The sequence below is a fragment of the Leopardus geoffroyi genome, chromosome D4, assembly GCF_018350155.1.
Source record: "Leopardus geoffroyi isolate Oge1 chromosome D4, O.geoffroyi_Oge1_pat1.0, whole genome shotgun sequence".
NCBI classification, from domain to species: Eukaryota; Metazoa; Chordata; class Mammalia; order Carnivora; family Felidae; genus Leopardus; species Leopardus geoffroyi.
The window spans coordinates 15,285,635-15,357,723 of record NC_059342.1 but is presented as its reverse complement, the minus strand read 5'-3'; the positions used below and the strand labels follow the sequence as shown (position 1 = coordinate 15,357,723).

Genomic DNA, 72,089 nt, shown 5'->3' with positions numbered 1-72,089 from the left:
GAAACACTGGTAGTTGCACAGCAGCAAAGGAAATGCGTGACTAGGACCCACATGACCTTGTGTTAGACATGGTATCGCTCCACCCTACTTGTACTCCTGCTTATTCCACACACAAAGGTCTTCAGTATGCCTTCAGGAATTGTTTTAATTATGACATGCCCAGGCATCTCAGATTTCACTGACCTCAGACCATAGGGAAAAGAATGCTAGACACATCCCGCTATTCCTAAAGGTAGGAAATACTGTCTTCCTAATCCTAAAGATGATCGTCCCATGGACGATGACAACAGTCCATCCACTTGGTTGGTGGAATATAATGACCGTGAAAGTTTCAGGTCATCTAACATGCCTCACATGCATCTTAAGTCAGTTTTCAGCTACAATCGGATATGGGGTCTGTGACCAGTGTTGTGCCAGGGTGTGTTCCCACGAGCTCACAAGAGTGAACTGTGCATATCTCTTCTCAAATCCGTGTTCGGTGAATTTATGATGGTAGCTTGACATTGGCTATGGGGGGCAAATACTGCGAGCCTTGCATTTTTCTCACCCCTGGAGAGCTGGTTGTTAACCATTACAAGCACACCAGCACGTTTGTACTGGTCTTTTTTTTTCCCACCAGTCCTCATTAGTGGTTTATTTCTCTGCCCATGAAGCCATCTGGAGAAGCCGCACTGTTGTCACTTTTCTTTTCTTTTTTTTTTCTTTTGGGGGGGGTTCTCATTTAATCCTCCCAACAAATACGAGATAGAGTTTATCACCCTCACTTTCCTTTTTTTTTTTTACTATTATTATTATTTATGTAAAAAAATTTTTTAATATGAAATTTATTGTCAAATTGGTGTCCATACAACACCCAGTGCTCATCCCAACAGGTGCCCTCCCCAATACCCGTCACCCCCCCACGTTGTCACTTTTCTATGAGTTCAATAGTAGTGCCCAGAGTATTGTTTCCAGATGTTTCAAAAATCTTCCAATCTTGGGATTGCCAGAACCCTCTTGGATTCCATGCAAAGATGGGGAGAATAACCTATCTCCACTCTTCATTTTGTCACCTGGGCTCTACGAAGTCTTAGCATTCCCATGGTTTCTCATCTATCTCACTGACTTCCCCATGGTATCTCAAGACGAATCCAGCAAGCCCTATAGGAGATAAACACTATTTCACCCCTTCTCTGATTTGTTTTACTCCTTAAGGGCCTCCTGCCAACTATGAAAATGTGTTTCTTTTTTCCTAGGGACAAAATAAAAAACTTGATGACAAGAGGGACAGATGGAGTCCAGCTTACCCGAAAAGCAAGGCTGCCATTTAAACTTATTTTTGAAAACTAGTTGTGCTAGATATATCTTTTGCCTCCTTCCCCAGATTGGCGTTCCATCTTTTTTCATCCTGCTCTGTGTTCTGGGAAATTGGTACACAGAGGCTTCCTCACTGGCTCCCTTTCCCTGTAGCCTCCTGTAGAGTTAGGTCAAAGGAAAACGCTATCAGGAGATTTGGAAGTCATTGCTGAATGTCTTCTCCATACAGCTGTTCTGTCTGGGTTCTCATAACTATTCTCTCCCCTGTCCCTCTGATCCAGGGGTAAAAATAGCTCCTTGTTTGTTAACAGTCCCAGGAAGCACCACTATCCCTCACTGTCTTCCTAAAGCCTCACCTCTTATACCTTTTGTTTTTCTAATGTTTACTTATTTTTGAGAGAGAAAGAGCACACAAGTGAGGGAGGGGCAGAGAGAGACAGAGACACAGTATCTGAAGCAGGTTCCAGGCTCTGAGCTGTCAGCACAGAGCCTGACACGGGGCTTAAACCCACGAACCAGGAACCGTGAGATCATGACCTGAGCTGATCATGACCTTTTTTTTATACCTTTAAAAAAAAAACCCAAAGCTTCTCTATTAAAATCGCATTAACTCTCCAGTTTGAGGGGCGCCTGGGTGGCTCAGTCGGTCAAGCATCCGACTTCGGCTCAGCTCATGATCTCACGGTCTGTGAGTTCGAGCCCTGCGTCGGGCTCTGTGCTGACAGCTCAGAGCCTGGAGCCTGTTTCAGATTCTGTGTCTCCCTCTCTCTCTGGCCCTCCCCCGTTCATGCTCTGTCTCTCTCTGTCTCAAAAATAAATAAACGTTAAAAAAAAATTAAAAAAAAAAAAAAAAAACTCTCCAGTTTGAGTATGTTATCCTTTATTCTGCTGGCATCCTGGCTGAAATGCTATTCATACAAAAGCATAGCCCAATGAAGCTTAATGTTCTTCTCACTAAAGAAAGATATTTCTATTTGGTATATTTACAAAACAACTCAAGTTGTTTCAGCAATTGAAAAGAATAACCTTTGTGCCAAAGATAGTTGTTTATTTGACCTTAATTATTATATTTCTGCCCCACCTGTAATTTCATGAGATCTTGTCAGAGTTTATTAATTTTTTTTAAATGCATAACTCCGGGTGAAATAAATAAGTACCTGAAGAAAAAGTTAGGGATAATAAAGGAATATTAAGGACATGGAATCTTATAATACATGTAAAAATATTGTTGATGCATATTGGTGTGAGAAAAATCCAGCAATTTTATCAGAGTATTAAATAAATACACAGTGATGAATTGGAATAAGTTATACCTCACAAACATTATCTCTGGGTTCAGTTCCGTGAAAGTGAAAATCTGGTGTGTAATTTTGATTTAATATGGGAAAGTGTTAGAAAATGCACTCTGGGGGCGCCTGGGTGGCTCAGTCGGTTGAGCAGCCGACTCCAGCCCAGGTCATGATCTTGCAGTCCGTGAGTTCAAGCCTTGCCTCGGGCTCTGTGCTGATGGCTCAGAGCCTGGAGCCTGTTTCGGATTCTGTGTCTCCCTCTCTCTGACCCTCCCCCGTTCATGCTCTGTCTCTCTCTGTCTCAAAAATAAATAAAAGTTAAAAAAAAAAAAAAAAAAAAAAAAAAAGAAAATGCACTCTGATGTTAGCAGGACCTTGAGTCTCACATTATTTGGTTGTGTACGTTCTGGAAAAATATTTTCCTACTCACCTATCTCAGAAAACCAACAAGTGGGACGATTCAAATGAGGAATTAACCAGGATATGTTTTAGACTGTCTCACCCTCTACCCCCCAGGCTGTCCTGAACCAGTCATCATACAAAGGTGCTGCTCTAAAGCTGAAGCAGTGTCCAGAGTAAGAAAGAAAAAGCACCCCCGCCCTGACCTGCAACCGGAGATTAAGCGCAAGGTTATACGACATGACTGACTCATTGTGAAAATGGGGGAGAGGAAATATTATTTCATTATATGGTGTCCCAGTGACTACCCAGATTGTAAAACCTGTGTATTCAACTGAATAAGGATTATGGTACCTTAAAATTTCCCTTCCTTATGACATGGTTTTCTACTATCTTACTTAATGGCTCTAAAGAATGTGCTCTCATAACTCCGTGTTTAAATGTAGTTAACAGATAACATGATAAAAATGGAAAACAAAACAAAACAAATAAGAACAAAAAAGAAAGAAAAAAGAAAATAGATTAAAAAAATAATGTGAGTACATGAAAGGAAAGGCCTAACTTATTACCTTACCCATCCCATCCCCCAAAGAGCTTGACGTAATGATTTGAACAAAATAGGCCCTTGATACTTGTTTATTAAATTTAATGTAAATATTCAAAATAAAGTTAAAATCAGACTGGCTATTTCTGGAAAATTCCAAACTTAAGCATTTGGTTTTCTTTACACATAATAAAAAATTAATCTGTTGGTAGAATCTTGGCGACTCCCAAGAAATCCAGTGAATCTCTCCAGATGCCGAAGATTACCTAAAAAGATAGTCTTTAGAGCCATGACATAGGTAGTCATTGTCCCTGACACTCTCTTGCTGGAAATGTTCCTGATGAAATGCAATCTCATCCACTCTGTGTGACTAAAGCTATTAAAAGCAATGAAGAATATGGACAAGGTAAGCCATGATTAATTGCTTACTACAATGAAACTAATCCAAAATGTACATGAATCCTAAATTTAATGCTCATTATAAAAAAGGGATCTCTGCTATTTTAACACACCTACAAAGCCACCAATTCAAATATATCACCTTCCTAAAAATTTCCATTCATGAGCTCTCAACTCATGAACAGCAATAATTCTAGAGAAATTAAACAGTCTAAATTAATCAGGCATAAACCTTCCCAGGTTGTCATATTTATCTAGCATGAACAGTTCTAATGAGATCTAATCACACCGCCATATTTTTATTTAGAGTTGCATATAGAATGATAGGTTAAAATATTTTCTTGCTTCATTTGAGCATACAAAACAAAACAAGGCAAGAAACACATTCCTACGTATAAATCAAAACATCAGAGACCATTGAACCCAGAAGTGCCAGGACAAAGCTGAGAATCCGTACAGGGCCAAGGCTGTAGAAATAGTTTCTGAGAAAACTGAGGAGGTGATTCGAAGATAGAAATGGGAAAATTTGTAGCAAATTTGGTGATCTGGATTAGCCAAGGAAGACAGAAGACACCTGCAACCTAATTGAATTATTCGGGATAAGACAGGCTATATGATAGTTTGTAACAAAATAACCCCTGAACCCTTCTCTGTCTTCTCTGCACTGAAAATGTATACCTGCGCAAAGTTTGTCTCCACCCCCTTCTTCGTCAGGAGCACCGTGCTAAAATCACCAGAGACACTGACCGATGAGAGCCTCATCAGCCTGGCAGACCCAAATCTCCTGACCTCGCTTATTCCCAGCCATAGCTTCTCAACCAGCACCATTTTAAACGACATGGACACAGCAGCCAAGTTCACTGGGGCTGGGGCTTCCAAGGTAGGGGTGGCCGGCTCTGGGGCTAGAATTGGGACTATTTTTGGGAGCCTCATCATTAGTTATGCCAGGATCCCCTCTCTGAAGCTAAAGCTCTTCTCCTATGCCATTCCGGGTTTTGCCCTCTTGGAGACAATGGGGCTCTTTTGCCTGATGGTGGCCTTTCTCATCCTCTTTGTCATTGACAGAGTCATCTCCACCTCTCTGGGTCTTTCTCCAATGTCTCGTCTGCCCCGTATGTTCCCAGGCAGCCTGGGGGAAAGTGGTTGGCTCAGGGTTTGAAGAAGGAAGACAAATAAACACTGTATTAATAAGGGAGGGGGGGGGGAATGACCCCAGAAAACTTACGAGCTTAATATATAAAGGTTGATTTCTTGGTCATCCAAGTAATATATAATTTGATAGCTCACTAGAGCAGTGTTCATCCACTGATCCCTCAGATATCCAGGCTTTTTCTATTTTACAGCTCCACCATTGAAAATCCTTGGTTTCCAGGGTGGCTGTGTCAGGACAAAAAAGAGAGCTGGGGAATATCTGGACCTTTCACTGTGGAGGGAGGCTCCAAAGTGGCATGTGTACTGAGGCACAGACCATAGACTTTGTCAAATATTGCATATGCTTTCCTCCATATCCCAGTCTCCATTTAGACTCCTTTGGGCCAGTGGGTTATGAGCAAAAATGGTGTGTCACCTCTGGGATGAAGCATTGGGGGTGAGAGTCAGTATGGGGTTCTTCAAGCTTTTTCTCCCTCCGCTGTATGACTGCAGTTCCAAATGGTAGAACTACAAAAAAAAAAAAAAAAAAAAAAAAATTTAAAGAACCTTGTCCTCAAGTAATTGGAAGGTAACTGCCCTAGGCAACTATCAGACCCATAGATGGCTTTGTGTGGGCAAGAGAGGAAGTAAAGTTGTACGTGCTAAATCTTGAGATTGGGAGTTTGTTTCCACTAACATAACCCAGCTTATCTTTACTGATGCCCAGGGAAGATAAGCTCTTCAGAACCAAGTCTTCCAATGGAGGGGGTTCTGTGGAACTATTTTCTAGAATCCTATTGTTGTTGACATAGGAGTGCTATAACTCAAAGTCACAACATCACATGAACAGGGATAATGTTATGGGACTAGAAATATGTCTATCCAGTTTAGAAGCAGCCATTCATTTTAAATGCAATGAAAGAGGTAGTTCTCCCAAGAACAGTTTTTATCTTACCCCTAATCATTTTTTCCCCACTGTTCCGTCAGGATCCATAAGAATCTGGGTAACATGGTTTTTAACTGATGGCCGGTAGATGTTTTCACAGAAGATCTGAGCAGCTGTTTTCTCACAGAGAAGAATAAAAAAACACTGAGTGAAGAGACATTCAGGTCTTTTTATTAAAATAAGTCATCCTATTGCCTTTTCTGACATATCAAAAATATGTTCAAGTGTATTTTGTAATTGAACAGGATATAGATTATAGAACTGTGGACTCCTAATCTCCTTATATAAAAAAAATTGTTAGTATTTTTTTAATATATTAACTTTAGATGTGTTTTCAAATATTTAGAAGTAGAAAGGGCCTAACCCTCTCTAAGATTAGAAACAATTTATGTTAGATATTCCCAGGACAAGTAAGGCTATAAAACTATTTCTAATAACTACAGATTTTAGTTTAAACATAAATTGCACATAGTTTGAAATTGCTTAATGGGAGACAGACATCCTTGCCTACAGGAGAGTCAAACCTCATAATCTGGAAATGTGCAGTCAGAGAAATCACTTATAATTTTGCTTTGAGTTTTGGATGCTTTGGTTTTAGTCAAGATGTATGAAGTCTGGCTTATGACTAAGAAAGCCACTTTTTCCTATTCATTCAATGGACGGTTAGCCACAGCTAAACCTAGATTAACAGTATTAACAGAGAGAATTGCTAAATTGCCAAATAGTTTCCTTTTTAAGCCAAAGAAGAGTGCTACTTTAAATTTATAGGACTATTACAAACCTAAGAATTTTCAACACCCAAGGCAATGTAAGAGAGAAGACTTAAAGACATCTTTTATAGAAGAATGTGGACAATAGTTGTGTTACACAGTGATAATAAAATACCTCTCCCCTTGTTTATATTTCTTTAATAATTACTTTTAAACATATTAGTCTTTTGAGAAACTTAACCTTTGCGATGCTACAGGGAAAAAAAAAATGACAGGTGAATATTCAGCATCTCTTACATTTCTCACATGCCAGGGGTACTTTTTCTTTGTCTCCATAATGTGGGGCTTGGTTGTGCAGCCTGGAATTATGAATGAGAAATGAAGCGGTAAGAATAGTAAGCTGAAACCTACCTCAACTACTTTTCACTGCTCAGGGCCAGGAGTTATTTGTTGAAAAGGAAGGATAAAAGGGTGGGCACAAGAGAGGCAAGAGTTTGTGCTGGGCTGAAAGAAGAGATTGAAGGTTTTAGAAGCTGAGGGAGAAGATTGGGACTAATTTGCTGTACTGTGATGTGTAGTTCTCAGTAGCAATTGAATGGGAGGCAAAGAAGATTTTGTTTTTAAGTTTATTTATTTGGAGAGAGTGGATGTGCCAGTGAGTGAGGGGCAGAGAAGTGAGAGGGACAGAGAGAGAGAGAGAGAGAGAGAGAGAGAGAGTCCTAAGCAGGCTCCACACTGTTAGCCTGGAGCCTGATACGGGGCACAAATCCACAAACCATGAAATCATGAACCTGAGCTGAAATCAAGAGTCAGATGCTTAACCAACTGAGCCACCCAGGTGCCCCAGTAGGCAAACAGGGTTTGAAATGTTTGGTTATGTGTTGTGAATGGAAGTCTTCTTTTGGAGAGAATTCAGTAAAGATTGAAGAATCTCTCTTTTTGTCCATAAAAAATGACTTTTCTAAAAGTAATAAAAGGCTGAAATGGGTCAAAGAGTGATCAACTTTACCAGCTTTTCTGACTTTTAACAAGATTTTAATTTTCTTTTTTTTTTAATTTTTTTTTTTTAACGTTTATTTATTTTTGAGACAGAGAGAGACAGAGCATGAACAGGAGAGGAGCAGAGAGAGAGGGAGACACAGAATCTGAAACGGGCTCCAGGCTCTGAGCTGTCAGCACAGAGCCCGACGCGGGGCTCGAACTCACGGATCGTGAGATCGTGACCTGAGCCGAAGTCGGCCGCTTAACCGACTGAGCCACCCAGGCGCCCCAAGATTTTAATTTTCTATAAAAATATAGTTGACCAGACATCATTGCACTATACCAAGCTGATAAGACAACACCAAATGGTGATGGATCCACACGGTTAATCATTAATGAAAATTGTCAAAATAACAGGCTGGGATCAGGAGATGAGTTTCAGTGAGGAACACTTCCACGTACAAGGAAGATAAAATTTGCCTAACAAGAGCTTAGCAATAGAGAGGTCATTTTCTCACTTGACAAGAGATCTGAAAATGGGCCTCTGTTGGCATTTGTTACTTCCCTTACCTTTCTTTCATGATTGAAGAGTGTCTCTGACACCTTACAGTGGCAGGTCCTTGAGATGGGAGTAACATTATCTTGTTCCTTACAGTTTATGACAAAGAAAGAGGGTGCAGAGAATGTAGAGTGGCCTCGAGAAGACAGTAGAAAGGCTTCTGTGTCATTCAACATCATCTATTTCAAGTTTGATTTCTAGGGATATACCAGAGAGAGCACTATTTTTAGCTGTTTATGATTTACCTGTCAATAGTCTCACTATTCAGATATTGCCAATTAGCCTCGTTAATGCCAGGTCAAAATCAGAGTCAGGGAACAGAGGGTATATCTGGGCCCCGAGGCATGACTTATCCCTTTAATCCACTCTCCTCCCCAGATAAAAATCTTTTCACAAAACAGTACTGATTTAAGCAATTTAGCTTATATTTGCACTACTAAAAAAATCAGGCTCTTTGATTCTCAGAATGAATGCCTCTTGGAGAATAACAGAGGGGAAAGTTGTATCTCAAGAACATTATTGGTAGCATGAAGTAGCTAGTGTATTTTATAATTCTGAGATCTTTAACAACAGGGGAAAAAAAGCTGAGAGTTCTATAGGCACAGATTGAGTTTAGCTTGGGTCATGCCTCAAACTTTTTGTATTTCCACTTGGATGATGGAGATCCGAAAGCCTGAGGTGTTTCCAACAAGCAGAGTGAAGTCAACATAACCCATGCCACTCACTAACTAAATGTGCTTTCAGGCATGTTTGAAATAACGCAAAAGGTTAAACGCAACAGCATTTTTTTCTATGCACTGTTCTGGTAGAATTGCTTTCATCTGTCCCTGCTCAATGGCTATGAGCATCTTTCATCTGAGACATTGAAGTCTTGAGCCATAGTAAGGAAGTGTTCATTGCAGGAGTATGTATTTTTGTCTTCATTACTGTGTGGGATTTGTTACCACATCTCTCATTTAAGGTTGGTTTGAAGTTAGACCTTGATCACTTCCAGATACCTTCCCATGAATGTTTTCCACCTGAGTGCACTTGTCTCTTTTGAAGTGCAGGAACTGGGAGTACCCTGGGTGAATGGATTTGGCATCAACAGAAAGCTGAGTTTTTTCAGGTGGCTCATTGGATAGAAAGAAAAGACTACAACTGTGGAAAAGGTATTTTTATTACACAACATGCAAATATTTGTATTAACTTGTAGAACAAGTTTGATAAAACACACCCCAAAGCAAGATAAATAATATACAAATAGCCTATTCTTTCTACTAATTCTAGCACAATAAAGAATGTTTTCAATTTCCTTATCATTACAGGGAGTATTCGAATAACAGCTTTTGTTGCTGTATTGATAAAATCTAAAGATGGCAATAATTGATATAATCTAAGGGTGATAAGAATAGGAATAAATCACATACAAAGAGGTGTTATACTGACATTAGTCAACAAAACAATCTGTTTTCAAAAAAAATGAACATAATCTATTTATTATTGATAATGATAATAATAGCTACTTTTTAATGAATGGCTTAATAAATGTTTGGTGACAAATAGATTTTATTTAAAAAAAATTTTAACTACTTTATTGAGGTATGATTGACATACAAAAAATGGTATATAGTTAATGCCCACAACGTTTGGGTATAAGTATAAACTTGTAAAAGTATCACCACAATCTATGCCACAAACATGCCCATAACCACCAAAACGTTCCATATATATATATATATATATATATATATATATATATATATATGTTTAATTTTCCATTAGCCCATTTAATCCTCATACTGACCCTCAACAGTCAGTAGGTATTGCTTTCACCAATTTACAAACGTGGAAAATGTACCCTGTAAGGAATAATCATTTGCCTGAAGTCAAACTGATTGAATGTTGTAGAGCTAGGAATGGGGCACAGGTTTTTAATACTTCAAAGACTCTTTATTTAACTATTATTATTATCATTTGCTTCTCAAACTTTAGAATATATTCAAAGAAAAAAAGTAAAAAAGTGTAAATATGTATGTTTGTATACATATACCGTATTTACAATAGAAATATTTTGAATTAAAATTTGTGAAGCATGTATCAATAAATAAAAATGTTTATAGTGGGATGGTAAGTGAAAAAAGCTCATTGTACAAAATATAGTTGATTCGTAGCAATAAGTAGTAATTCTACTTCTCTGGACAGAGATTTGGAGACACATCAGTAAAAGAAAAAATATTTATAAGGGTGAAGTGTTTATAAGATTTAAGCATTTTAAGCTATCTTAACAGTGTTTTCACTGTCTTATATGTGGACAATGGAACAAAAATAAATGCTAATTATCTTATTTTTAAAAATATAGTAATAGGAATTTTCATTCATACATTCAAATTAAAGCAAAAGTTTCAAAATAAAAAAAAAGCCCCTGTCCCTTTACTCTCTCCCTCGTGTCATGTTTCTTGTGAATCATCTTCTAGATTCCTAACGGTGAAAGGCTCACAGATATAAATTATCAATTGCAAGTTTAGACTAGTGTTTTGGAAAAGGGCACTCCACAATGGGTGGATTACCTAAACAACCTGAAGTGAGCTGAAGAAGGGCATCCACATCCTGGGACTTACAGCGACATTAAGGTGGGATAGAGGAGTATGGACAACTTCTGAGAAATAGGAGAGTCTTTGAAGGAACCAGATAAATAGCAAAAAAAACGAGGGCCAAGACCTTGGAGAGAAGAGAGAACAGATATATTCAGTTCCTCTTTGTAAATTCACAAGCAGCAATGGAAAGGTCAAGATACTAAGGAGATATTTTATCTGTTTGTCTTATGGGGCTGAAGGAGAGGAGTGATGAGATACAGTTTGGGGACTCTTAGGAAAGAGAACTCTGGTAAACTTCCTTGCCTGTTAGCTTGAATTCTTCTTTCCAAGACCAATTTCTGAGGAAGAGAGGTGAACTGGAGAGAGATCATGGAGGCCAAAGTGAAGCTTTATATCATGTCAATCTTTGGTTGGAAAGAGGTAGTCATCTCTAACCCTAATAGCCTGCCAATGGCCAAATAAATCCACCATGGAGGCAATATCATCAAGAGACTTAAATTGTCACCTAAATGTATCATACTAAATTTCCAGTCTTTAATAACCAGATATGCTAGGGTACAAGACCAAGTAACTAAAACCCAAAAGAAAAAAGCTAGACAATAGAGAGACACAGAAGTTTTGGATGTTGAAATTTAAAATAGGTGAGAATAATAGTCTAAGAAATTAGATGGCAGAGATTTTCAATAGAATACTAGAAACCAGAAAAAAAGTCAAGTGAATATCTTAGAACAAAAAAAAAAAAAAAAAAATAGCTAAGATTAAGAAATCAATAGTACTTTAATAACAGATTTTTACAAATGAAGAAAAGAGACAGGAACTGGGAGACAGGCCAAACAAAAATATCCCAAGGGGGTAAAATGGATGGGAAAAAAAGTGTGAAAACATACATAAGTGACATGGTGAAGAGGTCTAACATATGTGAAATAAGAGTTCCAGAGAAGAGAGAGGGGGTGCTGCAATATTTGAGGAGATAGCAATAATTTATCAAAACTCTTGCATGGATTGGAAAAAGAGGATATATGTCCCAAATTATTTTATGAGGTTATTCTAATTTTGATATTAAAACCCAAGAAGAAAGACTACAGGAAATGAATATAGGCCCATCTATTTTCTGTATACGTATGCAAAAATCACAAACAAAATGCAGGCAAATTGAATGCAGAGATTAAAAAAAGGATGATATCTATCATAACAAATTTGGGGTTATTCCTGGAATCCAACATAACACTCTAATTCACTAAATTAACAAAATGGGAGAGAAAAATTATCACAAATAGATGCAGATGTAATTTTATAAACTTTACATACACCCACGACACACAAAACCTCTCAACAAAGTAGAAGTAGAAGAGAGGTTATTTAATACAATAAAGTTTATGTAAGGAAACACTACAGCAACCAGACATAATAGCAAAATATGGAAAGTTTTCCCTGAAATGAACAAGACATGGAACAAAGGTGTCCATTATCACCACTGTTATTCAACATTGTCAGAGGTCCCAAGTAAATAAATGAAAGGCATATAAATTGCAGAGGAAGAGATAAAACATTATGAAATGCAGTTGACATGACAGTGCACACTAAAATTCACCCCCCCCTTAACTATGCCACCTATTATGATTTGTAAATGTATTTAGCAATGTTGTTGGGTCCAAGATAAAAAAAATATATAAAAAAATAAAAATAAAACCAGGTGTATGTTTCAGTAGAATTTTAGGACTGTATTCAAAGGTGAATCACAGAATTGTCGAAGTGGTGGCCTAATATAAATTTCAAAAAAAAAAAAATGTAAGGAATAGAAGACATCATGAGACATAAGCAATTTTTTACAACATAGGAAACATTCATTAACTAAGCCTTTGATATGTCTCAGACACTGCATTGGACTTCAAAATGGTATGAAGTGAGGTAAAGAGCGTTGGGTTAAGAGATGTAACCAATTTCTGTAACTAGACATCAAAATTAGTAACTAAGATTAAAATCAAAGATCTTGAACTAGCAAATAATTTTTTTCATAAGCTGGAATTTGAAGGAGACTATATTTATAACATATTGGTATAAGTAAAAACGTGAGGCAGGAATCTTTGTTTTGTTCATGGATATAGCCCTTGAATCTGGTATAACACCTAACATGTAATAGTGCTCAAAGAATATCTGAGCTCCTCAGAATCTTACAAATTTCTAAATATTTTACTCAAATTAGATAAAAATGACAAGTACAAATATAGTTCTTATTTTGAGCCAGGTACGGTTTTAGGTGCCTCACTCATACAAATTCATTTAAATCTGTCAACCTTGTGAATTAGGTGCTATTTTTATTCCCATTTGATAGATGAGGAAACAGAAGCTGTAAGCAATGTTCCCAAGGTTACACAGCTAAGTGTAGGAACTGGGATTTGAACTTAAACCAGCCGCCTCTGAGCAACGTGATCTTAAACAGTGTGCTGCACTGCCTCGTGGGACCTTAGGAATGATCTAATCTGAATTCAAGCCTCACCCAAGATCTCAAAGCATTATTGACACAATATGTCAGATTAGATACTCATGCTTCCAATTCCCAGTGTCACATTCCTGCCCACTCTGTATTACACTGCAGCCCTTTATTTACTTATTTATTTTTAAGTTTATTTTTTTATCTTGAGAGAGAGAGCTCACGTGCAAGCAGGGGAGGGGCAGAGAGAGAGGGAGAGAGAGGTAATCCCAAACAGGCTCCTCACCTTTAGCAAAAAACTCGCCGAGCAGCTCCAACTCACGAACCTTGAGATCATGACCTGAGCCAAAACTAGGAGTCACTCTCTTAACCTAATGAATGACCCAGGCGCCCCACAGTCCCAGTCCTTTAAAGGAAAGACTAACAATCCAGTCATGGGGAGGGCCAGAGGGAAGGGTGGTTAGAGATGTTTGTGCAGTTTTAAATAAATAATAGAATTAATGTAATGATATTTAACCATTTTTAAGGAGCTAGTCATTCAACCTGTTGGACACAACAGGGGTCAGATTAAACAAGAGTTCTTGAACAAAATCAACATGGTAAAAATTTGGACGTAACATGTTTAAATGAAGACAAGAATCCACCTATAAAAAGCAGAATCAAAGTGTAAAAGTTGCCAATATAGACAATAGAATCTTTAGGGCAAGTTCATTATCAAATAATGAGTCTTTGTCAAATAACTATCTAAATCCACAAAACAAAAAAACGTATGAATTATAGCTTCATTTAAACAGAGCTTATGCTTCTGGTTCATGTTTCTTATAAAATGAATTTCATGTTCAGTTTCCAAAATTAAATGAAATTACTTAATCATTCAACTTCCATTTTGATAACAGTATTGATATAGAGGACCCACCTTAGCTTTTGTAGTAACATATACTGATGGTAATCTTGATTAATAAGAGATTTGGATCTAGAGAATCTTTCCTTATACCTCCAAATGCAATCATAAGGCATTTTGTGTTAGATGTTGCACTAAATGCAGAATCAGTGTCATTAACAAAGCCACCGTGTAGACAGATTCGGCTTATTGTTCCCTACTCAGCTTCTTGATGAGTCTCAGCCTCTGTCAGTTTCCCAGTGTTCTAGTTGGGTGACAAGACCACTGACCACCCCAGGGTCCCAGAACATTCTGCTGGAGGCCAGGCCAGCCAGAGCAGAGCAGAACAGCAGGCTCTCCTTAGACTTCTTAACATAAAGATCACAGGTTGAGTGACATCAGTGCCTTTAGCATGTGGTGAAATTAAGCAAGATTTTGTTCTCAAGTGCAGAGCATGGGAATGAGGAAGAGGAAACTTCTAGGTGAAGAGAGAATAATCTCATATACTTGACATGCCAGAGACAGGGAGAAAAGCTGAATAAGGGAGTAATTCAGGAGAAGATAATTAATAATTACAGGGGAACGGCAGTTGAGAGATTAAGGCTGAAATGTCAGATTAACCACTTCTTAGTCATGTGAGTCTTAAGAAGTCTCCTACCTTCTCTGAGTAGTGATTCCTTCACCGGAATATGTGGTTAATAGAACTGAGGGTGAACATGATTCTTAGGAATTAAATAAGATAATGTCTGATAAGAGCCTACACATAGTAGATGATAAAAATTTTTGAGAGAAATACTGAAAATGGGGTGCTACGTTTTGAAAAGTTGGTTTTATGTCATAGGGACTTTTCTCTTTGTACTATTTAATTTTTCTATGTTTCTCCAAATTTCTGCAGATGATAAGGATATGTACCACGTACAATGTAAATACAAACAAATAACCAAGCACATGGAGTTCATGAGAAAAGAAGAGATAAATAATGATAAACATTATACCATATGTGTTTATGGTATACCATATTATAGACCATAGTATATATGTACCATAGTAATGCTGTGGTCCATAAATGCTAATGGTTTACCATTATTCCAACTTATTACTTAGTATTATAACTGACTCGCTGTTACAAAATTGTAATGTGTGCTATAAAGTGTCTTACGTTACTCATTCATGCATCTCAATTTGTCTGATTGGCCGATTGGCATATTTCCCAACCAAAATCTAGTTTTTATTTTGGTAGAAGTTACCACTGAGATACAGGTCCTTGCACGAAATGAACCTACAAAGTCACGCTGCAGGGACAGGTGACAGCTCCCCCTACTGACCAAAAATGTAGACGACACTATGCATAGTCAGACAAATACACATACACACCACACATATGCATGCACACATACAAAAACACCACTTATTCACATCTTCACTCCTGCCCTACATATATAGGCTTAAAAAGTGCTGAGCATATGGCAGGTAAGTTGATATAATTGAAAGGCATCCTCTTTCTGTGAAAAGCAGGGGTGCACTCCAGGTGGACTAATTTGATAACAACCACATAGGGGTACCTGAGTGGCTCAGTCAGTTGAGTGCCAAGTCATGATCTCATGCTTTGTGACTTCGAGCCCCGCGTCGGGCTCTGTACTGACAGCTCAGAGCCTGAAGCCTGCTTCAAATTCTGTGTCTCCCTCTCTCTCTGCCCCTCCCCTGCTCACACTATGCCTCTCTCTCTCTCTCTCTCTCTCTCTAAAAAAAAAAACAACAACAAAAAAAACTAAATAAACATTAAAAAAATAACAACCACATAAATCTACATGTCAAGCACTAAGCCTAGATTTTAATTTCAACCAGGTAAGAAGTACTCAGGGATAAATATCTGCATTAAGCTTAAGTGCAGCCATTTTTTTTTTCATACTCTTAATGGTTTCTAACTGTTCCAGACTCTTTCATTTACTGAGCTCTTCGACATTCAGTGGGATGCTGAGTACTAAGGATACAGCAGTGACTCAAGCAGGCAAAATCTCTTCCTTCGTGGAGATTATATTCTAGTGGGGAGAAATAAACGTTCACATCAATTCACACTGATCTCTGAAGCCTTCAAGGTATGAAACACGTCAAACAAGTAGAAGTGAGTTTTAATTGTTCCTTTAAGGGAACTTGGAAATGTGAGTTTTAATTCTATGACTGCTTAGGCACGGTAGCTGACCTGCTCCTTAGGAAATTGATAGCTCTATTTCTAGTTTCCTGCTGATGTTTTTAAGTAAGTTCAAAGTGCTAATAGAAATATTATGAAAATCAGATATTATAATATGAAAAATGTAGAAATCAGTGGTGCCCGTGATACGGAATTCAGTGGGAGATATGCCCATGCAAGGGCACTTAACTGCTCTTTCTTTAAGACCTTGATCCTTTCCGTCTTCCAGTATTTGAGCCCTCTCTATCACTAAATTTATCATTCTCCTCATTTACAGGGAGTTACGGAGAAATACTAAATAAAGCATGATCTGCAAAATCCCCGTAATCCTCAAAAGAGCAGGAAAGATCGCCAAAACAAAAATGCCTGTGTGCAGACCCTAGTGGGGGTTTGTGTTTAAGGTTACCTTCTGTTCAAGCTCTGTTTTTAAGCTACTCAGATTAGACTTTTGAAGCCGAAAGGTTACCTTTCTGAGGCTGATATGTGAGCATATTAATTAAGTCCAGAACTGGCCACAACTGGCCGTGGCGGTGCCATTTAGTTTGAGGCTGGCGTTGATTACCATTGGGGCAGATGGTGACTCACCACCTGCGCCCGAGCACGTGGGAGGCAGGAGAGCAGTGCTCTCAGCTGCTCCTCTGTTCCCAGCAGCAGCACAATAAGAAATGGGTGGCCTTGACCCCATTACGCGTTCTTCTCTTCTTCCTCTGCTATTTTCATTCTCAGTTGAGAAGAGAAATGGTTCAAAACTGTTTGCAGCAAGACTCTTGAGGCAAACTAAAACGTGCAGTGGATACATTCTAGTACTTTCTCAGCCTCCAAGATTCTTACCCTAGTGCTAAAGAGTTACGCTTCATGCGACTGCCATGACTTTATTCCAACTTTTCTTTTCTTGTTTGCAGAAAGCTACTGTTTTAATCATGCACTTGTATTTTTAAAAGCCAGAAACAGCAGTTGTAGGTCATTTATAGAATTCTCTATTTCTTTGAGTGTCATGTTGCTGTTTGGTCTCCTGGAAGAGGAAACAAAGACTTTGCAGCCAGAGCTCACTTCTGAAACTTCTTCACACTCTGAGACAGTCCCATGTTGTGTGACAAAGAACTCACCGCAGAGATACCTGATGGGAGAATTAGGAGGTCAGGCACACAGGTCTCACTGGCTCAAATCAAGGTGTCAGTAGACCGGCATCCTTTCTAGAGGCTTTCGGGGACACTCTGTGTCCTACCTTTGGCAGCTTCTAGAGCTGCTCCTATGCCTTGGTTTGTGGACCTCTCCCTCCAGCTTTGAAGCCAGCAACATAGTATCTTTCCGACGCCTCTTCCTTGTCACATCCCTGTCCCTGTCTTCTGTCTCCCTCTTCCACTTTTTTTTTTTTTATAATTTTTTTTTTTTTTTAATTTTTTTTTTTTCAACGTTTATTTATTTTTGGGACAGAGAGAGACAGAGCATGAACGGGGGAGGGGCAGAGAGAGAGGGAGACACAGAATCGGAAACAGGCTCCAGGCTCTGAGCCATCAGCCCAGAGCCCGACGCGGGGCTCGAACTCACGGACCGCGAGATCGTGACCTGGCTGAAGCCGGACGCTTAACCGACTGCGCCACCCAGGCGCCCCTCCCTCTTCCACTTTTAAGGACCTTTGTGATTACATGAAACCCACCTCCCTAATCCAGAAGAATCGCCTTAATTTACGATCAGCTGATTAGCAACCTTAATTCTATCTGGGATTTCAGTCCCCTTTTGCCATGTAACCTTAACTTATTCACAGGTTTTGGGGGTTTAAGACATCCAGTGGGAGAACATGTTCGGGATGCCTTATTCTGCCTACCACAGAGATAGTGGGTGAGTAATACTTATGTAAAGTTGATAGTGTAGGGTAAGTTTATATATCCACATAGCCACACTTGAATTAAAACCTTCAACCTCACCTCCAGATCATGGGGTGATTTGACAGCTCATTTTGGTCACTATTAATTGGACCAAATGCTATATCTGAATCGTTCATCCCTGTGTTAATAATTCACTCAATTTATATTCTAGCATGCAGACATGATATTAATATTAGTCCCTAGAAATCCACTTTAAAATTTCTGAGAATGGGGCCCCTGGGTGGCTCAGTTGGTTGAGCGTCCAACTTCGGCTCAGGTGACGATCTCGCAGTTCACGGGTTCGAGCCCCGGGCCGGGGTCTGTGATGTCAGTGCAGAGCCTGCTTTGGATCCTCTGTCCCCCTCTCTCTGCCCCAGCCCCACTTGTGCTCTCTCTCTATCTGTCTCAGAAATAAATAAACATTAAAAATATTTTAAATTTCTGAGCCCATAATCGATGTTAAAGTATCTTTCTCTATCATTTGCATAGATATACAAAGACAACAAAAATGTTTGAGCAATGAAAAATCCTTGTTCTGCTTTTGCCTTCTTCCAAGGCAAGTAGGCTCTGAGGAACAAAAATGACTAACTTATGGAAGAAAAGAAAAATACCCTTCCCCAAGCAAACAAACAAACAAACAAACAAGAGAAATAGGAGAGAGAAAAGGTAGGTTTAAAAAAAAGCGTACTTTACTATTCATGGTGTGAGGCCAGCAGAGTTGCAGTGAGAAGCTTGTATTGGCTCCTTGCTATGGCTCAAAAGTCTAATTTGCTCAAAAGTTTAATTTGCAGGGGCATCTGGGTAGCTCAGTCGGTAGAGCGTCTGACTTTGGCTCAGGTCATGATCTCATGGTCTGTGAGTTCGAGCCCCATGTCGGGCTCTGTGCTGACAGCTCAGAACCTGGAGCCTGCTTCAGATTCTGTGTCTCCCTCTCCTTCTGTTCCTCCCCTGCTCATTCTCTGTCTCTTTCTTTCTCCTTCAAAAATAAATAAAAAAAATTAAAAAAATTTTTTTAAGTTTAATTTGCAGTTTTAATGAATAATAACTCCTCATTTTCCCAACAGCAATTGATGAAGCAAAGTGCTAGCTTCTGGGATTATAAAGAGGAATGAGGCAGGGTATAGGCACAAGGACACATAATTTGAGTGCAATAATGGAAGTGTGTTAAGAAAGGTATTTGTCGGGGTGCCTGGGTGGCTCAGTCGGTTGGGGCGTCCGACTTCGGCTCAGGTCATGATCTCACAGGTCGAGGGTTCGAGCCCCGTGTCGGGCTCTGTGCTGACAGCTCAGAGTCTGGAGCCTGCTTCTGATTCTGTGTCCCCGTCTCTCTCTGCCCCTCCCCTGTTCATTCTCCGTCTCTGTCTCAAGAATAAATACACAATAAAAAAAAAAAAATTAAAAAAAAAGAAAGGTATTTGTGGATTTTTAAGGAAGCACCAAGAAAGGGGACCTAGCACATCTTGGAAAAGAAAAACAAAAACAGATTCAGGAATAACTTCCTAGCACATAGATGCCTGAGCTCAGTACTAGAGCATAAGAAGTATGAGTCATGCTGTGGGATAGTAGAGGAGCCAAGCCAGACTAGGAAAACCATGAACTAAGGAACAGAAAGTGATGGAGCCCCTTGTGTACCAGGGCCTCCAAGCTTCTCATGCTCAACACGGTCAGCTTCTCATTCTTCAAGATTCACTTCAAAAACTTTCTCCTCTGGGAGCACGTGGGTGACTCCGTCAGTTAAGCGTCAGACTCCCGCTCAGGTCATAATCTCAAGGTTTGTGAGTTCGAGCCCTGCATCGGGCTCAGATCCTCTGTTTCCCCCTGTCTCTCAGCCCGTCCCCTGCTTGTGCTCTCTCTCTCCCTCTCTCAAAAATAAACATTAAAAAAATAAAATTTTACAAATTTAAAATAAAAACACCTCCTCTGAGAAGTCTTCCCTAACCCACCCTTCTTGAACCATAACTCCCCAGTAATTCATTATCATAGCACCCTATTTACTTCTTTACTGGTGTTTATTACGACCTTTAACCACGTTAATGTATACGTTTGGTGTTTTGCTTCTCTTCCCCCGTACTAGGATGTAAAGGGTCAGACACTACCACCATTGCATTTTTCTAGAATGCTTCATTAATGGAATATTCATTGCGATAATGAATATTTTTGTGATAATTGCTTATATTTTTCATCTTATTTCAGCTGCCAATGAACTGCAAGAAATCATAGTGGAGCTGGAAAAAGTCCAGGAAAATTTGAAACTTGCGCATGGCCATCCAAATGCAACAGTGTCCCCAGGGAAGATAATATCCTGGGATTTTGCTTGTAGAAGCAGAATGAGAGAGTATAAACAAGCTTGGAAATGTAATCCTTTCTCATGGCTTTAGGATAACTAAAATCATTTTTAGCAATGTTAATCTGGTCACCCTTCGGGTAAATATCCTTCTGATATTTGCATTTGTAATACAAGAAGGCAGATTAAAAAACTGAAACCATCTTGTTACTTGACATCCATGAGGAATATATTTGAAGGCATTTGTTTCATGGATACACAAATGCATACATGCCATTTTCTTCTACAGGTCTATTTTTTTCCCCTCTGAAAGCTCTTTAAAAAATCACTTCACAATGTCATGTTGAGATATAGGTTCTACCTGTAAGGTAAAGCACATTCCCAAGATAAGTGACTCCATACGTTTGAAAGCTGAGATCGGTTCTTCCTGGCTTTTGTGGGAAATAGTCAGACATGTATCTTCCAATTTAGAGTTCTACCAAATCATTGGTTATAACTAGACAAAACCCCATCTTGGGTGATAATGCTTTAGGCCTGACTTAAGGCAAAACCACAGAGGGAAAGACTTTAAAAGAAATAAGACAACAAGACTATCATCATATTCATAAGAGTTTCGAATAGTATTTTAAAAGCAACAACTCTGAAACCTAAAATAATTTTACACACACACATAAAATAGTGTGTGTGTTTGTGATACGTATGGATAGATAGATAGATAATATATGTTACATTTTGTGTGTTAAGGAACAACTGTGTTAGTTTATAGATACTCACTCCTCAACCACCCCCTCTTATATATGCACGTTCTTAGATAAATAATCTGCTGTTTTGGATTTTTGACATCACTGACACCCCCTCCCATGCTGAGTTACGGCTGTCATAACTGACTAGGGACAGCAAAAGCCACACTCAGATGCTGACTCACAGGTTACAGTCCTCTACTCGTCTCTCTCGGGCTCCATGTCTGGGTCCTTAACATTTGTTTTTACTGGAAGAGACCCAGTCCTGAAGCAATTCCACACATGGTTGGCCAATTTTAGCCATCAGTCCTGTCACCTCTTTCTTACTGGGTTTTGGCTTCTCACTTGGCTTAGAACACATAGAATGTTCTTCGTCTGAGGGTAAGAAACTGCTCCTGCCTCAGGCTGCATTGTCACAGGTTGAGCTAATACCTGCCCACGTTCCCCATCCCACGCACACTGACACCCACGCACACGCACACCCACACACACACACACACACACACACACACACACAGAAACACAAATGCTTTCCTAGGCAGAAATAAGGATTTCATTTCCCAGGACTATTTTTTTTAGATTTTATTTTCTTTCCCATAGCTGGTAGCTTACAGGCAAACACACAGCAAGTACCTAAGACATACTTGATGAAGACTCAGCCATCATGCCCCCCTTCACACACAAACACAGCATTTAAAAGTAAGACAACATGTTCATGTTTCACATGAAAGATATCATCTCTCATTTTTTTTATTTAGAAAAAAGTTGGTAAACAAGTAAGCAAGAAACATATAGCTCAAACAGATCTTTTTAAAAAAGAAAACACTTAAAAAAAACTCCTTTTTTAAATTTTAATAAGATGCCTTGTTCAAAAACAGAACACTGCATTTTGCCTTAAAAAAAAAAAAAGAAAAGAAAAAGAAACACACAATTATTTCTATTTCCGGTTGCACTGGACACAGTCAGAATGATGGAGAAGGCCAAGCCAGAGACTGTCACCTCCTTCATCAAGATTATCCTGTAAGAGTCCAGAAAAACTGGAGGACATTTCGCTTGCAATCTTTTCCTCATCAGAACCTTTTCCCCTCAATTATAAGGATTATAAACCAATCTTCAATTACTAATTACTTATTGATTTTCAGTGGTGCAATAGAATCATTCATTGTTTCACAGACTGCCATTAATTCCCTTGCTATATTTACATTTTTAAATTCACTTCAATGTAACAGATGTTTATTTTAGTCTTACCATCCTGATCTCTGATTTACTTCATTGTTTACGAGATTCCTGTCTGTAAACAGTATCCAACCTCTTGATCTTAACTGTTCGGTTCCCAAGACCTCATGTGGTAGTGAATGAATAGTGTGGCAGAGATTTGTCATGGATGTTATGGAGAAAGAATGTTTCCAATCCCAGAACTGTGGGTACTTATCTCTGATACAAGAGAGAACAGGAAAATAACTCTAAGAGAGGAAAAAGTATTGTGAAAAATAATCACGTTGGAACCGAATAGTATTTCTGCAAATGCATGCAGCATCCCCAAAAATGCATCTTGAAATGAATTAAATATTTGTTAATTCTTTTTTTTTTAATTTAAAAAAAAAATTTTTTTAACGTTTATTTATTTTTGAGACAGAGAGAGACAGAGCATGAACAGGGGAGGGTCAGAGAGAGAGGGAGACACAGAATCTGAAACAGGCTCCAGGCTCTGAGCTGTCAGCACAGAGCCCGATGCGGGGCTCGAACTCACGGACCGTGAGATCATGACCTGAGCCGAAGTCGGACGCTTAACCGACCGAGCCACCCAGGTGCCCCAATATTTGTTAATTCTTAAACTTCCTAGTGACTGATGAATTACCAGGGATTCCATAGGAAATATTTCAAGATGACTTCAAATGAAAGAGTTACTAAGCTAAATTCAAAGCTCAAGAAACTCATGAAAATGTTCTGAGAAACGCTTAACTTTGGACTTTGCAAAGCTTGGAAGAGAATTAATTTTAGGACAAGAATTACGTTAAAGTATGCAATTATAAACATGAATTTTATTTTAACATATTTTATCCCCCCAAACCCATATTCTTACTCCATACTTCTTTAAAGCACTGATGTTTCAAAAGCATCATAGCAAATTAAACACGAGGACAGTTGGCTAAAATCATTTAATCTTACTGGAACAAATATCAACCGTAAAGGTGAATTGTGACTTAAAGGATAAACAAAAATATGACTCCCCGCTGGCTGCATAAATAATGGCTGACAATCTTCCTGTTGTAGAACATTTAAGAATCTATGCCACTAAAATTTATGGTGATATAGTGATGTTTCTCTAATGTTTAGATCATTAATTAAACATAATTAGTTATGTTTCTTTATGGGAGAATAATTTTATCTTTAGAAGACAAGCGGATAACTTAGTGGTATACACAGATGCCTTGTGGATGCTGGGATAGGACAGTTGGAAGTCTAGAGGGACAAATATTGGAAAATCCCGGAGAATCTAGCCCTCCAGGGCACGGTTTATACAACGCTCTCATTCTGTTCTAGGAGCAAGGAGTTTATGTGACTTATAGCTTGTGAATGCTGAGCTGGAGTCCCTGAACTTCTCATCTGGTGCTTTTCAGGTACGTCTTATTTCTGCCCATCTCTTCAGAACAGACAGGTATTGCAAGGAAATATTAACAGATATGCAGGCAGGCAGCCCTCTGTTTGCCTTCCCAAACCTGAATTCAATTTATGGCAAGAAAAAAATGAATCAAATATGAATATTTCTTATCTTTCATAGGAGTAAAGCATTGCTAATGTCTTTATTTGAAAGATGCTCAATTCCATGGTAAAAAGTAACATGGTGACAGTTTAACATAGACTTTCTCTTGTGCTCCTTACCATCATCAAGGCTGTAGTTCATGTGTGTAGCACAGCTGATTAGAACATTGGGATAATCGCGGGTTTGATTTCTGTGTGGGCCTTTAATTAAAGCAGCTAATTATCTTTCAAATGCCAAGGGCAAGAAAATTTTGATGGATTGTTACTTCAAATCTTGACAACTTACTGAAAACAGATGTGGAGTTATAATGGCCCCTATCAACTGTATCTATGAAGTATAAAGGATCCTACTGTTAATATCAGTGTCTTAATAAACATTTAAATGTCGTGATTCTGTTTTGAATTTTGTGCCTGCCTCCCCCCGCACCCCCCCTCCCGCCCCAGTGGTTAAAGATTAAAATTGAACAGGTTAGTGCCAGGTTAGTGATGAAGTTTGCTCTCAGACGTTGCTGTATATTACTCAGATTACCTAAATACAGGAGTGGTGAGGTCTAGAATCTGAATAATTTAAATGGTGGGAGCATGGGGCCTCCTGGGTGGCTCAATCCATTAAGCATCCGGTTTCGGCTCAGGACGTGATCTCACAGTTTGTGAGTTTGAGCTCTGCATCAGGGCTCTCTGCTGTCAGCACAGAGCCCACTTTGGATCCTCTGTCCCGCTCCGTCTTTCTGCCTCTCACCCACTCACACATGCGCATGCTCTCTCCCTCTCTCAAAATAAATAACTTAAAAAAATAATAAATGGTTGGAGCACAGAGAAAACATCCATGATGAAACATTTAATGAAAAATCTCAACAGCAGGCATATGTTGGAATAAAACAATGGAATTTTTTGTTAAAACATATGTCTACATGTATTTTCAAAACTCATATCGTAACAGAAAATGCAGACAGTTTTAGCCTGCAAACTTTTTTCAGGCTGAAACCTCGGAAACATAAAATTTGAGAAACGATCTTGACTATTTCCAAAATGCAAGTAATAATTCGCTAAAAAATAAATCAGAGAATAAAAATTGTGTTACAACAGTACATAACTAAATCAGAACAAAACGCAGCAGTTCCCTCAAGTTACATGGGCTGAACTGGTGTTTCTGCAGCACCGAGAGATTCGAACACTGGAGTGTAGCATGAAACAAACATGGTCCCAGCCCACTTATTTGAATTTATTTTAAAATTTACAAACCGACGTTTAACTGTCATGTAACTATAAAACATAGTCGGTGTTCCATGCACCCTGGGCTGGGAGAATAAAAATGTCACAGAAGCCTTGAATCTCAGAGTCATAATGAACTTCAAATGACATCTGATCCAATGATTTCCCTGACTCTTGAATTCTTCTCATAACTTCCCAGCCTAATGACCATTTAAACTTCATCCATGTGTCTGATGGTGGAAGAGAATTTGAATAGTGGTTAAGCAGACATTTCAAATCTTCTGTCAAAAACAAGCTTATCAGTTGTAGCAGGTCCACATTATATACTGTGAAGTCTCAGATGCCCGGCAAAGAATTTGTTATCCACTCACAAAATGATGCTGAGGTATATGAGCACAAGAAAACAGATATTCGCAGGTGGAAAAACACTTGGTTTCATCAGGATTTTGTAAGGATGGACCAGTGGATCATGGAAAACACTTTGAAGAGTTATGAATTTATGAGACACAATTCCTGAATTTTATTTTTTATATCATTCTCTAGGTGATAAAATGATTGCTTTTGATGTGGAGTCTAGCTTCTAACAAATCCTACCTCACTGGAGATTTGCATAAAGAAGACTTTCATTTGCATAAAGAAGATATTTCATGAGATATCTGAAAGCAAAGCAAAGAGAGGACGAATAGTGTGAGAGCTCAAGTATATTCCTTTGCCTTTTAATATGCATTGCCAAGTTTCCTACAACTATCTTACTTTATTTTTATTTTATTTTATTTTATTTTATTTTATTTTATTTTATTTTATTTTATTTTTGAATCTTAACTTACTCAATGTTGGGATTTTAAAAAATCTGACAATTTAAGCTCATGACTAGTAAAGGAACACCCTATCCTAATAAATCTAAAGACGCAAAAGTATTTTTTTCTAAGGAATAATTGGGCCCCAAACTTTTAAAGCAGTTTCACTTAATGGGATGTTACCTGTTACTCGGATTGCATTAATTCCAGTATGAAAATGTACTGTTATGATCTTCAGAGTCTTTATGACTTTCTAAACTGTGCTGTTGATGAATTCGTGGCACATCTTTTCAGAAATCTTATGACGACTAAAACTCGGTTGATTCCTCAAGACCTAGAGAAATGAACACTGGATTACATTAGAAATAGCAAACTCCCAGGGTGCCTGGGTGGCTCAGTTGGCTTAGCGTCCGACTTCAGCTCAGGTCATGATCTCACAGTCTGTGAGTTCGAGCCCCACGTCGGGCTCTGTGCTGACCGCTCAGAGCCTGGAGCCTGTTTCAGATTCTGTGTCTCCCTCTCTCTCTGCCCCTCCCCTGCTCATGCTCTGTCTCTCTCTGTCTCAAAAATAAATAAAAATATTTTTTAATTAAAAAATTTTAAAAAAATGGCAAATTCCCTAAACACCCTGTTGCAGGCGTCCTACAACTACTGACATTAGGTAAGATGATTTGTGGTATTCATTCTGCAGTAGCCAATTCCGTAATATGTGTTCTGACTCTGTTTACAAACTGGCCCACGTGGCACTCTTATGAAAAATAGGTTTTTCCTAAAGTTGTGAGTTATTTAAAGAATAAAACTGACTTTAGGTCAATTCACAAATATTTGTTGAATATTTTACTACGTACCAGATGCCGATTTGTTAATCAGCTTTCTTGTGGTATAATTTCACTAAAATGAACTCTTCAGTAAGATGAACTTTTTTTCTATTCAAGTGACCCTTTTCAGTGTGTGGTTCACTGAGTTTTAGCAAATGTATATGCTATGTAACAAATACCAGATCAAGATACAAACATTTCATCATTCCATTCCCTTCTCTAAAGAACCATTGATCTTGTGGTTATATAGGCCTATTCTGGAATTTCATGTAAATGAATTATTCAGTAGCTCCTATGTTATATTTAGGTTTTTCCCTTTTTTACTCAGCATGATGTTTTTAAGAATCACCCATATTTGTTTCATTTCAGGTCATTCCTTTCTATCCTACAGTGTTTCTGCTGTATGGATAGGCCACAATTTGTTTCTGTATTCACCTGTTGTTAAGCTATTATGTAAAAGTGGTTTTTATGAATATATCTTTGTGTGGACATATGTTCTTATTTCTTTTCAATAAATACATACGAGTAGAATTGCTAGGTCAATGCTGTTGTGAGAAAAAAGAATAGGGTTTCTTCTCTCATCAAACTTACATGCAAACTTAATTGGATTTACATGAAGAGTCATAGACCCTGGGTTTTTAAAAATTGAACTGAAATAAAAGGTATATTGATTTTCTATTGCTTTAAAACAAATTACTACAAATTCAATGGCTTAAAACAACATGCGGTGAATGTCTGTTTCTATGATTCATGAGTGTAACCTAGTTGGATCTCTGTCCAGGATCCAATATAGTTGTAATCAAGATGTTGGTCAGGATGTGGTCCTTTCTAGAGTTTGGGATCCTCTTCCAAATTCCTGTGGCTATTGGCAGAAATCAGGATTCTTTATGGTTGTAGGACTGACGTTCTTATTTTCTTGCCAGCTGTTATCAGGGAGCTGAGCTCAACTACTAGAAGCTGGTCACTTCCCATGTGACCCTCTCACAGACCTTTCACAATATGGAGCCTGCTTCCTGAAGGTCAATATAAGAATCTCTCTTATTCCTAGGAGAGCCCCAGTCCATCTTTTGGATGGTTCATCTCATTACGGCTGGCTTACACAAGATAATCTCCCCCTTACTCAACTCAAAGTCACCTGATTATGGACCTTAATTATATCTGAAAACTCCTTTTGCTGTAAAATGTAACATAATCATGGGAGTGATACCTTATTTGCACAGTCTTGCCTACACGCAAGCGTAGGAAATTATACAGGGCATATATTTAGGGTCAGGTATCTTAGGGGTTATTTTAGAATCCAGTCTGCCATACAAGGCAATACGTTGGATTTATTCAAGTTTATTGACTCTATTTCTATACTTCTCTTAACTTGGGGGTTTATTTTTCTGAGCACAATAAAGTAGTAATTTTGCCACACAAGGGAAAGATTTAACTTCCATTGCCCTAGAAGGATCATGCCACATGTGTTTTTGTTCTATTATAGAGTGTCTACTTTAATCATTTCAAAATAGCCACTTGGAGGAAAAAAATCTTGTTTTTTCAATCTGAGTAATTTACTGACTATAATAACAGGGTTTTTTTATGACATTAAATGCCTTTGATTTTGGATTTGTTTGTTTCTTTTGAGTCATCATCTGAAAGTTATTTAAATGAGTTTAAGTATACTCTTAGATATATCTTACATTAGTCCTGTTCTCCTTTAGAATGGGACAAATATCTAAAGACACCACTCAAAATAGATGGCCCATAAAGCTGCAGAAGAAATAGTAAAGGAGCTAATGGAAAACTGGAAGGATAAAACAGTAAAGAATTCCCCCTCTCAATATTAAATGTAAACCAGGTCAAACTCTTCTTAATTTGGACTAGAATGAGATGGTGTAGTCCGTAATAAGCAGAATTGTTAATAACATCGGGTTAAGCATATACATAAAACTCAAAAGCATGTCTGGTGAGTCTCCATCAGACACGAGAGACATATCCCAAGTAACTTCTGCAGCTTGGTGGAGATTTGGGAATGCTTCATTAATCTGTTCAACTAATTCTAAGTGCTGTGCCAGATGTTAATTTTAGATATTTGGAATATAACACCCAAACTCTTCAACACTGAAATAAATGCTATTTTGTAACTTTCTGTGCTGAATGCTGAGGGGGGAAGGATCTTTCTTTCTTTCTTTCTTTCTTTCTTTCTTTCTAGCATTTTTTAATGTTTGTTTGTTTATTTATTTATTTATTTATTTATTTATTTATTATTTTTTACCATTTAATTTAATTAATTAATTTTTTAAAATATACATCCAAGTTAGTTAGCATATAGTTCAACAATGATTTCAGGAGTAATTCCTTGATGCCCCTTACCCATTTAGCCCATCCCCACCCCCCACAACCCCTCTAGTAACCCTTTATTTGTTCTCCATATTTAAGAGTCTCTTATGTTTGTCCCCCTCCCTGTTTTTATGTTATTTTTGCTTCTCTTCCCTTATGTTCATCTGTTTTGTATCTTGAAGTTCTCATATGAGTGAAGTCATGTGATATTTGTCTTTCTCTGACTAATTTCGCTTAGCATAATACCCGCTAATTCCATCCACGTAGTTGCAAATGGTAACTATATATATACACCACATCTTTATCCATTCATCCATCAATGGACATTTGGGCTCTTTCCGTACTTTGGCTATTGTTGATAGTGCTGCTATAAATATTGGGGTGCATGTATCCCTTCAAAACGGCATACTTGTATCCCTTGGATAAATACCTAGTAGTGCAATTGCTGGGTTGTAGGATAGTTCTGTTTTTTTTTTTTTCAACGTTTATTTATTTTTGGGACAGAGAGAGACAGAGCATGAACGGGGGAGGGGCAGAGAGAGAGGGAGACACAGAATCAGAAACAGGCTCCAGGCTCTGAGCCATCAGCCCAGAGCCTGACGCGGGGCTCGAACTCCCGGACCGCGAGATCGTGACCTGGCTGAAGTCGGACGCTTAACCGACTGCGCCACCAGGCGCCCCTCTATTTTTAATTTTTTGAAGAACCTCCATTCTGTTTTCCAGAGAGGCTGTACCAGTTTGCATTCCCACCAGCAGTGCAAAAGAGATCCTCTTTCTCCACATCCTCGCCAACATCTGTTGTTGCCTGAGTTGCTAATGTTAGCCATTCTGACAGGTTTGAGGTGGTATCTCATGGTGGTTTTGATTTGTATTTGCTTGATGATGAGTGATTTTGAGCCTTTTTTTCCATGTGTTGGTTGGCCATCTGGATGTCTTCTTTGGAGAAGTGTCTATTCATGTCTTTTGCCCATTTCTTCACTGGATTGTTTTTTGGGCGTTGAGTTTGATAAGTTCTTTATAGATTTTTGGATACCAACCCTTTATCTGATATGTCATTTGCAAATATCTTCTCCCATTCCGTCGGTTGCCTTTTAGTTTTGCTGATTGTTTCCTTTGCCGTGCAGAAGCTTTTTATTTTGATGGGGTCCCAGTTGTTCATCTTTGCTTTTGTTTCCCTTGCCTCCGGAGACGTGTTGAGTAAGAAGTTGCTGCGGCCAAGGTCAAAGAGGTTTCTGCCTGCTTTCTCCTCGAGGATTTTGATGGCTTCCTGTCTTACATTTAGGTCTTTTATCCATTTCGAGTTTATTTTTGTGTCTGGTGTAAGAAAGTGGTCCAGGTTCATTTTTCTGCATGTCATTGTCCAGTTTTCCCAGCACCACTTGCTGAAAAGACTGTCTTTATTTCTTTTAGCATTTATTTTTAAAGAAACGTTTAATGCATATGTGATGATTTAATATATGTATTCATTGTGAAATGGTCACCATAACCAAGTTAGTTAATGCATTCATCACTTCTCATAGTTACCATTTCTTTTTCATCATATTGGAAAAATATTTCATCTTATCCCAAGGAGAAAATATGAAGTCAGAAACCCAAACAAATGCATTTGTAGAAAATTCCATTATCTATATTAAAAAAAGAAAGTAATTATATAAATTATTGAACAAAATATTTCACAAAGACAGCATTTATGTTTGATTTTAGAATGTTCTTAAATTGTATTACCAGGATCTAATCTCCCTGGTTAAAAAACTCCAATTAAAACAGCAATAGAAGATTATGAATTTGTTTAACCCTTTGGAAAGTCAACTGAAATAAATTAGCCAAGGCTAAAAGATTCCACTATAATGAAGTGATAAGAAAGTTGGCTTCCCCATTCAGCAGGCCTGCTCCATATGACTCCCTGCATACCCCATCCTTCCCAGTCTCTGGAACATCATCACAAGGGCGCTTTCTACACTTTATGAATTTGATCCAAGTTGAGGCAAAGACAAAACCAAGTCTTCTTATATTTATTTTTTATCCTTTATGATGACTATGAAACATAGTTAATGGGCAAACTGAGATATCATAATAAATAAAGTAAAACAAAAGAAAACAAAACTAAGAAACCAACAACACTTGAAATCAAAGCAGGATTATCCAACTGAACTGGAAGGATCTTCAAGGATTGTCAAGGGCACATGAATGGGTGGTTGAAATTTGATTTCAATTATCTCAATTGTCAAGTATCTTGATATTATAATGCCATAGGAATAAAAACATACACAAACTGAATCTAAAATGTGCATTTGGGGGTGCCTGGGTGGCTCGGTCAGTTAAGCGTCAGACTCTTGATTTCAGCTCACATCATGATCTCACAATTCGTGAGATCGAACCCCATGATGGTCTCTGGGATATGTGCTGACAGAGCAAAGCCTGCTTGAGATTCTCTCTTTCCTCTCTCAGCCCCTCCCCAACCCCCATATGCATGCACTCTCTCTCTTTGTCTCTTACAAAATAAATAAACTTTAAAAAACTAAAATGTGCATTTGAAAGCTAGATAGCCCACCTAACTAACTGTGACTTTGAATGAGTTAATTAACTTCTGTGTGTTAAAATATTTGCCTGTTAGAATGAGGGTAAAAGAGTACCTACATCACAGGATTGTCATAAGATGATAAGTGGAAAGATTTTAGGGGTGTGCCTGGTTGAGAGTGCATGCCCAATACATTTTAGCTATGACCATTATTTTTAAAAATGTTTATTTATTTTTGAGAGGGAGAGAACACATATGCACAGGGGAGGGGCAGAAAGAGAGGGAGACAGAGGATCCAAAGAAGCCTTGCTCTGTCAGCGCAGAGCCCAATGTGGGGCTTGAACTCATGAACAACTGTGAGCCCATGACCTGAGCCGAAGTCAGACGCTTAATCAACCGAGCCAACTAGGTGTCCCTATCACCATTATTCTTAAATAATAAACTTGGAACTGTGGTGGAAACACTGTAAACATAGGTAATAATGATTTTTTTCTACTATACTATATACATAATGCATTTTTTGCCATCTATTGAGACAGGAAATACTGATTAAATTTTTTCAAATATCTTTTTTAAGAAAAAATATTTGAATTCGAAGAATGGAAATAATAATCCTTTATTTGCTAATAACTTCATTTTTTCTAAATTTTTAATTTAAATTTTTTCTAAATGTTTAATTAAAAAAACATTTATTAAGTTCCTACCATGTGTAAACCCCCTTCTCTGCCACTAAGGCTTTAGAGATGAATAAAAACATAGACTGTGTACTCAGAGGTGTAATAATATCAGAAAACATTTATTGCACATCTATTTATTGCATGAGAAAGTGCTCTGCCAAAGAGTTCAGGTACGTATGTATCATCTGTTCTCACAGCATTACTGTGACTTGTATGATATTCGCACTGCCTTTTTCCAAGTGAGAATAGAGGGACTTGGGAAGCTGTGCAGACTCACAGCTCATTAGTGAACAAGTCGGGATTCAGTGAGGTCCAGGTGTGGAAATACTTAACGTTCATATGAAATATTAATAATATTTTATATATAAAATAATTCCCTCCTGAATCCAATTAGCCATGAGTCATCAGATTTAAGGTGAAGACATATGACCTGACATGGACCTCTTTTTTCCTCATCTTCAGCCTGCCCACATGTCATAAAAGTGCTTGTTTTAGACTCTCATGTATGAGAATTATATTGAGAAAGTCAGAATATTTCTTTTTTTTAAAGTTTATTATTTAGAGAGAGAGAGAGGAGAGTGCAAGTGAAGGAGTGGGCAGAGAGAGAGGGAAAGACAAAGAATTCCAAGCATGCTCAGCGCAGAGCTGGATGGGGGGCTGGATCCCACAACCACGGGATCACCACCTGAGCAGACATCAAGAGTCAGACGCTCAACCAGCTGAGCCACCCAGGCACCCCGAGAAAGTCAGAGTATTTCTAATAGGTAAAGGGAAATAAAGAGAAATGAATAGAAAAGCAACAGGAGGGAGGAAAGGGAAGAAGGTAAATGAAAGGTTTGGGGAAAGATTCAGGTTTGGGGTTTTAGTTTCTTATAATTTGGGGTACTGTAAACCAACAGCCAGTAGATGGCGCAAGAGTATGCTTATTCCAACCTCCGTCAAAGTTGGCTGGGTCTCCTTCCTCCTGCTTGCCAAAACAAAACAAAACAAAACGAAACAAAAACCCAAGACTAATCAAATACCGGGGGTCGAGCATTGAGTACTTGTTAGTGATGCTAGCTTTAAACTAGATTATATTTTCAACCATTTCGTGAAAAAGGGCACTGTTTGAAATGGGGTGAGTGCTGTTGTGAGGAAACGCTAGAATGCAATATGCCTGGTAATCTTTCTATTCAGTATTCTTCCTCTCGGGTGTTTTTTTTTTTTTTTTTCCCGTGGCCACTTTGTAAATACAAAGTCAATGCAACTTTAGAGATTCCCAGTTGCACATAATAAATGCAATGCGAAGGAGGCTAAAAATGCTTATGTCTCAACTTATTTCTCGGACTGAAATAGAGAATGAAAACAATAACATGTCAGTTTGAGAAGATTTTATTTTATTATTTTTAATTTTTTTAAGTTTATTTATTTGGAGAGAGGGAGCAGCAGAGAGAGAGGGAGAAAAGAGAATTGCAAGCAGGCTCTCCACCGTCAGAGCAGAGCCCAACATGGGGCTCGAACTCACAAACCATGAAACCATGACCTGGGCCAAAATCAAGAAAGAGCCAGTGGTTTAATCGACTGAGCCTCCCACATGCCTGTAACATGATGTTAAGTAAGAATACCCTGACAGGTAAAAAGCAAACAAACAAACAAACAAGTTTAAAATTTCTCAACCAATTAACACAGTCATACATTTCCAAGAAACTAATAAAGTTTGGTTTCTGATAAACTAATAGCCATTTCATTCCTGACCCGGGTTTGTCTCCAACAAACACCTGCTCATTAAAGTGTCATCTGTCTGTGACCCATGATACTCCCGGCTTGCTGAGGAATGGTTACTTGTCATTTTCAGGACAACAATGTCTTTAAACATATATGAATATTTGACAAGGCAGTTATAAAAAGTAAACATATCTCCATTGGTTTCTTATCAAAGCAACATTCATTTGCTTATTATACCTGGCAAGATCTTTTCACCCTATTCTCACCTGCCCGTGAGAGGCAAGAGAGGATTTCATCTCGTTAACTCCCTAAAGGATGCAGCTAGCATAAAGGGTTTAGAAAGATTGCAAAAGAACATGAAGCATCCGAATATGTAGAATGATGTGATTTCTAAATAAATGAATGGCAACATTTGTAATTTAAGTTTCCTTTCTCCTTCTGGTTTCAGATTTTGGGAATGAAGTAATGAAATAATGATTGTAGTAAGACGATAAAGTCCAGGCCACTGATGGAGGCTTAGGGCACTCCCATCACTCGCCCACAATTGGATGGTATGTCAGTGACGGACCTTGCCCTCCTTTATCGGGTGTTTCAGGTTACGAGGGAAGGGCACTCTTGTAGAAGTTGGGCAATAACATAACTGAGGTACTAGTTTGTGCTTGTCTGGGTAAAGATTAATTTGAGGATCAAATGGCAAAGTAAAAATTCAAGTAAATATCATTATTATGTAACAAACCAAATCTTGTGAACTGAAGGACGGAATCTGTAGGTTGTAATCTCCTTGTTACCTGTCTGTGTGCACTGTAGCAAATCAATCATGTTTGGGCTTTTGTAAACCAGGGTGAATCGAGAGACGGCCTTACAGCTGAGTTATCCAGTGAAATCGAGGAGTCATCCTTTGCAATGTTCTGTGTTAAGGTAGCAAGGAGGCGACAGGCAAGAACCCAGACGGGAATCTGTCTTCGGTCACACGGCTGACTCCTTTAGCTCACTAGGTTCTCTCCAAATCTGCCTTATTTGAGTTCCTCAAATATCCATGGTGCATGCTAGCTTGTGGTTAGGAATTCTCAGTGAGTAATGTTTCTTCTTTTTTTTTAAGTTTATTTATTTATCTTGAGAGAGAGAGAACGAGTGGCAGACGGGCAGAGAGAGAGGGGGACAAGAGGATCTGAACCGGGTTCTATGCTGACAGCGGAGAGCCCCACGCGGGGTTTGAACTCATGAACTGTGAGATCATGACTTGAGCTGAAGTTGGAGGCTTAACTGACTGAGCCACCCAGTAATGTCTCTTCTTTTATTCTGCCTCCGCTAGAGCTAGAGCCAAAATAGGCAAGTACTTTCACTATCTCCGTTTTTAAGGGAAGGCAAGATTCCCCCCTGAGATTTGGCCCTTTGGAGAATCCCAGCATTATTGGAGGGAGTCCTCAGTCCCCCTCAGGGTCCTACCTCCTATTCACCTCTGGTGCCCTGCTTTGCTTCCTGTCCCAAGGCACACCGAGTACTCATTCACCCCTCTTCTAGATTGCTTTCTTATTATTTAAGTATCTATATTCCTACCATACTTCAAAAAGCTGATTGGTGAATTCTGTTGAAAATTGTCAATGTGCTTTACCAAAGAAGATTTTGTTAAATATCAAACCAACTATCTTGACCCTGTTTTTCATTTTCTTTGGTCCACATTGCTACAGCAAAACTAATGTTCCAAGATAATTTTCAGAAGAAGGTAAACTTATGACTCTCACACAGATATAAAAGGAACATGCACGAAAGAATTTCTTTTATTCGTATAATAGGAGAGAACCAGGCAGGTGTTATAACCAGTTCAAAGGAAAAGTCAAAACAGCACAAATTTGTATGGAGTAAAGTAATGTTGAAATGAATTGCATAATGGAGACCAAACTGTGGTTTTTCCACAGCCAATTAAGTTACCAGCAAACCAGACAGAAAACGTCAACTGAACCCTATCAGACCGGCCAGAATTTCCTTATCACTTACCTATGGTTGCAAAGAGTTACAAAAACAGCCCAAAGAATGAACTGAGCTAGGGTCTGATCACCCAGAAATGTTGCCATAAAATGCACAGTGTTCCATTGAAACACATTTTTTTCTACACTAATCTTATCAAGGTCATTAATGACTTCTACATGGAAAAATTTAATATCACTGTTCAGTAATCATCCCACTTCAACTGTGAACAGCTTTTGACATAACTAATGAGTCCCTCCTTTTTGAAAAAAAAATTATTTGCTGTCACCTTTGCTTTTATAAGCTCTTCTCCATCAATACTCATTGCCTAGGTGACTTCATCCAGTTCCAAGGGTTTATAAACCAACTATATGCTTAAAATTCCTAATATTATACCTTCAGTCCCATCTACTCCTGGGTACTCCTGACATACATTTTTAAAAATTCACATCTACTGTCAAATTGCCAAATAAAACTGTGTTAACTGAAACTGAACTTTGATTTCTTTTAATCTAACCCCTTTTCAAAACACATGCACACACACACACACACACACACACCCCATCATCATGCAGTTCTAGGCCCTCTAGCCAAGTCTGCAGTCATTCATGTGTCTCCCATGTGCCCGCCAGGCTCATTCTCCTTCAACACCCTGATTCATGACAATGAAAGCTGACCTGTAGGAACTAAATCAAGGTTCTCTCTTGCCCTGTGTGTGTGTGTGTGTGTGTGTGTGTGTGTGTTTGTCAAATTGGTTTCCATACAACACCCAGTGCTCATCCCAACAGGTGCCCTCCTCAATGCCCATCACCCACCCTCCCCTCCACCCCCCATCAACCCTTAGTTTATTCTCAGTTTTTAGGAGTCTCTTATGCTTTGGCTCTCTCCCTCTCTAACTTTTTTTTTTCCTTCCCCTCCCCCATGGTCTTCTGTTAAGTTTCTCAGGATCCACATAAGAGTGAAAACATAACAGGAAACCATCAAAACCCTAGAGGAGAAAGCAGGAAAAAACCTCTCTGACCTCAGCTGCAGCAATTTCTTACTTGACACATCCCAAAGGCAAGGGAATTAAAAGCAAAAATGAACTATTGGGACCTTATGAAGATAAAAAGCTTCCGCATTGCAAAGGAAACAATGAACAAAACTAAAAGGCAACCAACGGAATGGGAAAAGATATTTGCAAATGACATATCAGACAAAGAGCTAGTATCCAAAATCTATAAAGAACTCACCAAACTCCACACCCGAAAAACAAATAATCCAGTGAAGAAATGGGCAGAAAACATGAATAGACACTTTTCTAAAGAAGGCATCCAGATGGCCAACGGGCACATGAAAAGAAGCTCAATGTCTTGCCCTGTGTTTTGCCATGATTGGTTTCAATCAATGGGGAGCCTTTGCTGAAAATAGAAGGGAGGGAATAGCATTAGGTGAAAGCATTGATTCCCTTCTCTATATTGGTATGGGGCAGCTCTGGGCCAGGTGTTGTCCTTACGGTTGGTTGGTTTGTTACAATTCCACTTAACATAGGTTTTTATACCGGACTTTGAACTTCCAAGACTGATTAACCATGTCTTTCCTTTATTCACTCGCACCTATCCCTTGGGTCTGCCTACACCCTGCTGACACCTTTCTAAATAATTCCTTTATTAAACACACTTCTAATGATCTTACTTTAATGTGCCATATCTTTTCTGATGAAACACTGAGTGATAAGATCCCTCTGTTTCACATCCAGCAAATTCTCTGCACCTATTTTCAAAATATATTCAGAGTTTGCCCTCTTTCTACTTGGAGTTCCCTGATCCACGCAGGAACTATGCTGTGTTATAATAGCCACTTCACTGGTTTTGCCCTAGAATCTGAAAACCCAGAAGAACATGCTATGGTAATTGCATAATTTTCTGTCAAAACATAAAATTTATTTTGCCTATGCTAATCTAATCTAATCATCTAATTAATGACCTCCACACAGCAAAAAATTCGATGTCACTTCTCATCTTACTATCTGGAAAGTATTGGAGAGTCTGCTTTTAGACAACAGGCTTGAGCGATGGAACCTTGATCAAGGCAGAAGAATCCATGGCGACCCCCTGGCTGAATACAGACGGCTCCTTCAGGTGCCCCACCTCAAAATATCCACAGGCCCTAACTGACCAATGGGCTATTTACCACCAGGCACAGTTACCAAGAAAGGGAAAATTCCATACCTCACCATACCTCCGCACCTTCCCCCTTTAAATGCAGCCCCCATTCAGTGCCTCTTGTCATAGTCTCTCCTTTGCTACACTGCCTAGCCACCCTCCCGCTCCCTTGGGATGTGTTCAATAAGCTTTTATTTCTTTTGTCCTGCCTCAGGTGAATTCACTGACTGTGCTACTGGCTTTCACCAGATGGTCGCCCCACATTTGGGGGCCCCGATCCAATCAGGAAAGACACCACAAGTATGTAATAGCCCTTTACACTTCACCTTCTACAGTCTCTTATCGTGCAGAAACAGAACAATCTTTTAAAAACAAATGTGTCCCACGTGATCGAGCCCTTAACACCTGTCTTCTGTCTCTGGGGCATCTTCACACTGTTCCCTCCCTCCAGGCATTCTTACTACTCCTTTATTCACCTGAGCATATTCTTGACTCAGGGTTTCTTTACTTGTCTGGAATGTGCATCCCCAAGATATCCATTGAGTCCCTAATTCCCTACAACCCTCTGCATAAAAGTCACCTCATAAGAGGGGACTTCCCTCACTGTCACGTGAAAGGGCATCCTCACCCTTTCTCTATCCTCCTTCCCCTGCATTACTTCGCAGGGCTCACCACTACTTGACATACTTTATATGGCTTATTTACGTATTTATTTTATTTGCATATTTGTTGATTTGTTCTTTCTTTTTTGAAATCTAAGTTTCATGAAAGCAAGATCTTTGTCTAGATTTTTTTTTTCCTGTGATGCTCCTGCCATGCGTGGGTCATAATCACACCCAAATCAATGTGTGGAGTGAAATGAAATAACACAGAGGTAAATTAGCAAATGATACAGAAATTATGGTTTGAAACCCTGAGTCATAAATGGTCAGTTTCAATCCTATTGGAGTCTCAACCTGTTTCTAACAGGAAGCAAAGGAAAATTTAATCTCAAATGTGATCAAATATTTGAAAGCCGTTGGTTGGTCTGAATGTTCCTTTAAAGCTGAAACAACAAACAAAATCAGAGTTGTGCAATGATTTGTCAGAAGGCCAATAATGAAGAAACCAGTCAGCTGGATAAACAAGATGGATGTAAAAGAAACTCCATAACATCATTGTGGGTTCAAGCTGTATTTTCTTTGAATGAAAGAACTTAATTATGCTATTCATATTATAATTAGTGTTTGGTTTTTTAAATTAATTAAATTGCCTTGGATGAAGTAGTTACGGTCAAGTGAATTTCTCACCTCTCCATTAATTACAAAATATTAATATACAACTTTATATCACACAGGTACTAGAATATAAGTGCCCTTCATCATCCTTCCATACAACCGATTTGCTTTATTTTTACAGTTTTGTATTTGGCAGCCCTTCATACCTTTGACTGTGTCTCTATCTCTTAAAACTCAACTTTCTAATGAAGCAATTTTGGTTTTATCCTACACATCTTGAATGAGATTTCAGCAACTGTGTTTTGTTTGACTCTACTCCATTAAGTAATTTTTCTCATGGTAGCAGTAGAGTGTAGCTTGGCATTTTCCTGAAGATTCCAACATCAGAGTTTTCTGGAAGAGGTCAAGTTCAAATTTCCGTATCCACTGTATTTGATAAGCAAAGGTAAATAAGACCCACTTAACCCTGCTAAAACCAAATGGAAATAGGGGAAGTTTATTGGGTTGAGTAATTGAAAAGGACCAAGGATAATGGCTTCAGACATTGCTTGTTCCAGAAAATCAAATAATAGACCTAGGATCTACTATGCCTCCATCTCTACATTCTGTTTGCCCACATGATGAGTTGATTTTCAGGTTTCTTAAGACAAGATGTTTTGTCAAAATCTCTTGCTCAGGAGGGAAAGTGAGGACCACTTCCCAGTAGCTCCTGAAAGAGTCCTGAGATTGACTCTAATTGGACACTTTATGAAAATCAATAGCTTTTTCTCTGTCTTAACAATAATGTTTGAAACTAAAGTGGAAAAAAATATACCCATTTACAATGGAGACAAAACAATGGCATTCTTAGACCTAAATATAGCAAGAATAGTATAAGACATAAAACCTAAATTGTGAAATCCAATGAGATACATAAAATAACCTGAATAAAAATGAGCTATAGAAATGTCAGTACTTCCGAAATTAATAGATAAATGCCATGTAGTTCAAATTAGAATCTCAATGAGATTTTCTATGGAATCACATGGAATGCTTCTGGGATGTATGTAGAAGAATAGATCTGTAAAAGTAGTCAAGAAATTTATGAATATTGAATAAGAACAATTAAGAAAGCAAAGTGGGGGCGCCTGGCTGGCTCAGTCGGTTAAGCGTCTGACTTTGGCCCAGGTCATGATCTCGCGGTCCGTGAGTTCGAGCTCCCTGTTGGGCTCTGCGCTGATGGCTCAGGGCCTGGAGCCTGTTTCAGATTCTGTGTCTCCCTCTCTCTCTGACCCTCCCCCGTTCATTCTCTGTCTCTCTCTGTCTCAAAAATAAATAAACGTTAAAAAAAAATTAAGAAAGCAAAGTGGAAGACTTCTGAATACTAGGATACCTATAAAGTCACTGAAGTCAACAGTGTATGATACTGGCATAGAAATACATAAATATATTAGTCACATATGATTGAGCATCCTCAGAAAGATGAGTATATATATGGTTTTATCTAACTTAGAAAGGAGTGGCTAATCTTATAAATGGTGCTAATGTGATTGATTATCCAGAAAGAAACAGAACTAGAGCCCTTTTTTTTTTTTTTTTTTTTTTTTTAATATTGGGAGGATCTGTAGGAGGCTATTTGTATAAATTTGAGGTGGGGAATTTAGGCTTTCCTAAGTATGACAGGAATCTCAAAAATCATAAAGGAAGTGCTAGATATCTTTGGCTATTTAAAAATTACATATTTTTATGGTAAGAGATACCATAAACAAAATGAAGAGAGGATTCAAAGATCTATTTATAAATCATGTGTGGAAAAGTTTCTATTGTCTTCAGAGACTAGTTATTGAAGGAACATTACATTTAAAATTCACTGTGGAATTCATAGGGTCCCCTCATTGTTTATGTGACAGAAAAAGAAATTTCAAACTTTCTCAAGCAAATTATTGGAAGAATTTCCGAGTTAAGACTTAAGCTTCTATCACCAAAAGAATACCTTTCTAATGAAATGGTACTTTCAGGAAAAATATGAAAACTAATCCAAGTCTTTACTTGAAAATAAGTGCATGCTAAACAAAACGGTATTAGTTGGAAAATGTATGGGGTGAAATAGAGCAAAAGAAGCACAGAGGCCATGAAAAATAATTAGTAGGATCTGAAAACGTTCTCTCCTTGATTTTCTTTTCCTTTCTGAAAGACAAAAGTTTGGAAGGACAACAGACTTATACTTTTGACCAAGAAGGAATTTTAGAAATGTGAATCAATAGAGAGAACATTTTGTTTTTCAGTCCCAACTTTTGAGGTGAAAAGTAGCATTCCGAAAAATATAAAAGACTTATTCTGCAAGATGGACAGGTACAAATAACTAGTTCCACACTATACTGGAATTATGAACAAAACGCAGACATTGCAATAGCTGAGATATATTTTGAAGGCAGAGATTTTTTTTGATTAGTGGCGTAAATCCTGTAACATCTCTTTCCAAGGAAACTAGAAAAAGGTAGTGTTGGCAAAAACTACTTTCTCAGGAGGCCATGGTAACGGTGACCCCAGATCATTTGTATTTGAGGGGAGGTAGCAGAGGGTTGGAAGATCATTCACTTTTGAAGGACTTCAGTGGATGAATGCACTCAATCTGCCCTAGATTCATTTCATTAACAGAGAATGGACCAGCTCACATTGCCAAAATCAAGTTCATTTAAGGTAACAGACCAGGGATGGTTCTGACCATCTGCCTTTTTAATTAGGGTATGTTTGCCATCACTGTGGCTAAAACAAAAATACAGAAAACAGCAATTGTTGAAGAGGATGTGGAAAAATCAGAGAACTCTTTCACCTTGCTGGCGGAGGTACAGATTGACAACGATCAAGCCGAAAACCTGGTTGGAAGTTCCAGAGGAAACACACGAAGGTTTTATGACTCGGCAATTCCAGTTCTACGTCTGTGTGGCCAACAGAAAGGTATACATATGTTCACCAAAAAATGTACACTAAAATGTTCATAGCAGCACTGGTCATAATAAAGGCAAACTAAAAACTAACCAAGTGGCTCCTATCAGCAGAAACAAATTCGTCAAGTATGGTGTATTCACCTAATGGAACACTATAACAATAAGAGTGAGTAGAATAAAACTATGCACTGCTTGGGTAAGTCTTGAAAGCACAGGGTGTTACAAAGAAGTCAAGCCCAAAAAAGTACATGCTGTTTGATTCCCCTATTTATAAGTAAAAAACAGACAAACCAAACAATCCCGTTTGAGGCTGGGATAATGGTTACCATTGGGGTACAGAGATCAGAACTTGTAAGAGGAGGCATGAAATGATGGAGGGCTCTGAGATGCTGGTGGTGGTCAGTTTTAAACACTCATCAAACCTTAAATTTATCCTTAGTGTGCTTTTCTGTATGTATGTTATAGTTTAGTAAAAAATTTCCCAGCAAACTCGTGTTTGTAGTATAGAGCAGAAAACGGGGAGGAAGAGAACAGAGCGAGTGCACTTTCTTTAAATGGAAGGACTAGTTTATAACATTTTTAAAAATGTTTTTAGTGTTTATTTATTAGTGAGAGACAGAGAGAGACAGAGCATGAGCAGGGGAGGGAAAGAGAGAGAGGGAGACACAGAATCCGAAGCAGGTTCCAGGCTCTGAGCTGTCAGCACAGAGCTCGAGGCAGGGCTTGAACTCACAGACCGTGAGATCATGACCTGAGCCAAAGTTGGACACTTAACCGACTGAGCCACCCAGTGGCCCCTATAAACATTTTTAACCAAAAACACAAACAGGAGCTTCCCAGGTATACAGTAATTGGACTCACATTATCTTGCCCAATAGCTTGAGAAAAACAATTCTTAATTCAAAATTAAAGACAATTACTGTTCCTGCTCCAAAGAATAGTTTTCATATACTAGGCTCCATTTCTCAGTTTTCTGAAATACGTAGAGTAAGATTATTGTTAACTAAAGAGAGATCACCTTATAAATCACTTCACTGCCCAGAGCAATTTTAATTTTGGAAAGCCTTCTCACACAATACTTTCCCATAGCCCATGAAGGTCCAATGAAGTGGATAGCCAATAAATACTTTGGGAATGATTCATCTGAGTACATGCTAAATGACTTTATATTCCAGACACTAAGCTAAGCACTGCTAAGATGATAGCCAAAGTTCTGCCTTCCAAAGGTGTCAAAACTCTCTTCCCGGGGTACTGGATTCTAAACCGCCTGGTCTCACCTCCTCTGAGATGGCAAAACTTCTTGGCAACTCTAAACAGATAGACGAAGGTCAAAATGGAGGCAGAACTCTTAGAGACACCCTGAGACCCAGTGAGGACCACAAAGTCTGGGATGCTAGAAAATATAGTAGAAAATAGGTCAAGTTAGTGCAGAGGTACGAAAGAGTAAAGACTCCTTAGGAGATTGACCAGCTGTGCAAAGAAGTAAATTGACCAAACTGTACAAATGCATTTGATCAGAAAAGAACATTCATCTTGTCATGGACTTTTTACAAAAAGGAAATTGCAAAGGAATTTTTAAACACACACCCAACTTATTTGCATGAGAAGGGAGAAGAGGAAGCTTGAATTTTTATGACCAGTCTTAGAACAATTGAAATATGTATATATAACTGTGTGTTTATGCACACATATCTACATGATTATCAATACTCGACTCTACCTTAAAGAGTTTTGGGAAGTCGGGAATGTATTTTAGTCATCTGTTTTATGCCTGGCGTCTAAAGTGCCTGGCTTAGAATAGGCACCTGAAGACACTCATTAAAAACAAACCAAAGTGTTCTGTAGGTATGGAGAGCTTCTTAATCAATCAGTGGAATGATCCTTGACTTGTAAGGTTTTATATGGACAGTTTTTTGTTTATTTCCTTATTCTCAGTTGCCAGATTTTTTAAAATTTAATTAATGCCAAACTTCTATAACCTTGTGTTGTAACTCAAAGTTCATTTGTCTAGTCGGAGAGTCTGAAAAGTCCCCCACTCTCTAGAGCAAATCTATGAATTTTATGATAGATATCTGTCATCTTTTTTTTTTTTTTTTTTTTTTTTTTTTTTTAAATTTTTTTTTTTTCAACGTTTATTTATTTTTGGGACAGAGAGAAACAGAGCATGAACGGGGGAGGGGCAGAGAGAGGGGGAGACACAGAATCGGAAACAGGCTCCAGGCTCTGAGCCATCAGCCCAGAGCCCGACGCAGGGCTCGAACTCACGGACCGCGAGATCGTGACCTGGCTGAAGTCGGACGCTTAACCGACTGCGCCACCCAGGCGCCCCGATATCTGTCATCTTTAAGCCTTTCTTCACTCTTTACATGAGTTCACAGAAGTAGAGAGAATTTAAAATCTCAAATAAATGTGATACTCTACCCAGAGCATGAGCCTAAACTGAAATAGGAAAAAAAAAATCTGATTTTTCTTAGCATTCGATCTACATCACATCTTACTCTCCCCATATAACAACAAACAACACAATCAATAAAAACGTACACACACAATCCACAAGGTACCGAATTTTGTGTTTATTAACCCCACACACGATTCATGGAACACGAGTATGCAGGTTTATACTACTGTTTCTATTATATGACGACAACCTAAGTACATTTGTCAAGCATCTCATTAATAAGCATTAAGTTGTTTCCAGTTTTTCAGTAACAGAAGAAAGAAAGCTGGGGTGGACAGTATGTGGGTGTGTGTGACCATTGCTCCAATGAAATTGCTGAATATCGAGTAAGTGCAACTTCAAGTCTATTAAAAACTTCCAAATTTCATATTGGTTGTACCCTCACACCCCACACAAGAAGGAATGCAAGTCCTCATTTCTCCAAGTTCCACTGTTTTATACTGTCAGGCTTGTAAATTGTGACCTGTCTACTAATCGAGAAATGGTAGTTTAGGGTCCTTTAATGTGCACTTTACCGATCATTACGGAGATTCTTGATTTCTCATGCTTCTTGGCTTTTCCTTTTCCATTTTTCTTTTCCTCCTACTCATTTGCTTTGCTCATTTTTGGGGGGTCGGGAGGTACAGATGAGCTTTTTCATATTGATTTGAATACATTCTTTTTGATTCTGGATACAACTCGCCTGTCTGTTATATGTGTTGCCGATATTATTTCGCACTCTGTGGCTTATTTGTTTGTTTTGTTTGTTTGTTTGTTTTGTTATTGCTTTTTGTTTATTGAGCCTTTTGTGGAGCAGAAATTCTAAATTTCAATGTAGTAAATGAAGTAATCATTTTCTTATGGATTGCATTTTCTGTACCTGGTTTAAGAATGTTTTTCTTATTTTTATAAAAATACTTTCTTCTAAACACTTCAACGTGTGGCTTGTTTTGTTTTCATTTAGGACTTTGATCTCCCTGAAATGGATTTTCTGAATGATGTAACTTTGGAATGTTTTTCAATTATTTCAAATGTACTTAGACAATTTCCCTAGATCCATCCTGCTGATATATATCGCCCCTAGATTTCTGGCACTAAGAGGGGTACGATGGGAGACAAAGAGGCCAAGTTCTAAGCTCGTGATCCTTTTTCAACTAGAAACATAATTTTATATATTAAGAGCTGCCAAGATTTCACGTGAATTAAGGAGTGTTCTCTTGAAACTACTACCACCATGGAAACTATACAAGCTTTGAATTGAGTTTGGTATAGATTTTCATCTTGGATTAAATTCTTACCAGCAGAACGATCTTAAATATATGACTTCATCTCTCGGAGCCTCCTTTTCTGCAAAAAGATACTATCAATGCCTATTCCATGGTTTGTGTTAAATTGATAATTTAAAAATGACTACTACATTGCCCAATACAAATGTTCAAAGACTGTTAGAACATTTGCCTTGGCAGTGAAACAGCAGTAGCTTGAGAGAAGTAGAAACAATCAAGATGAATGCTCGTTTCACTAATTTTGGCAAAACATGGTAGCAAAAATGAGAATAAATACCTCAGGTTTTGGAAAGCAGCAATGTGACTGTCTCTTGAGATCATAAGACCAGCTTTCTTCTGCGGCACCTAAGATTGGCCCTGAATGAAATAAGCATGTCACTTTAGTCATCCCTGGCAGGGGTTAATCCTAGGGTAGGAAGTGTAGATTCAAAAATTATGCCTGGGGCAAGCTTCAGAAGATAAACCCCCTCTCTCTAGGACTGAGAGAAGGCTAGTTTCCTTCTTTTATACGAGCCTCAGAATGTGCAAAAGCTGGAGTGAACAGTCTAAAGGGGGTTGGGCTAAGGGAGAATGGAATGGCACCTGTCCATGGTAAGCAAAGAGAACAGGAAATTGGTTCAGGATGAGATCCTGGGCACAGACTGCACTTAGGCAACAGGTGACAGGACATGATTTTGGGTGGGGGGAGGGTAGGCCTTTCCAATATCCCCAAACCTTCAAGTAAGCTTTAAAAATACCAGTAACTCTCAGTTGTGCCATTGAAAATTAGGTAAATCCCAACACTCATCCTTGGGTGTAAACATGACAGGGAGAAAGTAGTGACAGCTTCTCTCCATCAGAGTGTACAGGAGATGTGACAGACGCCATTAGAAAACCTATGTTTCTGGTAAGTCAATGACATAGGTGCTGAGACCCATGTGCATTGACAAGACAAAGAGGTTAGAGTGAAAGAAACACAGTGACTTTTTGGAACAGATTTGAGTTGTTACGCTTGGAGAGTTTCCTAAATGTGTAGGACATACTTTGACACTGGTTCTGGGGAAAGAGATGGGGGCTAATTTCCAGCTGGAGTCTATGGCCATAGAAATGTAAGAAAAAAAGGACTTAATTGATGAGACCTGCATCTTAGAGCTTAAACAAGTGCGACAAGGTTGAACAGATTTCCAGACGGAGGAGACGTAGGCTATGGGTGGAAGTGAAACTATGAGCAGAGGAGCCAGAAATAATATCCGTAGTAGAAAATATCAGACATTTCCTTTCACTGAAAGGAACTTTAACAAGGGCCATTCATCGAGCAAACCATGTACTGATTGTCTAAGTGCCTAAAATAGAGCTGGACACTGTGGATACAATGGGGAGCCAAGCAGACTTGTTTTGTGGGTCTTGTTGGGGAGATTGGCATTAAAATGATGAATAGGGTCACCTGGGTGGATCAATTGGTTAAGCCTCCGACTTCAGCCTACGTCATGATCTTACCATTCCTGAGTTCAGGCCCTGCATCGGGCTCTGTGCTGACAGCTCAGTCTCCCTCTCTCTTCCCGCCCCCCTTCCTCTCTCTCTCTCTCTCTCTCTCTCTCAAAAAAAAATAAAAAATAAACCTAAGAAAAAAATTTTTTTAGATGATGAGTAAAACCAGGTATTGGGGCAAGGGTGGAAATATGACCAAGAGAGCATAAAATGATTTCAGCCCGGGGCAGTAAGTACCTTATAGAAATAAATGTCACTATAAAGTCTGGAAAACATAAAGTTTGTTTAGTAAATGCATTTTAAGACATCAGAAACCCAGAAAGACTTTTATTAAGATTCATTAAAATACACCTTTGGAAGTTGGTCATCTCACCTAGCCGGAAAATTCATTTGTACAACATGCTTTCGTCCACAGGGGTAATGGATAAAGGTCATGGGATGTTGTATATGTATGTGTGGTGGGGCTTTAGATAGCCATATTGAATTGAGGTAAACTATTCTCTATAAACAGCTTGAAGCAAAGAAGAAGACCTATAAAGTTTTATGATTTTTATTTATTTTGGCTCTCGCAGTGTTAAAAATGTATACGATAGAAAATCAATTGCCTGCATCCTGCATTTTTATTCTTATCTTAAGAGAAAGTCAATGGTGTACTCCCTACAGAAAATTTGTTTCATAGCCTGTTAGGCCATTAAACAACTCCCGTTAGCCATTTCTGATTTAAGGTGTATATAGTATGGTGCTTTTATGTTTGTCGTAAGTATGAATCTTGGGTTTTGTGGGGGAAGTCCTGTGTGAATTTGAAATACCAAGTCATGTATCCACATAGCTGGAGGCCCAGAAGCACCTGTAGATTTCACAGCCCAATTAAGAATTATGCAGATAGTAGGGGCGCCTGGGTGGCTCAGTCGGTTAAGCGTCCGACTTTGGCTCAGGTCATGATCTCACGGTTCGTGGGTTCGAGTCCCGCATCCGGCTCTGTGCTGACAGCTCAGAGCCTGGAGCCTGCTTCTGATTCTGTGTCTCCTTCTCTCTCTGCTCCTCCCCCACTCACGCTCTGTCTCTCTCTCTCTCTCTCTCTCAAAAATAAATAAACATTAAAAATAATAAAAAAAGAATTATGTAGATAGTAAAATACCCTTCTGCCTCTCAAAATGGTTCTGATTTCTTAACTTGTTTTGTGGATTACTATTACACCTTGATTATGGGCTTAATGGGGACAAAATTAAAGAATTGTAATGTGGGAACATATAAATGGCTTTATAAATTTTGGTGCAAGATTTCTCCTTTGAAAACCATTTGGAACTAGACACATTCTATGCTCTCTTGCATTATGCAGTGGATAATGTTTCCAGGCTGATCTTCATTTTCATAATGTTACAAACAGCCCCAAGGGGCTACAAGAAAGGCACAAAGTTATCTATATATATTTTTGTGTAGCTGGATATATAATTCTTATAATTCTGCCTTTTTACTTTGTATAATGACTTTTAGGGCCTCACTCATCTTGGATGAATACATCCCTATACTATCAACTGCTCTAAGGTCATAATGAATTCTATGTGTAGTTTCCAGATAATTATTTAAGATACTTATGTTAATATAAGTTATTTCATATAATATTTTGGTACACTGTGTCACTTCTGATTACATTACATAAAGTGTATTATTACTTCCAGATAAATACATATAATTAAAAGTAACTCATTTACTTTACATTAAATGACCAAGAAAAGTTATTCTTATTTTGCTTTTAAACTTTCTTCTCCCTGTTTTATGTATGTTTCTAAAAATACATAAAATGTAAACTTCTGAATTATACAAAAACTTAATAGTATTAATTATACCTTAGTGTAACAGTATTAATAGTATTTACTTACATCTTAGGAGCACAGTAAAAGTGAATTAACCTTTTACAATACAACGTGTTAAAAGTATAGAATCCTATAGAATCGTATTTGCTTACTGCTTAGAAAAACCAGCAAAGACATGAGGTTAGAAAAACACAATTCTTTAATGAAAATGCCAGATAAACAGATTCCTGTAGTGTTGTAGTCAGACCCATTACTGTTGAGTATAAGGAAGATTTGACAGTTTTTTAACAGAAAAAAATGTAAGAATAGTTTCGGTTTGACACGCTGTCATGGGGATAATATAAATAGTTTCAAAAGCTTTTACAAGATAGGACAAGCAATCCGATTTGTTTATTTCCAAGGATAATGCTGAATTTATGTATATTTGGAAAGAAAGCCCCAGTCCTGACACTAATTCTCAATGTCTCTGAATTCTTTAACTTCTCGGCTTCCATTGCTATGTCCTGGTCTGAGAGGTCATTATCTAGAGTCACCCCTCCCCATGGCCCTCCCCGTCTCCATTAGACCTCAGATATGCTCTTATCTCTCAGCTTTGATTCCAAGTCCTTTATAATACAACTCTCCTTAAAGCTTCAATCTGAAATACATGGTCTTTCAAACTATCTGTTTTGTGTTCCTTATATGCCTTAACTCACTAACGAATTCAATTCAAGGGACACATACTTAGAGCTGGATACTACACTGAAAAAACATTTTTTTAATTCCTATCCTTTTTTTTTTCTTCTCATAACATGTTGTGTCCCCCCCACCCACCTGATTCATAGGTTGAAGTCCCAACTCCCCACATCTCAGAATGGAAGTGTATTTGAAGATAACAGCCTTAAAGATATAGTTCCGTTAAAATGACGCTCTTAGGAGGAAGCTATAATCTTTTTTTTTTTTTTAATTTTTTTTTTTCAACGTTTATTTATTTTTGGGACAGAGAGAGACAGAGCATGAACAGGGGAGGGGCAGAGTGAGAGGGAGACACAGAATCGGAAACAGGCTCCAGGCTCTGAGCCATCGGCCCAGAGCCCGACGCGGGGCTTGAACTCCCGGACCGCGAGATCGTGACCTGGCTGAAGTCGGACGCTTAACCGACTGTGCCACCCAGGCGCCCCAGGAGGAAGCTATAATCTAATATGACTGGTGTCCTATTAAGAAAAAAGACAGACACCAGGAATGTGTGCACACAGAGAAACAGCCGTGTGAGAAAACAATGAGATGGCAGCTATCTATAAACCAAGGAGAAAGAGAGGCCTTTGAAGAAACCAACCCTACCAACACCTTGATCTTGAACTTCGAGCTTCCAGAACTGTGAGAAAATAAACTTCTGTTGTTGAGGCCACTCAGGCTATGGTATTTTGTTATCTGGCAAACTAATACACATGTGTATTTAGCATGTGTGAAAAGAAATTGGTAACATTATGAAAACACCAATTTGCCTGGAGGTTAAGTTCTTAATACAGAAAACATAAGAGCCAATATAAAAACAGATTTTGAAGAAATCTGCCCTCATGCCCTTTTCTCTACCTTTTTTTTTAATTTTTAAAATTTTTGTTTATCTTTGAGAGAGAGAGAGAGACAGACCGAGTGTCAGAGGAGGAGGGGCAGACAGAGGGAGACACAGAATCCAAAGCAGGCTCCGGGCTCCGAGCTGTCAGCACAGAGCCTGACGTGGGGCTCGAACTCAGAAACCGGAAGATCATGACCTGAGCCAAAGTTGGACACTTAACTGACTGAGTCTCCCAGGTGCCTCAACTACCTTTCTAAATAGAGTACAGCTCATTTGTTACCACTATGAAATGTTCTTTGCTGTTCTAGGTGACTCTAGCTCTCTTCTCTGGACCTCTTGAGCATCTATTTCCTGCACCAATGAAAAGAAATATATTTCATACCAGAACCTTGTTCTTATTCTGAACCCTGCATTTATTTATTTATTTTTCAAGTTTCCATTTAAATTCTAGTTAGCTAAAACATAGTCCTATATTGGCTTCAGGAGTAGAATTCAGTGAATCATCACTTACACACAGCACCCAGCGCTCATCACAACAAATGCCCTTCTTAATGTCCATCACCCATTTAACCCACCCCCCCCCACCTCCCCTCCAGCAACCCTCAGTTTGTTCTCTATCTTTAAGAGTCTCTCAGGGCTTTTTTCCCTCTCCCTTTTGTTCATCTGTTTTGTTTCTTAAATTCCACATGTGAATATCAGACGATATTTTTCTTTCTCTGACTGACTTATGTCGCTTAGCATAATACACTCTAGCTCCATCCATGTCATTGCGAATGGCACGATTTCATGCTTTTTGATGACCGAGTAATATTCCATTGAGTTTATATGCCACATCTTTATCCAGTCATCAATCAGTGGACGTTGGGGCTCTCTCCATAGCTTGGCTATTGTTGATAATGCTGCTATGAACATTGGGGCGCATGTACGTCTGCGAACCTGTATTTTTGTATCCTTTGGGTAAATAGTTAGTAGGGCAATTGCTGGATCATAGGGCAGTTCTATTTTTACCTTTTTGAGGAACCTCTGTACTCGAACCCTATATTTAAAACATATATAAGTGTACTTCTCTGTTGGAAGCTGTGGTATAAAAGAAGATAGATTCGTTCAACCCACCACTCATCTTTTCCTTCTTTCCTGCTCAGTGACTCGGTGACATGTGGGACACCACATGAGACATGGGCTTAAGAACCCCTGAATCACATACACTTCCTTATTTTCTTAGCCTATTCTTATGAAACAAACCTCTTCTATTAGAACCAAGGCTGTGCCACACACTTTACGAAACCACTTCCTACATTAGGGTAATAGACAAAAACAGGAACTAATCATATGGTTTAGCTGGAGAGGATCTTTCAGTTGCTTGTCAAATGAATATGAACCCCATTAAGTTTTCTGAGTTCAACAAGAAATCTTTCACCCGGTCTCAGAACCTAAGAACACAAACCAAATGAGATTCTGTTTAGAGTTGGTACGTTTTGGCTTCATGGCTAAGTTGCACCTGAGTGACCAGTCAACTTCAGCTCCAGGGTATTTCTTCAGCTCAAGCCACTGCAGAACGTTAGTGGTAAAAAGGAATATCCCCTGCAATGATGAATTGCATGAATGATGAATAAAATTGCAATGATGAATAAAAATGAATATTTCCTGCAATACTTTCTCTGAGACGCCTCAAGAGTCCTGTTCCAAATATCAACATTTTGTCCTTAAGACTGTCATTCTTTGTTTTTGTTTTTGTTTTTAGAAATCTTTGAGGTCTAAATAAGTTGGGATCACCCCAAATAGTTCTGTATAAAATAGACAAAAGTAAAATTTTAAAAGGCAGTCATTTTAGGGGCACCTAGATGGCTCAGTCGGTTAAGCATCCGACTTTGGCTCAGGTCATGATCTCACGGTTTGTGGGTTCGAGTCCCGGATCGGGCTCTGTGCTGACAGCTCGGAGCCTGGAGCCTGCTTCGGATTCTGTGTCTCCCTCTCTCTGTGCCCCTCCCCGACTTGCACTCTGTCTCTGTCTCTCTCAAAAATAAACAAACATTTAAAAAAAATTTTAAAGGAAGTCATTTTATCACTTTTACCTTTGCTGCCAACTTCTCCACAATAATTTTGTTTTGCATGAAATGTTTTGTTTTGGCACATCCTTTATAGGTTATATATACATATATGTGTGTGTGTGTGTGTGTTTATATATATATAAAACCTATATGTATGTATGTAATCTATATATAATTTATATAATGTATATAATCTCTCTATATAATCTCTCTCTATATACACACTATGTATATGTACATAATATATGCATGTGTAATATGTATATAATTATGGAGATACATAATTATACATATATAATTATTATATAATACATAATTATTATGGATATAAATGTCTTTTTTTTCTTTTAGTATATTGACAAGTTTAGTTGTCATGAAGATTTAGTATAATTATGCTTAATTTTCACTGAAATGACTTTTGAGTCCTTAGTGAATAAAATATTTGAACATTCAGGGGCGCCTGGGTGGCGCAGTCGGTTAAGCGTCCGACTTCAGCCAGGTCACGATCTCACGGTCTGTGAGTTCGAGCCCCGCGTCGGGCTCTGGGCTGATGGCTCAGAGCCTGGAGCCTGTTTCCGATTCTGTGTCTCCCTCTCTCTCTGCCCCTCCCCCGTTCATGCTCTGTCTCTCTCTGTCCCAAAAATAAAATAAAACGTTGAAAAAAAAATATTTGAACATTCACTTCAATTTTTAAAAATTTTATGTCAAGACTTCCACAAAATTCTCACAAGAATATTCCAAAATTGTGGTATAAATAAAAAATAATTATCACTCAATCTCCTTTGCTTTCAGAAAAATGAGCCAGAGTGATGAGACCGTGAGCCATTTCTCTCACTGGGGTGCAAACGTGTTTAGGACGTGGCCTTCGTACATCATCACAGAGGGGAGTCAGGTCTCCCAAAGCATCCCTGAGTGAGGCGGTCCCCCAAAGCTCCCAAACTATTGTGCATATGGTTCTCCCTCCTCCCTCTACCTTTTCTTACCAGGCACCATATTTGGCTTGTCTACAACAACTAATTTTAACATGTTTCCCAATACATCTTAAGCTATAGATGAGGGACCCACCTGACTTTACAAAGTAATGGGCCTCTTTTTGCATAGATGTCACCCCTCTGTCTAGGAGAAAAACAATTGTTTTCTCTTTGCACCAGAGGCCACAGATCTGGAGACCTACAAATCGTACTCAGTCCTCCAATAAATTTCTTTTTGCCCTGATAATCCTTTAAATGCAATTCATTATTGCTAACATTTAAAAGAATCAGAAGATTCCACATGAAAATCTGCATTTCCATGTTCTGTTTTGTAATGACAGGGGCAGGCAATATAGGAACAATGATTTACTGGCTGGATTAGACAGAACAGATGGCCTCTTCCCCATGCTTCAACCAGTGCAAATCTCTCATTTGGGGCGTTTTCCACTGCTCAGTAGGTGCTTGAGTTTGTGACCTCTGTTTTACTTTAAATATGAATACTTTCCCCTTAATATCAAGTCTTAAGTTACATACTTATTTAGCTTAAACAAGTGCCTCCGTGCAAACAGTATTTCTTTATTAGCACCTGTGTGTTAACTCAGTTTGTTTGAACATTACTTAATATTCAATATAGTCATAAATGCTTGGATACTAGAACCCTTGGGATACTTGAGGTTGTGTTGAGAATAAATGCCATTAAATTTATACTGACTGTATGTCTTCTTATACTGACTTGTAAAATCCTTAGTTTTATTCAGTATGATCACTGGGTCTGCAGAATGGATGTGTCAATCTCACTGATGATAAGTTTTGCATTGGGACAGTCCATGCAATGTATATTCTGCTGTTTTGCTGGGTACAGAGATTGTGAAGATGCAGTTAGGTACACAGGATAAAATCACCTGCCTCTCTAACAGCTCTGAGCATGAGACCTTAGCGAGATGAGATCTTGCATGAAGAAGGAGAAGCTGTACAGGGCACTGTGTATATAGCCCGCTGAATGCATAAGAAGGCATCTCTACTAGTTTACTGGAAACATCAAACCTAGGCCAAATGGAGCATCTGACGTCCATTAAACAAGAGTTAAGCAGTTGGACGTGAGTCCTGCTTCTGCTATCTGCTGAACACATGATCGGAAGCAATTTGTTTAGCTTGGTTGAAAGTTACTGTTGAGACTCAGAGGAGGTACTTTGCAATTCGGTGCCCAGCACACAGTAGGGGTCCATGCACCCCGTCATCATTCTCACACTGTGTGAGGCACCTTCAGCTCAGCCTGCTCATTAATAGTTGATGTGGGTGAGCCTCCAACTGCATTTTATTCACGACTATTTACTGAGTGCCTACTATGTGCCAGGAATCGATCCTGGTACTGGGGCAGACAAAAAGCAAGCAAAAACTGAGAGAAGAAAAATCCCTGCATATAATGACCTATGTTCTGGGGCGGGGGGCAGGGGGCGGGGAGGGGATTTAGGCTGCATTTTGAAATATCATCTGGTCATGTCCATGCAGAGGAGGAACCCATGACATCTTTGGTTCACATCTCACCTAGTGAGCCCAGTTTTGAAATCGGATTGCCCTGAATGAATTTATATTAATATTCCATCTTTCCCATTAGGAGGGAGGAGAAAAAACTGAGTTTCTTTCCAGTTTCTTTCAAGAGAAACAGAAGGAATGAAGTGTCATTAGAAAGAATGTACATTGTCCCCAGACTAATACCTAGGAAAGGCACAACCAAAAAAATCTTATCCCAAGAAATAATTTTGGCGACTTATTCGTCACGATTTACGTGAGAAAGGTGCAAGTTTTCCTGGGGATGAAGTAACCATTCATAGCAGCATCCACTTAGTACTACAAGAAAGCAAAATACAACATTGCAACACATCCCATAAATTCAAACAGCCCACCCCTAAGCTGCCTCCCACAACTCACAATGTTTAATGTCTTTTTCTTACTGTAATAATAATATGACTTCTTTATAAATCTTCATTCTTTCATCGATTGATACATCTTCCACCTGTTGTCAAGTTAGTAACTTATTCTTTTTCTTGTACTTGTGCAACATATTGAGCATTTAATATATTGAAGGCATTGCTATGACCTCACAAATGCTAACATTAATATTTAACATCAGATAGCGGAAGAAATGCTAAGCACAGCATGATCACACACATATATATATATATATATAGCCATCAAATATATATGTATATATATATATATATCCATCAAATTTAAATCATGATCAAAATTATATATATATATATATATATATATATATATATATATTTATATGGGGAAGAGGAGCTAGTCTCTGCATGATGAAAAATAAGGCATATCAAAACAAACGCTTCTGTTTGCAAAGAATATTCAGGAACATAATTGTGTAGACCCTAGAAAAAAATAAACCAAACTGCCAGTAAATATTGTAGAAAGAAGAAAGGAAGAAATGAATTTGAAGAATATTACATCTAAAATTAAACTGCTAAGGGGCGCCTGAGTGGCTCAGTTGGTTAAGTATCCCCCTTTGGCTCAGGTCATGATCTCACAGTTTGTGGGTTCGAGCCCCTCATCGGGCTCTGTGCTGACAGTTCAGAGCCTGGAGCCTGCTTTGGATTCTGTGTCTCCCTCTCTCTCTGCCCCTCTCCCCCCTCTCAAAAATAAATAAACATTAAAATTTTTTTTAATTAAACGGCTAAAACATCTTTGGTATTCTTTGTCGTAATGTTAAGAGAATTTGCTTCCTGCAGTCTAATTCCTAATAGAACTTATAAGAAATTTGATAGGTAAGAATGATTTTAAAAACTAACTATGAAATGTAGGAATGATAGTAGTATGGTAACAGTGTAGACTAGTACAATCCCTCTGAAAAGGATTTTGGTACTCTGTATAAACAACTCAAGACTCATTTTATTAGATGAGCCAGAAAGTTTGCTTCTTAGCATAAGGCTATAATTCAAAAGGGGGCAAAAACTGATGTATAAAGATGGTCATTTTAGCATTAGCAAGATATTCAATATCAGCATTATCTGTGCAGGCTGAAATTTGCAAACAAGGCAGGTATCCATCCCCAAAACAGCAGATGGATAAAATGTGGGGGGTGCATGCCACGGAATATTATGTAACCACTAGGAACAACACAAGAGAAATACACCTGGCAATCATAATTGGCTCTCAGAAATATAGGGCTTCATGAAAAAGTTAGAAATAGATTGAGATGTAAATAAAAGGGCACTTACATAAATTAAAGGTCACAATAATATAAGAATAGATGGTAATACATGGCAATAGAAAGCCTACTCTACAAGAATGCATAAAACAGGGCACCTGGGTGGCTCAGTCCGCTGGCCCCTACTTCGAGTTCAAGCCCCGCGTCAGGCTTTGTCTGACAGCTCAGAGCCTGGAGCCTGCTTCAGATTCTCTGTGTGTGTGTCTCTCTCTGCCCCTCCCCCACTTGCACTCTCTATCTGTCTCTCAAAAATGAATAAACGTTACAAAAAATAAAACTGCATAAAACAAACAAAAACAACGTTTTACACAGATTAAGAATAAATGCCAGTGGGTTGGGGAAAGTCCTGGAAGTGGGAGGTGGGGAAATGAAATAACCAACCAGAAAACACAGCCCGGCATTGCCTGAACAATATAATGCACTGGAACTGGGGATTATGTTAACTCAAGTCTCTACTCTTGAGTAGAACATGTAGTTTTCTAAATGACTTGGGGAAAAGGCATAATACCAAATAGTTTACACACTGAGAGCAGCTATATGAAATGGCCAGTATCGAAAAAGGGCTCTGAACCGTGAACAGTGGTTGACAAAAAAAATCGCAATTAATCTTTATTTGCCTTCCATATTGACAAATACTCCTACCTATCAGCTCCAAAGAGCTCATTCACAGTGCTTATGATTTCAGCATCAGTTAAGATGGCTGTTTCGGTGGTAGCACAGTCATTGTGGCATGTGTTAACCAGGGCATCGGCAATGGCTTGGATGTCGTCCTGAGGGGTCAAACCTTAGCATGATTCTTTATCTCCAACTACATTCCACATCACCCATGAAGGGTGATAGCACCACAGAACTTGAATGAACCTAATTAGTTTAGGAATATAAGGAATCTAAGTACATCATTTTAAACCTGCAACCAATTTTGCTGGTCAATGGTAGCGCTCAATCTTGAGAGTATAAAATAGAAAAGTTACCAAACTCCATTGTCTCCTGGAAGCGTATTTCAGTCATTACAAAAAACAAAACAGGGGCGCCTGGGTGGCTCAGTCGGTTAAGCGTCCGACTTTGGCTCAGGTCATGATCTCGCAGTTCATGAGTTCAAGCCACACGTTGGACTCTGTGCTGACAGCTCGGAACCTGGAACCTGCTTCAGATCCTGTGTCTCCCTCTCTCTCTGCCCCTCCCCAATTGTGTGTGCGCTCTCTCTCTCTCTCTCTCTGTCTCAAAAATAAATAAAAACATTTAAAAAGTTTTTTAAAAGTACTACGTTTGGAAGCACACTTATAAAAATTAGAGGTTAACTTACTTCATAGAAATTGCTAGACAATGAATTATAATAAGAGATTTTCAAATCTATTTGTTGTGAGGAGTTAACTGTTATCACCATACAGAAAGACATGGGGCTGAAGCCTATTAGGGAATAAGAGAAAAATGTATGAACTTAAGAAATTCATTTACTTACTGTACCTGATCTAGAATTCCGGCTGGTACCTTGAAACAGATTGTTTTCTGGTTATTTCTTTTTTCTGTTTCTTCTTTTAACTGGAGGGGACTTTATTCTTCACACCTCTTCATTTACTCAATTATCTGCCTTTTTGTGTTTTTTTTTTTCCCCCTGATGCCCTCATCTTAGCAAATCGGGCCCTGAGAACTAGGATTCTTTCTAATACATACGTATTTTAAGAGATGTCTTACTCTTGTGTGGACCATCAGATTGGGCCAAAAAAGATTTCACTGGCTCATAAGAAAGATCCACTTCTGCCTGTATTACAATCTCAAAATTTGTTTGTATATAGTCAGGGAACTCAAGTAGGGTTTAAGAGTAAATTGAAAGTTTCCTGTTGAATAGTCTTTGTGACTATTTAAATCACCTTCTGAAATAATACGCTGATAGCTTTAAATCTGAGACCTCATAGTGTCAGATGTAAAATGGGAGAAACTAAATCATTACTTCATTTCTCCAAGGAACTCATCTCCATCGTTGGTCATCATTTATCAGCCAATTATAGATTCACAATTCAAGTCTCCGCCGTATACACCCAACTGGGAAAATTTTCTGAGTTCTCAAAGAATTCAGAGCTCTTCTTAGGGTCCCTACATGAGAACCAAGTAATACTCCCTTATGATCTCACTGACCAAACTTCAAATTTACTCCTAGTTTGGGTAAGGTTCACTTTAAAAAAATTATAGTGGAAGAACCAAGGAAGAATACATACAACTTTCTGGGTACTCAGTGTATCTCACCATTATCATTTACTTTTCACCAAAACCCTCATCCTGGCATGAATTTAAATCCTTACATTATCATATGTAATAAGACGATCATGTGGTACAATAGACTGATTCAGGGCCTGATAAACCTCCTGAGGTGCATTTATAATTCATAGTGGAAGGTAATGGAAACATGGTACAAAATCAGCAGGATTAACTTCACTGCAGATCTTGAGTAAGTGATCATTTTATCTATTCTAAGAAACTCCTCATCACTGCGGTCACGGAGAACATTGGCCCCCGCACATGTGATAACACTTCTGGGGGCAAAGCTGCCATTCTTGGAAGTCAACTCTGCAAAGACTTTTACCAGCTCAGAAACTTCTTGATGACCTGATCCTCGGGTAAGCAAAGACAGTGGAAGATTTTTTTTTTTTTCTGTTTTAGTAAAAGTTCAGAAAGCATTAGGGGCAACTTTCTAATAAAGCCTCCAACTCTCTCCATAATTGAAAATGAAAGACTCTGTCTTTCTGCCAGCAAAGAACATGCATGCATGTTGGGTTGGTCTGCAAAACACGGTCCATCCTTGAGGTAGTGCTTGCCTCACCATTTTCATCCCATTCGCTACCAGGACAGGCACCAGGCCAAGTTTGATGAGAAAGACATCTCCATATTTCTTTCTCATTTCCATGAATGTAAAGTAAGGATAGTTTCCATACTGCAGAAGATTCCCTATGATGGGAAAGGACCACGATCCAGGAGGAGACACCTGCTTTCTCCCCTTGCCCCCTGGCGCTCTTACAAAAACAAAACCATTGCCAAAGTTATGGTACAAGTAGCCACCTCCCGAGGAGTGATTGCCATGTCACTTGGATATCATTTTCACAAAGAAAGCACTAAAGAGTTAAGAGCATAAACCTAAGTTTTTCTATCCTAAGCAGAGACTAAGTAGTCTTTCTTTCTTGAAACATTTAAAGGAAGAGTACAGACTCTTTGTAGTTCATTGAAAGACATTCTTAACTGATGCACTAAGAGAGCAAAATCAAATTCTTGTAAAATGTGCTACGTCTTTGTCCCTCTTCTCACCACCAGCCTGAACCTTTCCATGTCAGTCACTGACATGCTAGAAAAAGAGGACGATTCAATGTACGAGGCAGTGCGGTCATTGGGAACGGGATGGAGACTATAGAAGCTGACTCATTGACTGGGGGCCCTTTGTCTTGTCACTTAACCTAAGGGTGTCTCAGTTTTCTCGTCTAAGTATCCCGCAGAATTAGTCATACTTTCTTTGAACAACCATTTTCTGAACCTCTCCCATTCCGGGTCAGGCGCTAAAAATATAAAACCAAATTTCATTAGATCAACAAAAATAAAATGATGGAGTGGAAAGTGATATCGAGAATTTCATACAGAGCAATCTGTCATCATTTGAGAACCAAATTAAATTATTATTATTATTTTTTTTTTTTTTAATTTTTTTTTTTTTCAACGTTTATTTATTTTTGGGACAGAGAGAGACAGAGCATGAACGGGGGAGGGGCAGAGAGAGAGGGAGACACAGAATCGGAAACAGGCTCCAGGCTCTGAGCCATCAGCCCAGAGCCCGACGCGGGGCTCGAACTCACGGACCGCGAGATCGTGACCTGGCTGAAGTCGGACGCTTAACCGACTGCGCCACCCAGGCGCCCCAAATTAAATTATTATTAAAATGTACTTGGTGAATTATAAGCCATGTAGTGAATATCTAATTGGTTGTTAGATAGCCCATCCTTGGACTTCCCAGCCTGCTTGTAAAGGTACTTTTCTGAAGCTATCTTTCTGCTCCGTGACCTGCCACATAGACAAGGGTGATTGGTCCAAGGATGGGCTACTGACCCAAGATGAACTTTCCTTAGGAATTTTGGAACTGAGACTGTGAATGATCACCCTCTCTTTGGGCAGCTAGATCTATAAACTTCAAGTCCAAAGATAAGATTTGGGGACCTTTCACCCACTGGGAGGCTTTGAGAAACTGGTGAAAGCAGGTCTGAAAAATTAAAAACACGAATGGCCTCATGACCTTGCATCCACTGCCTGCCTCTAGTACCTTCATAAGATCTTGTCCTTGGGTCCAATTCTTTCCTGCTTAAACAGCTAAGATTGATTTCTGTTATTTGCACCAAGAGAGTCCTAACAAAAGAAAAGTTTCATACACATGCAGAATATTGTTTTAATGTTTATTTATTTTTGAGAGAGAGACAGACAGAGGCGCAGAGTGTGAGGAGGGGAAGGGCAGAGAGAGAGGGAAACACAGAAGCTGAAGCAGGCTCCAGGCTCTGAGCTGTCAGCACAGCACCGGAAGCGGGGCTCGAACCCACAAACCACGAGATCATGCCCTGAGCCGAAGTTGGATGCTTAACCGACTGAGCCACTCAGGCGTCCCAACATGCAGAATATTTTTATTGGCTAATTAGCTATTGCATTTTATGGTAATTAGAGAATACAAACCCCCTTTCCCCGGAAAGAAAGCAGTGAAACTCTTCACACTTCTCAAATTACTGAGACAAGTAACACCGATGGGCAGTATACTCACTGACCAGTGTTTTAATATCCATTTCTCTTCGATTTTTGAATAAGCCAGCACTTGATTTCTTCTTTAAAAAAAAATTTTTTTTTTAACATTTATCCATTTTTTGATAGTGAGAGAGACAGAGCATGAGTGGGGGGAGGGGCAGAGAGAGAGGGAGACACAGAATCTGAACCAGGCTCCAGGCTCTGAGCTGTCAGCACAGAGTCCAACGCGGGGCTCAAACTCACGGATTGTGAGATCATGACCTGAGCTGAAGACAGACGCTCAACCGATTGAGCAACCCAGGAGCGCTTCAACTTATTTTTTTTTATTTTTTTAATAAGTTTTATGTATTTATTTTGAGAGAGAGAGAGAGAGCATGAGCAGGGCAGGGGCAGAGAAAGGGAGAGACAGACTCTCAAGCAGGCTCCATGCTGTCAGTGTGGAGCCCAGTGTGGGGCTCGAACTCACAAACTGTGAGATCGTGACCTGAGCTGAAATCAAGAATCCTATGCTTAACTGACTGAGCCATCCAGGCGTCACAAGATCAGCTTCTTTTTTAATGGGGGTGGAGGTGAGGGAACAAGAACCCAAATACGCGTTTAAACTAAGAAGAGAAAACTGAGTCCCTAATCAATGCAACAGCTACAATTTGCAAAACTCCCCTTTTGTCTCCATTGAGAAAGAATGCAGTGAGATCTTCATTGTGTTTCTGCTTTGCAATGGGCTGATTTTGCAAAACCTCTCCTGTTCCTACAACCATTTATTGTCCTTTTCCCTGTGACAGGTCCGGAACTAAGTACTAAATGCGCACTGTCTTTTCCAATTCGTACCTCTGGGAGGTAATGTATCATCCTGCTACAGAGAGGCTTGGAGAGGTAGAGTCACTTTTCCCATTTATTCCCCATTTTTTTTTAGTTTAACAGTGAATCACTGATTACCTCTAGCACTTGCTTTTTTTACGAATGCAATTTCTTACCTTGACAATTTTCAGCAGCGTTTCCAAAGTAGACTCCTAAATGGTGAGAAGTGGGTGTGCCTGGAAGAACGTTGGACCCTCAGAAAGATGACTGTTTCTTCACTGTTTCTTCCCTTATGGATCTGTGAATCTCATGTTAAATTATGATCTCTCTTGGCCTCAGTTTTCTCATCTGTAAAATGGTCCCTTCGGACTGGAAGGCTTCCAAGGCCAGCTCCAACCTTCAGCAATCAAAGCTAGAAGGGAAGAGGGAGCAGAAGTTCAGGTGTGATGCACGGGGTTAACCGCCCAGCAATGTTATGTTGCTGGTTTCCAGGGCAGTTAACAGTTCATTGAAAAATGTACGTAACTGTTCCGTGATCACCCTGAATTCTTTTTCAGCTTGGGCCCTTCTAGTTTCTTTTATCAAGTCCTCTTTAGCAGCTTACCAAGCCCAGACACATTGCCAACTTTCCCTGCAACTTTCTTGGAAAGCTCTGAAGGCACATTCTGTTCCTATTGTTTTGGGGTGAACTAGGGACGAGGACAGGGGATGTGAAGCCTCCTAAAGCTGGGCTACTGCACCATCAAACGTTCAAGGTGAACTCTACCTCCTTAGAGAAGAGCCCTCCCTCAGGAGCTGTTAAATCCTAGCAATGTCCACATCCCATGCATCTTGGGGTAGATGCATTCCAAAAAGCTCTTCAAGATGACTAAAGGACATTCTAGGTTGAGGACCTCTTTTAGGGGAAAACAACCCGCTAAGGAGATCAACAAATCCATTCAGCCAAATTACAGTGTAGTTTCGAAGGCTCACCTATGCCCGGAAATCTTGCCCATCAGTGTGAGGAATCTGGCAGAGGAATCAAAAGACAGAGAAGGTTTTGAGGAAAACCTGGTGTATCCTAGGAAACAGGAACACTCTGGTCACAGCAGCAACACCAGGCCTTGGGAAAGGCTGGGGGAGAACATTCCAGGAAGAGAGAGTGAGGGGTGGACCTGTGTGGCGAGGGGTCCAGAGCTGGATTAGAGCATTTGAGAGCTGGAGGGAGGGAGGGATGGGAAGGCCTCTGCAGGCGGACTTGGGCCTCGGAAGCCTGGAAAGTTCAGTGAGTGATGGGAGAGGGGCCACATCTGGAACAATGGGTTCTGGTAAGAGGGTAGGATAGAAATTAATCTTGGAAAAAAGCAGGGCAGGACAGGGAGAATGGAAAGACTAATAATCATTTTTAAGTTGCTGGTGACGAGCAGGGTAGGTTGAAAGACTTGTAGCAGAAACGCAAGGGGCAGGGAGGAAGAAAGAGCAGGGAACAGAAGCATTGCTTTGTTGTGAGGTTCTGGCAATCAGGAGAATGTGCCATCGTGAGGGTGGGAAGATGAATGAAATAAAAAATCCAGGAAATGTAGGTTCTCTTTCTCAGGTGGGTTGGGAAGGCTCTTGGAAGTCTTTACCAACCAGACAGATTTGTATTTCCACAACGAGAACAGTTAATTTATGAGTATGATATTCGTAACTTTGGTTGGAGAAAATATTCCTGTGTTAAGGCATTTTTCCTGAACCTGGATAAAGACCAGTTTTTCTACCTAAAGCCTGCTTTTTCTACTTGTGACAAGGTAAACAATCTGTGGTTTAGGGACATCTTTCTGCCAAAATGTCTGCAACTTAATACATAATAGAGTTTTTTTTTTTTTAAGCTTTGCAATTTTGGGCTAAGTAAATATTAGAATTTTCAAGGTCACTTATTTTTGAGGTCAGTTTTTTAATGTTTATTTATTTTTGAGAAAGAGAGAGAGAGAGAGAGAGAGAGAGTGAGTGGGGGAGAGGCAGAAAGAGAGAGGGAGACACAGAATCCGAAGCAGGCTCCAAGCTCTGAGCTGTCAGCACAGAGCTCGACGTGGGGCTCGATATCACAAATCATGAGATCACGACCTGAGGCGAAGTCAGACGCTCAACCAACTGAGCCACCTCAGGTGACCCTCAAGGTCATCTTTTAACAAAAAAGTCCAAGAATGATGATTGGTAGCCAGTACTTTCTCACATAGGGAAGAAAGCAAGCCCCCAACTTGAATGCTAAACCTGACATATTCCCTCAAGAGTGTCCTTCAGGCTCTGGGTTACATATTGACATTCACAAAATATTAGAGATTTCTAAATATCTAAACTCTAAAAGTCATATGCTAAATAACTGGACAAGGGCTAACAAACCATACGAATTTTCTGACCTTCTTGCAGAAGCTGTATTAATTGGATTTTAATCATCTCATACTTAGCTACTGAGAAAACAAAGCAAAATATTTTTGCTCCTAATGTTTCTCTGTGAAGTATCATCTTCTCTAATATAATTAACCCCACATTGGATTAATGTATAGATATTATGTAGTCGTATCAAATTCCTTGTGCAAGTACCCATATTATAGACAATTGAAAATAGTTGCTTGACAATGTGTTAATTGAAAGGTTTGCTAGGAGAAGATAATGACAATCACCTTATATTTCCATTAGTTGAGAGGAAAATCCATTCCAAAGCAATAATTGTGGCAGTTAATGTTCATTGTGAGCTTACAAAAAAAAATAGAAAAGACCTTTTTGTATTATTCCAGTTATTTCTTATAACCAAGATCAGACGGAACTGCTATTGTTTCTCTGTTTGACAGATGATGAATGCTGAGGCACAGAGAAGCTACAAACTTTGCTCAAGGTAACAGCGTGCAAGTGGTGGAAAAAGAGATTTGAACCCAACTAGTATAGCTCTAGCGTTTGTGCCCCTACCTCTGATTATACCACCTTATCCTGGAGAAATCTACAGCTGAAATCTGACGCTTCTACGGCTAACGACACCAACCTTTACCGATATGACTTCCTAATGCAAGAGGAAACCACTTAGGATACTAGGGCTACTCCTCCAAATTAGGCTGTAGGATATCAGATCCACCCTTGCCCTAAATGGCCATGGGTTGTGTGTTAGTTTCCTGGGAATGCTGTCACAAATTTCCACACATGTGATGGTGTACAGCAACAGAAATTTATTAACTCGTAGTCTGGAGGCCACGCGTCTGAAATCAATGTGTTAGTAGGACTTGGCTCCTCCTAAAGGCTGTAAGAGGGAATTTCACTTTGCCTCGTCCAGCTTCTGGTGGCTCCAGGTACTCCTTGGTTTATAGCTGCATCACTCCAATCTCTGCCTCTGTCTTTGCATGGCCCTGTTTTTCTCAGTTTCTCCTCTGTGTGTCTCTTACAAGGACACTTGTCATTGGATTTAGGGCTCAGGTGAATAACCAGAGTGATCTCAACTTGAGATCCTTAATGACATTTACAAAGATCATTTTTCCAAATGACGTCACATTCACAAGTTCTAGGGTATGGACATATCTCTGTGAAGGCCACTAGTCAACCCACCGCAGATGCGATATCACAATCATTACCGTTGCCCCACGATCAAAGAATTGTAATCAGGCCATTCAGATTCTATTTATTTTTATTATGTTCCCTATGAGAAGCAGCTTAGCAGAGTCTCTGAATCCGTATTTCTGGGGTTCAAATACAAGCTCTGTTATCTCATGGGTTCATAAATGTGAACACTTAAAAAATCTCCCTCTAACTCAGTAGCCCTTATCAGTAAAATGAGGACTTAAAACAGTACTTCCCTTAGAGGTTTGTCAAAAGAATAAAAAGTATTTAATAGCTGCAAAACACTTAATACTTGGGACGCAGTCATCATTCAGAAAACAGTAGCTTCTATTCACAGAAAAGGAATGTTATACCCTTAGGGATTACGAGGAGGGGGCGCTTCATGGAAATGGTGATATTTGACATAAATTTAAAGCATAAATGGGAAGAAATGCTAAGCAGAGAAAAACATTTGAAAAAGTAGAGATATTTAACACAACTTGGCATGGTTAAGAAATGAAGTGAGATATAAAATGGTGGAAGGTAAGCCTAGAACCTGGCTTCCTAAGCCAGAACCTCCAAATGATTCCTAAATCTTTAATCTCTCATACCCCACAACTAGTGGCCTGGCCTTACAAATTTGGCCACCTATATATTTCTCACTGTCCTGGCATCTTTATTCCCAATTGCCATTAACTAGATCTGGTCCCTTTTTAATCTTTTGTCAACTATTTTTTAATGTTTATTTATTTTTGAGAGACAGAGAGAGAGACAGAGAGAGAGAGCACGAGCCAGGGGAGGAGCAGCGAGAGAGGGAGACACAGAATCTGAAGCAGGCTCCAGGCTCCGAGTTGTCAGCATGGAGACCGATGCAGGGCTCGAACTCAGGAACTGTGAGGTCATGACCTGAGCCAAAGTCGGATGCTCAACCGATTGAGCCACCCAGGTGCCCCAATCCTTGTCAACTATTATGACAGCTTTCTATATTAGCCAAGACCGCAGTTAGCAGCCAGTACGAACAACAGGAACTTCAGAATGGCTTAAATAAAGAGGATTTATATTTCTGATATAACAAGTTGCCTAAAGGTAAGTGGCTGCTTCCACTGGTTCAACAGCTCCATGAGAGTTGGGGTGATATCTCTACCACTCTGGTCTTTTTCTTTTGGTTGCTATAAGGCTACTGCAGCTGTAGCTATCACATCCATATTCAAAATGACAAGGAGAACTACCATGTCAGCCACACCTGTACAATTCTAACATTTAAGAAACAGTAAGTTTCCCAGAAACCACAAGCAGACATCTGCTTAAGTCTCATTACTATAAGAGAAGCTGAGACGGTAAATATTTGGCTCTCCATAATTTCACTGCGCAGAAAAGAAGGCTCAGCTGTAAAAAAGGAGAGCAGGCTGGGAGTATAATTCACATGGTCTGCCAGTCCTCACGAGGAGTGGTCTTGTCTCCAGTCTCTCCCCAGCCAGGTCCCATTCCAATGGTCCAATCAGCTTCCAGATAGATGAATGTGATCGTATTATTTCCTTAACTTCCAGTCGGCCTGCAGAGTGAGTGCCCTTCAATACCACCTGTGACTTCATCTGTCTTTCCAGTGTCATCTTTTGCTGTTTACTCCTTTACGTTTCGTGTTATGTCTGCTTTCTCTTTGTCTGTTAGGATTTTGTCTAGAAGATAAGAGAGGCTCAACACCTGTGTGTGGTGTGAATGAGAGAATTCTTCACACATCCAAAGGTTTACCCCTGTCTCTCCAGTTTTTACCATTTCCTTGGCCTGGTACGTCCTTAAGCTCCACATTGTGGACCTGAAAAATGCCACTTTAATCTTCAGGGCTCACTTGATTCTATGAGACCTGCTCTGGCTTGCTCTCTTTTTTCTTTCTTGATTGTTGCAGTGGCTACCATATCACCCAGATCTGCTCTTCGGGGTCAACACACACATCTCAGCAGTCACTGGGGAATTTCTGTGGATGATAGCTCTCCAGACAATTTCGCCGTTGGTTTCAAGAAATCCCCTAACTCTGGGCTTCCCTCTCTTCCAGGAGGCTGCAGCTAGCGACTGACTGATGTCGAGAAACAGACACCCTACTGCTTTGACTCGCTCAGGACAACTGCAAAGTCTCATTCCTACTCCATCACTCCCAGGAGGATCCACTGAGACGTTGGTTCAGCTGCATATACATTATGATTCAAGTTCCTCTTCTGCCCGAATCTGTTTTTCCTCCCTTCCTTGCAAATGTATCTTCTGGCAGTTCTCCTCAGCAAGACTTCTATGTAGAAATTTCCATTCAGAATCTTTCCAGGGAAGCCAATCGAAAACCACTACATGGGAATTTGTGACAAATAGCATATCATCTTTTGGTCAGTCCTGGCCATGTAGGGATATTTAGCATTTTTATAAACTGACTGTTTCCTAAAGTCAACTCTCCTGGGCAGGTCTGGACTCCTACCATCCCAGGAGGATTACTCATCTCGCATTCAAAGTTTAAAACAGGAAGATATTTTCTAGAGAAAGTGACATTTAAAAACTTGCTTAAAAAACTAGAAACTTTATTTAAGGCTTCTTTTTTTGTCTTATCAAAATTACAATCATAAAAGCCACAATCCTACAGGCACAAATGTCTGTATCGATACAGAAGACTTACATTACTTTTTAACGTTGTCCTTCTATCTGATCACACCTTCGTGCACCCAAGCCTACCCCACGGCCACCATGCACGTAAATACCCTCCTACATACACACAAGCAGTGTTCTTGACAGTGAGTATGAGGTATCCAAGAAGTCTCAAATATAGGCCACCTACATTGGCACTTTCTCAGAAAAGTAGCTTAAATCTCTTTTCTAGGTGTGCATATAATATAGAATAAAATTGACTTGCTACCCATTTTGATAAATGCAATGGAATTTGGTGGATACACTAAAGGTAACCATCTGTGGATGAAATATAGCAGATGGTGTCTGCCTGAGTTTCTTTGCTCCTGCCACGATCAAACCGTTTCCTTGCTGGTAAGAAACAGAACAGGAAATGATGAAAAATTAACTTCATGATAACCATTTGAGGGCTACCAGATATAGGAAAAAGAAGCAGTAAAATATGAGCTCTACACTTCTATTTTGATACCCAGTCCAGACTCCTTGGAATGACACCTTCTTAGAGAGACGTACATGGGATATTACTAGTGCCAAAACCTGGTATTTCAATCTGAGTCCGCGATCAGAAGCTAAGGATTCCACAGATCATTTTATTAGCCAACAATCCCTCTTAGAGTCTGAGATGCCCTAGTTGAGCACGTATTTGCAGCCTGTTGGTAGATCACTGGACGCCTATCGGGGACCTCTGAGGCCAGTTGATGGCTGTGGCTCACAAAGGCAGTTGTAGTTGGTGCCTGTGTTAGACAACCGAGTGTCATCAGCAAAAAAGGACCGTGTAGCCTTAGGAGAGTCTCATTTTGTTCACTAAAACCCAATACCGATTCAATAAGATACCACAGGAAAATACAAAAGTGGGCTTATATATCACTTATTACAAGTATTTGAGTATAAAGTTTGGCAAAGCAGTCAAAGAAGCTAATAACGCATTTCTACTTTTCTAACCGAGTGGCTTCTGGTTGCATACTGCGACATCACGCTTCGATCCTTGGACCCAGACAGCCAACTTCTTTGGATTTGTCATAAAGAGATAATCAGCCAAGGACTTAAAATGTGTGCACAAAGATACTAATCACGACATGATGACAGGGAAAATTCTGAAATCACCCAAATTTCCTTCAGTATAACATTCCATATGAGGACTACTTTGCATCCCTAGAAGGTATAGTAGTAACTCAATATTTATAACCATGGAAGAGGTCTATGCCATATTGCTTAGTACAAAACTGGACACCACACCACATGCACTAGGAAGAAATTATCTCTATAAAATTATACATACACAACCAAGCACGCACACATATTCATAAAGACATGGTATCTGGAAGCATATTCTTACCTGTTCCTAAAGGAATTGGAGAAAATATTTACTTCTTCGTACTTCGCTGCATTGATCAAACTTGTTTACAGCGTGTGTATGTCATTCTGTTAATTTCAAAATGTCAAAATCTACTTTTGGTTTGTTAATAATGTTTTTACACGTCACCCTTTCTAATCTGTATGTCCATTTCTGTACTTACTCTACTTATTTACTTGTTTTTGCCTGTTATACTCCTATTTGCGTTATTCTGATTGCTAATGATACAATCCTCAACATTACTCGAAGATACCAAGTTGGTGGGTTGCAAACCTTCCCAGAAAACGGGGCTGATACACGTAGCATGAACCCTGACATGACCAGCTAGCTACTCTGACATGACCTCCCAGCAGCAGGGAGGAAAGTGGATCCCTTGTCTTTGAGGGCGTAAGGCCTGGCGGGGAACGCGTAAACGTAATCAAGGAGTTGTCCAGTTATGCACAGGTGGGAGACATGCTGACATCAAAAAGAAATAAAAGATTTCTAATGTCAAAGGCTAGAGAAGAGGGAATAGAGCATGGTCCTTGCTGAGTAACTCACCTGTCCTTTCTGAACCTACATTTCTTTTTATTTTAATTTTTTTAAACGTTTATTCATTATTGAGAGATAGAGAGAGATGGAGCATGAGCAGGGGAGGGGCAGAGAGAGGGGGAGACATAGAATCCAAAGCAGGCTCCAGGCTCCGAGCTGTCAGCACAGAGCCTGACGCGGGGCTCGAACTCCCAAACCGTGAGATCATGACCTGAGCCAAAGTCGGACGCTCAGCCAACTGAGCCACCCAGGTGCCCCTGAACCTACATTTCTTTTCTCATATACAGTTTGCTGTGGTTATTAGAAAAGTGTGTGTCACGTGCCTGGTTTATAGTAAGCTGCTGACTGATGATAGCTGTGATTGCTATTATGAGTATTACTGTGACTACTCTCACAGTGCTGCCATGAAGAAACGCAGTATTGAAAATCACATGCTGAGGGGCACCTGGGTGGCTCAGTCAGTTAAGTGTCAGACTCTTATTGGCTCAGTTCATGATCTCACGGTTCCTGGGTTTGAGCCCCGCATCAGGCTCTGTGCTGACAGCATGGAGCCTGCTTGGGATTCTCTCTCTCCCAATCTCTCTTCCCCTTCCCCACTCATAATCTCTCTCCCTCTCACTCTCTTTCTCTCTCTCTCTCTCACTCTCTCAAAATAAATAAATAACTTTTTAAAAAAGAAATAAAATCATGTGTTGAATTTTATCATGTATCCATTTAAAACGGATAATTTATAGAAAGGAGAAAGGAGGGTTCTTATCCCACAACACAAGAAACTTTTCTTTTCTTAAAAACATCAAGTATTAACCAAATTTCTACACTTCTTTACTCATAATGATTCACCCTGAAAGGAAGAACTTCTTCTTCTATATTTCACTAGAATGTAATAAAATATAAATTTTAATTTAACAGCACCTACTTCATTCCTAGAAAATCCAATTTTCTGTGCAGGAATTGAACAATTAATTTTGCCCTCAGATAGACAATGCTTGGTCTGTGGGATATTCTGCACCCACAGTGTGGGATAAACTTTTTCCTTGGTCTCAATTTCCACAAAGCACAAGCAGTTGCCTTCAAACACTGCAGAATATTTTTCATTCTGATACATTTCATATTACCAGGGTAAGAAATTACATATAAAAATTGCACACGTTGAAAATGAAGGCTGCCCTAATGAGTTTCTTTTTAATTTCTCATTTCAGACTTGACAAATAAATTGCAATCACACATATTGGCCTGTGATGTTGTTTATTAGCCTAATATATCCTATATCTAACATGTGGTACCATGGCAAAGAAATAAAATCAATCAGCTAGTAAGTTTTCATCATCACAGCAATATCCAATATGAAGCTGTTC

The 72,089-nt window shown here is 39.2% G+C and overlaps 1 protein-coding gene and 1 pseudogene across 1 annotated transcript; one reads left to right on the top strand and one right to left on the bottom strand.

Moving 5' to 3' along the window:
* The first annotated feature begins 4,158 nt into the window (after positions 1 to 4,158).
* LOC123593164 (ATP synthase F(0) complex subunit C2, mitochondrial-like) lies at positions 4,159 to 5,246 on the top strand. Its single transcript, XM_045468720.1, has one exon. It carries the CDS (start codon positions 4,541 to 4,543, stop codon positions 5,084 to 5,086), a length of 546 nt encoding a protein of 181 aa, XP_045324676.1. The 5' UTR covers positions 4,159 to 4,540; the 3' UTR covers positions 5,087 to 5,246.
* Positions 5,247 to 17,247: 12,001 nt separating this feature from the next.
* LOC123593594 lies at positions 17,248 to 64,120 on the bottom strand (annotated as a pseudogene).
* Positions 64,121 to 72,089: the final 7,969 nt, after the last annotated feature.

Excerpts from the sequence above, each read along its gene's own strand:
- LOC123593164 (XM_045468720.1), top strand. The coding sequence starts at position 4,541 with ATGATAGTTTGTAACAAAATAACCCCTGAACCCTTCTCTGTCTTCTCT.